Source organism: Diospyros lotus, chromosome 4 (genome assembly GCF_014633365.1).
Source record: "Diospyros lotus cultivar Yz01 chromosome 4, ASM1463336v1, whole genome shotgun sequence".
NCBI classification, from domain to species: Eukaryota; Viridiplantae; Streptophyta; class Magnoliopsida; order Ericales; family Ebenaceae; genus Diospyros; species Diospyros lotus.
The window spans coordinates 17567135-17628082 of record NC_068341.1 but is presented as its reverse complement, the minus strand read 5'-3'; the positions used below and the strand labels follow the sequence as shown (position 1 = coordinate 17628082).

The following is a 60948-nucleotide window of genomic DNA, read 5'->3' as shown; positions in this document are numbered from 1 at the left end:
AATTTATAAAATGTAAAATTTTTATTTATAGATATAGAAATTAAATTCTAAACATATAAATTAATATATTTCATGTGCATAAAATATATATACATGTAAACTAATATATATATATAAATTTATAGATTAAAAAATATATTAAATGTATAATAATTAACTATTTGTAATAGTTATTAACATTCTTAATTATCACAAAATTTATTCATTTAAAAATAAAAAAATAAATTTAGCCATGGCAAAATTTTAGAAAATGTATAAAAAAAATTTAAAATATATATTAACTCTTTTTTTATTTTTTAATCAATTAATTTATTTCAATTAATTTATTCCATTATTTTTTATTTTATTATTAAAATTTTAATTTAATTTTTTAAACAATTACCCACACAATTGGTAATAAACAAACACTACAAATGGTATATAATAATTAACTATAAGATCGAGGGTATGATGAAAATATAAAAGATCATCTGGAAATGGCCACTGGTTGTTGCTAGTTTCCACTGGATAAGATTGCGAACTAGCCTCTTGAAAATAAGAAAACGACATATTTTCTTCTTGGATGATTGGATTTTCAAAATTCCAATTAGGGTTTGGATCATTCATGAGGAAAGATCCATTGTCATAATATGTATTTGAATTGGTTTCTGGGTGAAACCAATTTTAAACATTGAGGGGGTTTGCATAAGAGTTTGCAAAAAGTAATTCCTCTAATAAAGTTAGATGAAATTGAAGATCGACGACTTACTTTTAGAGGGCAAAAATGTAGGATACACAGTCGTAAATAGGATCTTGAAACTTAGCTTGAGCTTCATACAATAGTGTAGCGGCAATCATATACGGCCACTTACTAGAAGCTGAGTCAGGAGCTTGGAGGCATTATTTGCACCAAAAACAGTGTGAATGGCTACAAAATTAGTAGGTCCTTCTTCATGACAGAGGTAAGGGGCAAAGACGCATAATTGGGTACATTTTTTTACAGTTATAAAGTACTAAATTGATTGTAGGGAATGCCTCATAGTGTAATTGTCTAAGAAAACCAATATGGTCTCGACGAGCATCTCGAGATAGGATTTATGGTATTAAAAGAAATCAGAATTGAGACGATTTTTGGTATAGCTAAAATATAGCTTCGATTCAGTGGATCTGGAAGGTGCACGGTGTTCGTGCGTGCAGGAGAAACATAGAGAAGAAGAGAGGAGGAAGAAGAAGGAGAAGACGAAAGAAGAAGGAAGAGAAAAAAAATAAGGAAAAGAAAAAAAAAAGGAAAATGAAAAAATTAAATAAATATTTTAAATAATTAATATTATTATATAATTAAAGTTATTATTAATTATTATATTATATATATATGTATATTTGAGACAAATTTTTTTTCGTCTCTAAATTCCGTCTCAAATGTAAAATTTTGAAATTAATGCATCTCTAAAATTTTCATCTCAAATGTAAAATTTTTATCTATAGATATATGAGTAATGTTATGTTAATATATTAAATATATACAAAATGATATATGAGTAATATTATGTATAATAATAATATATTTAATATGTAATGTTATGTTAATATAACATAAAATATAATATTATTAAATAAAAATAAGACTTTGCCCATCATTATGACCAAAATCATCATTACTCTCTTTGCTTATCCTTATTCTCTCTTTTTCTTGTTCTTTTTGCCTTCACATTTTTTCTTCATATTGCTCATCTAGTGGAGATAATAGCAATACTCAATTGCATTGGACGGACGGATAAAATACATTCGGTTGCCTTTTACCTCCCTCTCTCTTTCTCTCTGTGGAGTCACCCTCGCTATTCTCTCTCTCTAGCCCATCCATTGTCTCCTTCGTCTCCAACTTTACCGATCGATTTTCAGGTACTCTCTTCCTTATCCGTAATTTTATTTGTTCCCTAGATTTTTCTGATCTTATGATGAAAACTAGGCATAACTTAGAGACTATCTTAGGAATTTTTCTGATCTTAATTAATTCATCAGTTAATTATTTATGTGGTGGCTGCATATATATATATATATTTAAAAATTCATGGATATATACCCAAGCAATTAATATCAATTAATTAGCAATTGTAATTTAGTGTAGAGAATGATAGATGAATATTAATCATCCTAATTAGGTGCAACTTAATTATTTAGTACAATAAAAAAAAAGTTCTTCTAATGTAGATGATATGGGCATTATGATGGGGTTGGCTGGATCCAAAAGTGCATTCATATACATATGATGATAATAGCAGTAGATATATATATATATATATATATATAGCCACAGAAGATTGAATAGAAATAACAAGTGTTGGGATTTAATTATCTGGTGGCTGCTGGCATATGGTGGTTACTCCCAACTAAAGAATGAACACAAAGGTAGACCTCATCCATGAAACCGTATACAAATCTACCCAACAGTTGATCCAATATTATATTTTAAGAATTGTTTTAACTAATTAAATTTAAAGATCAGATGAGAGTTTCATTTGTTATAATGCACTGAACATCACTTTTTGACTTCTTTAAGCAGTATCTATGGGCATAATATAATTATTAATTGCAAACCCATCAAGCAACTTGGTTTGCAGCTACAAGCCGGGGCCAAATACAATTCATACTGAGAAACTGAATATTTTAGAAAATATTTTTTTTTCTCCTGCAAAAAGCTGAAATATTGAAAGAAAACATTAAATTAATTTTGTCAAGCCTTCTCAATTTGTTGTTATTATATTAATACAAATGAACGCCCTGTATCAAAATGAAGTTGAGGTTGAGGGTGTTAATATCACAAAGATAGCCTTCCCATTTTTTGAAGGGAAAACTAGGAAAGGGGATAGGAATTTGGGATTCTTAAGCTATATTTAGAATTCAATTTTTTTTTATCGTAAAAAAAAATATTTGACATTACTTATAAATCCCACGTTAATGTAAATACAAGTTCTATTTTAATACAAAAAAAATATTTGACATTACTTATAAATCCCACCTTAATTTTATTTTTCTTTTATCCGAAACAACTTTCCATATAAAATAATCATATCAAGAAGATTGATCAATGAAAACTGTTAATGAAAATTTAAAATTTGTTCTTTTCAAATATGTAATTTGTTTGTTCTAAAATAATGGAGTAAAACATAGCATCAAATGAAGATTGATCAAATAATTTAGTTTATTAAGTTACAAAAATTTAATATTTATAATACAAAGAACATGTATTATAAATATATTATTATTTACTTTTATGATTTAAATATTTAATTAATTTGATGTGTTTAATTAATAAGATAAAGAGAGGAGAGTTAATTAGATGTGTTTAATTAATGAGATATACAGGGGGTGCTCGTGAGAGCAAGAAAGGGAAATGTTGGTTGAACTAATAACTAAATCAACCCAAGTAATTATTTTGGGTTCTAAGATAAGTTGGCCACATTAGCCATAAGAGTTGAGAGTTTTGATGTGGGCTAAGAATTTATGTAATATGTTGTAGATCATGGATGTACGTGAGCAATGGGCATGGATGTATAACAGAGTGGCACCTAATCGTCGAGGGCTAACAAATGAGTTCTTATGTGGAGTTGAGAGTTTCATACATTCTGTATGTGACTGACCACAGTTCACGCGAGACAATGAGACCTTAAGGTGTTCGTGTGTTAAGTGTTGATGTAGAAAATTCCTAAGTATGGATTATGTGACATTGCATCTTTATCAGAAGGGATTCATGACCCATTACTATTACTGGACATGGCATGGGGAAGATGAGCCCCCCATGGAATCCCAAGTGCGAACGGAGGCTGGTGCATATAATGAAGCAGAAAGGGTTTATGAGGATAATCTAAATGCATATGATGCAATGGTGATGGATATTGCAGGTCCTTTTGTTAGAGCCCATATTCTGGAGAACGAAGAAGAAGAGCCCAATGTAGATGCACAAGACTTTTATGAAATGTTGAATAATGCAAGAACACCTATATATGATGGTTACACTACTTACACTGAACTTTCTACAGCGATAAGAATGATTAGCATTATGGCTGATTTCAACTTACCTGAGCAATGCTATAATGCTTGGGTGTAACTAATAAATGAGTTGATGCCCGAAGGCAACCGAATGCCTAAGGACTTTTACAGGACAAGGAAGATGGTTTCTAAGCTAGGCCTTGGGTTCCAAAAGATTGATTGTTGTGTTAATATGTGTATGCTCTATTTCAAGGATGATATTGATGCAATCGAATGCAATTTTTGTCATGCCCCACGATATACAAGCTGCAAGGTGGGACCTGGGAGGCAAAAGGATATTCCAATTAAACGGATGTGGTATTTACCTATAACACCCAGGCTCCAAAGGCTTTTCGCATCGAATACAACAGCTGGGGAGATGAGATTGCACTATGAAAACCCACAGGAGCCAAGTGTGTTGTCCCACCCATCTGATGGAGAAGCATGGAAACACTTCGATAATGTGCATCCTAATTTTGCTTGTGAACCATGCAATGTCAGGCTTGGGTTGTGTGCTGATGGCTTCATACCGTTTGGTCAATCTGGAAAAAACCTATTCATGTTGGCTCGTGATTGTCACTCCTTATAATCTTTCTCCATGGATGTGCATGCGACAATAGTATTTGTTTCTTACAATAATAATCCCTAGTCCTCACAATCCAAAATCCAAAATAGATGTGTTCCTACAACCTCTCATAAACGAGTTAAAATGTTATGGGATATTGGCGTGCCAACATATGATATTTCACTAAAACAAAACTTTCAGATAAGGGCTGCATTGATGTGGACTGTTAATGACTTCCCCGCCTATGGCATGTTATTAGGTTGGATGACTACAGGTAAGTTAGCATGCACATATTGCATGGAGAATTCAAAAGCATTCATGCTTAAGCATGATCGAAAGAAATTATTTTTTGATTGTCATCGAATGTTTTTACCCATAAATCAAGCATTTCAAAGGAACCGAGATGCTTTTGTTAAAAATAAGGTTTAGAATGGTGGGCTTCCACCGCGTTTGAGCGGTGATGACATATGGGGTTGAGTTTGGACGTTGCTAGAAATAACTGAAACATGTCCAATTCGCATGCAAGGTTATGGAACATACTGCAATTAGACAAGGAAAAACATTTTTTGGGAGTTGTCATATTGGAAAACAAATCTCATTCGTCACAATTTGGATGTAATGCATATTGAGAAGAACGTATTTGATAATATTTTTAACACCGTCATGGATGTCAAGGGCAAGACAAAGGACAACATTAAGGCTAGGATAGACATAAAAGAGTATTGTTGACGTAGGGAACTTGAGTTAGTGGCACAAGCCAAAGGCCATGTATGCTCTCGACGTGGAATAAATGAGAGCAGTGTGTGAATGGGTATATCAATTAAAACTTCTTGATGGGTATGCATCTGATTTGGCTCGTTGTGTAGACATGCGAGAAGCAAAGTTGCATGGCATAAAAAGCCATGATTGTCATGTTTTCATGGAACGCCTCATCCCAATTGTACTAAGAGCACTCCTAGACCCTATATGGAAGCCCTTAGCATAGTTGAGTCAATTCTTTAGGGAACTGTGTTCCTCAAGTCTCAGGGTCGATAAGTTGAAAATAATGGAGAAAAACATTAAGATAACCATTTGCAAGTTGGAGCAAATTTTTCCACCTGGGTTCTTTAACTCAATGGAGCACTTACCTATACGTCTAGCTTATGAGGCACGTGTTGGCGGCTCAGTGCACTATTGTTGGATGTATCAATTTGAAAGGTAATTACAATAACAACATTACACAATATCCTTTTTTATGTGACCTATAAACTTGAGTTAATATATTTTTATTTACCTGATAGGTTTTTACACACATTGAAGCGTAAAGTTAAAAATAAGGCACGTGTGGAGGGTTCCATTTGCGAGGCATACATCATAGAAGAAACCTCCACTTTTTGTTTGCATTATTTTGGACCTGATGCACAATCAAGGATTAGACGAGATCCATGAAATGATTATGGTGTTGACCTATTGCCAGATCATTCAATTTTTTCCATCTTCAATCATTCTAGTCGACCATCAGGTGCATACAAAGATCGATTATTGGATGATCAAGAAATAGACCGTGCCACATTATATGTTCTTCTAAACTATGATGAGGTCTAGCAATACATTAAGTAAGTAATCACTCAAATCCTTGGTATTACTAACTTTAGGTTCCTCATTTACATATATGATTAACATGGCCTCTATAAACGCAATTCATTTGTGGATTCTATTAAAGCGGATGCACCACACATGATTGAAATTGATGTAGATAAGATGATAGAGGTCGATTTCCTGAAATGGTTCAAGGAATACGTAAATCTATCTTAAATTATTGAACTTATTATCGTTGCAAATATAAGAATTATGCCATGTATTTCATATGCGCAGGTGCATGATCCAACTAATGAGATTAATGATAAAAAAATATGTGACATGTCATGAGGGCCCTTGAGAATGGTGCGCACATGGCCTATGTACATCATCAATGGGTACAAGTTTCACATAGATTCATAGAGTTAAGGCAAGTCAACAAGAAATAGCAGAGTTTGCACTAGAGGGTCAGTATACGGGCAACCCGAAGATGACTATTATGGTATACTTCAAGAGGTAATCCAATTGGAATACCAGGATTACCAATCAAACAAGTGGTACTGTTTAATTGCACATGGTTTGACCCGACCCCTAGATGTGGGACTCGAATACATCATTAATATGGAATAGTTGAGGTTTGAGCTAACAAGAGGTACAATAGGTATGATATTTTTATACTTGCCTCTCAAGCGCATCAAGTTTATTATGCTCCATATCCATCCCGATAACGAAATTTGGTAGATTGGTGGGTGGTCATTCGAGTTAAGGCTAGGAGCGTAATTCACGCCCCAACTATCGAGAGACCAAGGGATGCATATCAGGTAGATGAGGAAATGCTACTGCAGCCGACTGCAGTTGGAGACGAACAACTCGACACCCTTAGAGATGAAGTTGGTGAATTCAAATGGGTGTATGAGTACTCCTTCAATTAGAACCTTGCTACAGGTGATGAAGAGCTAAACAATGAAGAAGTCAAAGATGAGGACGAAGTTGAGGATGAAGACGAAAACGAAGATGAAGAGGAGTATAACGACGAGCAGTCAGAGGATATAGAATAGCTACATAGGTGATAGTGAAAAATTACAATCTTATTCTTAAATTTAATCTGTTAATTCAAAAACACAATTTTAAATACAAGTTCATGGATATAACATAAACCATTGTTCTACATGATAAATCATATTTTATTTTAAAAGTATTTAAAAGTTGTTATCGCATGCCTACTAACTGTTCTTTGCCTTATATGACAGAATATGACACACAAAGGCTAGTCTATGCGATGTCAGTAGTTCAGACAGAGTGATGGCGAGGACCACATTAGTACATCCTACACCCTATCTTTAGCTTATTTATTACTTTGCATGTTGAACCTCTCATAATCAATTTTTTTTTTTTTTGCAGGGGGACATTCATCTCTATCGACCGAGATGAGATTTGATTCCCCTAGCCCACAGACACCCCACCCCAACTATGACGAGCCTTCTTCCACTCCCACGGCTACCCCTCAAAACCCTCACATGATACGTCTGTTGGATTCCTTGTAAGTATTGCTTATTTTACTAATCAATTTTTACTTCAACAAAATTTTTTTCATTTTAGCACATGAGTTCACAAACATGTCTTTTAACAGATTTGATAACAATTTGTGCAAACGGGATATTTCCCAAATTATCCAAAGTAAGTTTGAGGGTACCTAAGTTGAAAAAAGACAAACCCTGCAGTTAGAGAAATGTGGTTTGGTGAATTTAAGGTAATGTGTTGTTTTAGTATATCTATGATTGATGGTTTGCTTTAGTAATGTCTAAATTTAATTTGGCTTGCAATCAAGTGAATGATATGGTTATGACTTGTAAAAAAAATATTCATATTCACAATAAAACAAGACTCTTGTCATTAGTAGTATAGATTTAATGGTATATCTCATATTGTTGGTAGTATGCAATATTTGAATATTTTTTTATTATCTGTATCTATATTTTTTCTAATTCTTGTATCCATTTTTTTATGCCTGATTGTGTCAGTGCTTAGAAACATATTATATTCGAGAATTTTTCTTAGCACGTGTATTATATGAGTGAATTGGAACATTAATTTTTTTGTAGCATATATTCTTGCTTTAATGTTGTTTTGTTTTGTTTTTTTTTTTTTTGTAACTTTTATTTTATCTTAACATTACAGAAGAACTGGTCTTGGGATAGTGAATTAGAACATCAAATCAGGATTAATTTTGAAAAGACTGCCTCCGACCATATGACGGACATATTGTTTCGTGTCCGTAAAGATTTGATTAAAAAATTAGGTTGGATGTGTCCGTTTGTATTTGAAGACTTAAAAGAGTATTGGAATTCTGCAAAATTCAAAGACAAGTCTGAAAATGCAAAGAAAAATCGAGCTTTAGATGTCGGGAGCAGTATGTATACTTGTGGTTCCATTCTTATGTTAGAGCATAAGAAAAGACTAGTAATATTTGATGTTTTTTATTATTTTTATTTTACTTAATTATTTTTTAAGAAACAACAATTTTTGCATGAACACATTTTTTTTCTTTTGCAGTCGAAGCAATTTGGTCGCCCACCCACACAGGTTGAGTTGTTTGTCGGGACACACAGAAAGAGAGACAGTTCGGGATTTGTTGATAGAAGGTCCGATGATACTTATATAAGTATACATTATTTGTGTCTTTTTATATTATTCTATTATGGTTAACTGACCTTTTGATAATACAACTTATTTCATATATCTATGATGCTTGCAGGCTGACTTCCAAACGCGACAACACGAGGCATTATCACAGGCATCGACATTTGGCCAATTAGAAGATAATGATGCTGTCTAGCCCTCGCAGCCAGTTATTGACGAGAGATCATTATGGTTGGAGGTTGCAGGCGGTAAGAAAAAGGGTCGTGTCTATGGGATGGGGTCAAAAGCTTATGTCATCCTTGGTTCCTACTACCTACCACCGCCACCACCGCCGTCGTCGAGCTCATTGGCAGAGCAGATTCAAGAAAGATGATAGGACAACTATTGAACCCTTTCACAATCGCCTATCAGCCGTTGAAGATAGGTTGTCTCCCCCGCCGACGTCTTCATCATCACTGCCCCCAGATCCTTCGGATCATTAAAAAGATTCGTTATTTGTATGGATGATAGAATTTATTATGTACTTTTACTATTTATGGATGTGTTATTAGTATGGATGATATATTTTACGATATATTTCTAATATTTATGGATAATGTGTATAACTCTATAGATTTATTATATAATATGGATGGTTTTTTTCAGTTCGTATATGTGTTTATTAGATTGAATTTTGAAATTAAAAAAAAATAAATTAATTTTTTTAATTATATTTAAATTTGAGAATGATTTAGAGACAGAAAAATCTCTCTCAAATTTGAGACAAAAAAATCTCTCTTAATTTTGAGACAGAAAAATCTATCTCTAAATCTTTTTCAAATTTGAGACGAAAAAATCCGTCTCAAAACCCCTCTCAAAATTGAGGCAGATTTTGAGACGGAAACATCCGTCTCAAATTTGAGACAAAATAAATTCGTCTCTAAATCCATCTCAAATTTGAGATGGAAAATTTTTCTTAAAATCCCTCTCAAATTTGAGATGGATTTTGTAATATCCCGGTAATTCGGGAATAATTAATAATTAATAATTATTGTATTCATGGTGATTATCAAATATTTATGAATTTAAGGGAACTATTAATTTATTTTATGTTAGAGTGATGGGTAATTAAGTGTTGAAAGATGTGGGTATAAGAGTTATTTTTATATGGGGGGTATGTGAGAACTTATGGAAGTGTGGGGGTTTAAGTGTAAATCTTGGAAGTGGCTGAGGATTCCTTTAAGTTTATTGTTGTGCGTATATATTTTGAAGATGCAACCAGCTCGCGTAGTCACGCATGCGCGCATAGGAGCCGCAGGTCTGTGGTTTTAGTCAGGCGCACGAGAAGGAGGAATTTTGCTGATTTTGTCAAGCCAAGGGCGCCCAAAATGGCGCCATTTTGGCCTGAAGGCAGTGGCTTGCACTGAGCTGCCACGCGGTAGTCGCTAGACCCTCATCTTTTACCTTTTTAAGGTAGTAAATTGAATGTAAATCGGGGGGAGTAGAACAACAAACAAATAGGTGAATTTGCAGAGATGAAGAAGGCGCACGAAGAGGGAAATATGGGAGAAATTAAGGGTTTAATCAAAGTTTAATTGCAGTTTAATTAGACAGGTGAGTAGATAAATATGTATTAATCATTCTGTACAGTTGAAATTTAATTTTGGGTCCGATTTTATTAATTTTGTGAGTTTATGTTAATTTGTAGTGTGTATTAATTTGGTAGCGTGCGAGAGTAAAAACGTTGTAATATGCTAAAACGAGGCATGCTCTTTACTCCCTTCGTGACTCTCATTTGATTTATGAATTTTATACCTTCCCTTAACTTGATTTGGTTCCATAAATTAATTACGCTTGTGATAAACGGTTATTGTGTAAATTTTGCTTAATTAATTTAATTAGGAGACTTCTGGAGTTAAATACCTTTGTGAGCTCTTTCCATTTTGTGACCCATGTCTTCCTTTAATTCATTCTGGTTTTGCATATTCATTATTCGAATTGAGAATTTTACTAGCATGATTTAATTTAAATTAAATATCAAACTCGTTGGGTTTTATTTGTTGTGTGCCTACGGGAGTTTGTACCGCCCCCATACCTTTCGTAATGATGCCGAACCTAACTTGGGGACTAGGTTCCTAGATGTGCAGGTTTATTTATGGATTCTATGGATGTGAGTCGATTAGGGCTATCGAGCAGTGGGGTAGGGGTCCGCTGTTTGGTGACGTTGGGGGAGACTATTGTATGACCCTTAGGCGGATCGTCGGGCTGACACTCCTAGTCACTGATCGTTGATCGGTGCCGGACACTGCTGACTAGCCCTGCCATTTTGTGGTCTATATGATTTACTTCATGATTTGGTATATTGTATTACCGTTCATGGTTTGATATGCACATGGGTACGGGTTGCATGATGGGGTATTCATTTACTAAGTATGCTTGGACACAGACATCCTAGCATGGTTAGATTGCATCTGGCACGAGCATATGCATCGCGTGTGGTTTACTATGTGGGTGAAGCTTGACTTGATGCTTGGATGTATGAGCGCCAGTGTATCACGTTGATGCTCACTACGCCATTGCATTTTATGTGTATTACATGGCTACCGACAGTTCACCAATCTTGGATGAGAGATTTTTTTCGAGGGAGCCTACGGCTCGATTATTCTACAGCTCGGGTATCAGGAAGACCGATGCGAGCATATGGGTGATGGGAGAGCACCGACCCGGGACGGCGTGCACAGGTTTGTTAGAGACTTATGTTGCCTTTCAGGGGCAACGACAGGTTGGTATGGGACTTGGGTGTTGTGTGTCTTGTGTGGGCCTCAAGGACTGGTATGTGCTTTCATTATACTGTACTATTGTATAGCAGCTCATGGCTTGTGTGTGCTTGGGGTTGGTGATCTGGGGAGAGTTTGCTAAATATGTTCAGCCTTCAGCATTTCCTTCTTTATACTTGTTAAGTCTCTCGACTCAATTTGCTTTCCATCATTCCAGGTAGTGGTAGCGTGGATCAAGGGCAAGGGAGATAGCATCTAGCGGTAGAGTCAGTATGTGTACAGGCAGTTCTGTCAGTCCCCATCAACTCTCATGTTTGAGTAGGATTTACTCTATTAATTTTGATTGTGCTAGGTCATTCCTCATGTCTCATGTAGGTTGGCACAGGTGTCTGTATGTATTTGTTTATCGTGTGATCGTTGTGCTAGCGGATTACCTGTAATGCATGCATGTGTATATCTTAGCTTTCGTTGTTTCCATTCTTGTGTATGCATGACAGGGTTGTCTCTGTCTTGTGTTTCATTCTTTTTACCTCCGTAAGCGCTCCTGTTCGAGTAGTCCGGGTGGTTGGGATATCCAGGTGGGGGTGTTTACAGATTTCAAGACGAAAAAATTCATCTCAAATTTGAGACAAATTTCGAGACGAAAAATCCGTCTCAAATTTTAGACGAAAAAAATCTCTCTAAATCCGTCTCAAATTTGAGATGGAAATACTAGTCTCAAAATTTCTATTAAATTTGAGATGGAAAAATATGTCTCAAGTCTTGCGATGAGCATTTTTGTGACGGATCAAAATCTGTCTCAAAGCAAAAATTTGTCTCTAAATTTGTCTCTAAATAGTTATTTTCTTGTAGTGAATCTTGCCTCGAACTACTTGTCAACCCATATCATTTTCCTTAGATATTTATGTTTCAGGGCATTTCCCGCAATTGATTCGGTCACTCACAATATTGAAAATTTACACTAAATCCCCAAAATTTTGGAAAATTCTACCTACGTCCCAATAGAAATTAAACTTAAGTTATGAAGAAATTCCCAAATGTTACAAATAAGCTTAGTACCACATTTTTAGGAGTGGGTTCTTTCCCTTTTATTTGGTTACCACAATGTATAAATTTTAGCCATATGTGCTAAGGAAATTATTGAGAAATAACGCATCTTCTCACTTATCATTTTTCTTCCTTTTAATTCTCTTTTCTTATTTCCATGTCAAGAGCTCTTTATTCCCAAGTTGCCATAAGTATTGTCGTGATGCAGTGAAAACATTTGAATTCGATCTCGCTGGTGAGTCTATTGATTATGTGATTTTCGATTTTGAATGAAAGATGAAAAAAGTTAGGCCTCGTTTGATTGGCCACATTTTCCATGGAAAATGGAAAATAAATGGCCATTTTCCACCCAAATTTTAGATTTTGATATGTTTGATTACCCAAATTTTTCATGAAAAATGATTTCTATCTTTTGTTCACGTGATCATCTTTTTCCATTTTTATTAGAATTTATTTTCTCAAGGGGGCTAGATTTGATTTCCATGGAAATGGAAAATCATATTGGCCACCACCGCGCACCATGCTGGCCTTCCTTTTCTACCACCAACAATTGTAGCGGCCATCAACAATGGCAGTGGGCAGGAGCGATGACAGTAGGTGATGTCACTGAAGACGGCAGTGGGTAGTGGCTAAACGACTATGGCAGCATCAGCGATGGCTGTGGGCGACGTCACCAGCGATGGCAGTGGGCAATCGACGACTACTGTGGTTGAAGTTGTTGGGCAAGTAGGTTATTTTAATTATTTTGTGTATGTATATTTGATTTATACATACACCAAATATGCATAAAAACAGTTAGGACTTTTCTTTTTCTCTTGTTATTTTTTTTTTTTTTAAGATTGATAGTGTATATAAGTTATGCATAAAACAGGAAAAACCTTAAATTTATTTAACTTGTAAATAAAAAAAATTGAGTTTATTTGGTCTTAAATTTAATTTTAGACTCAATCGACGGAATTAAAAAAAATTGCGGCTGATTTGATCCTTTTTCCATTTTACATTACAAAAGCTTAATTATGCCTTACTATAGTCTACACCTGCATTGATCTGATCAAACCACACGCAAACAGAAGCTATCTTAGTTTTCAATTGATGTCTACGTACTTGACGTCCCGAGAAATCTGGTGGGTTTCCTTCTTGGGCACAGTGACTGTGAGGACGCCGTTCACAAGGCCGGCTTTGACGGCTTCGAGGTTGGCGTTGTCCGGCAGGCGGAATCGACGGACGAAGCTGCCGCGGTGGCGCTCCACGCGGTGCCACTTGCCGTTGGCGGAGTCTTCCTGCTCCTTGGTCCTCTCGCCGTTTATCTGGAGGATGTTACCGTTTTCCACCACCACCTCCACCTCCTCTTTCCGGACACCTGCGGTTGCCATTAAACACTCGGCTTAGCTCAGCCAACAGCCACCTTGCCAGATTGCAACCCGGCGACACTATTGCACATAGCCCTATTGTGCACCCTATTGCCGTTGCTTCCTTTTCCATCATTTCTCTAATTCCCCTTTGTTACGTTCCGCTCCTTGCCTCTCAAATCTCTCTCATCATGAACCCGTTTCATTCAAGCAGGGAAAGTGATCCGCAAACAAAATGTGGAATTAATTCGTTTTACCATTTTTTATGTAAAGATTTTAGAAAATTAGGTTGTGTTCTTTTTGTTATTTTTATATTATTTTTAATTTTTAATTTTTTAAAATACTCAAAATGCGTTTATTTTATTATTTTTAAAAATACATTTTAAAAAATAAGAAAAAAATTTGTAAAAAAACTCAAAATAACATAATATTTGGACTATTTTCAATCAAAAAGGGAAAAAAGCACAAGCTTCTGCTTCTCTTCTTCTTTCTTTTCTTTTTTTATTTTTCTCCTTGTACGTAGTAATTGAACGCAATGGCCATCAACAGCAATAGAGATCCGGTGGCAACCATTTCTCTCCCCCTCCCCCAATGACTATCAACATTACCAACCAAATCTGGGAAGCTGAATTGGTCAGAGAAGAACCAACAGCAGTTGAAATGTATGATTATTTTGTATATTTTGTTATTAATTTATGTATTTGATTATTAATTTTGTTTATATATGAAAATTATAGATAAGATAAAATAATAGAATTGAAATTTATTAAAATAAATAAATAAAATAGTGAGTGAAATAGAGGGGAGAATAATGACTGAAAATAATTTTTTTTCAAAATTTCAAAATAAACACGTTTTCTAGTTTTTTGTTTTGAAAAATAGTTTTTCAAAGTGATAAACATAGTGCGTTTTTTATTTTTTAAAAATAGACTATCAAAATAAAATATTAAAAATAAATTTAAAAATTAAAACTATAAAAGAACGCAATCTTAATTTTTATTTTCCTTATAAGGTGGCATGTTGTGAAAATACACAAGAAAACCTGAAGGTAACCATCAAACCTGAAGGGTATACGGTTGAGTTGTACGTAAAACTACTTGTATACGAAGAAAGGAGGAGTTTCTTTTGAGTTTATGGCCCCATCGTTGAAGGATCAGGCATTATTATTATTTCCCTTAAAAAATTAAAACTCCAACAGAAGAAATTGAAGCTATAATTCACTTGAAAAGTTCCGTCTTGGGTTCTTAAATGAAACCAAGCTTTTCAGATCTATGGACGTTTTATTTCACACCAAAATCGACTTAAAAAAATGACATTAGCAATAGAAAAAATAAAAATCCTCACTTGAATGATTTTGAGATTTCCTATGATTTTTATGGATGCATAAATATTAGGATATAACACGGACATGAGACTCCAACCCCCCTCCCTCTCCCTTGCATTCGACAATAGTATATTATCTAATACCAACCTGGGGAGGCTCATATTTCTTTTTATTTATTTATTTATTTTAATTAAAAAAAGTATAAATCAAAATGTACACCGATCATATTCAAAAAAGTCAAGAGAAAATACAATCACAAAGGCTAATGGCCTGCAAATTTAAAGCGTTTAGAACTAAAATAGAGTTGGAAAATGGACAGGTCGGGTTGAGCCGGACAATAAAAAATGGGGGGCCCGGCATGATCCTATGGCCCTTAATAAACTGCCTAAGGCGGGCCGAGTCGAGTTGTGGGCCTGTCGGGTCCCCATTTCCCATTGCCCGACCCTATGGCAAGAGAGAGAGAAATGTCAACTCTACTATGGCCCCTTAATAAACAGGTCAAGACGGGCTAGGTCGGGCCGAGTGGTGGGCCACAAAGCACTGGCCTGTATTCTTGGGGTCGGATCGACCCATTTGCTACAGTACCAAGCCAAGATGGACTAGGTTGGGAAACGGGCTGGCTGGGCAAGCACATGAGTCGCCCAACCCATTTGCCAACTCTAACTAAAGATACATAGAAGTCTGTATACAAGAACTCTAAACACAAGAAACCTAAATTATCGATGCCCTGTTAGGCCATCTCTAATGCAGAGACAAAATACTTTCTAAGCCAAAATTTGGAGAGCAATTCCCACAATTTCTACTCCAACACTACTCCTTACTTGAAGATGTCTCCAATGGCTCTTTGTTGCATCTAAGATTTGAAAAAGAAGTTGATGACGAGCAGCAGCAGTGGCTGTGACCAACAACAGCAGTGGCGGCGACGGCAACGAACAGCAACAACGGCGGCAGTAAGGAGCAATGACAGCAACGCCAGAGAAGAAGGAGCAACAACTACCAGATCCGCCTACCAACGGCGGAGAATAACGGGATACGGCTGCCAACAATAGTAGCAACGGCTCCAGCAGCGGCGACGACGACAATTCCCTCCTCTAATAGCGGTGACAGCTCCCTCCTCCTTCAAATTGGGTTTGTTTATATGTTATATTTTGTATAAATTTTTCATATATTTAAGTATTAAGTTAATTATATTTTGAAATTTCCAGGGCTTCTTCGGATCAATTTGCGCCCAGGTTCAATGGGGCTTGTTTGGTTGTTAGGAATTCCCTTTTTAATTTCAATTCTGAAAGGGAAACTTTGGATAATAGATATGTGAAAGTTGCATAAAAACTTCAAAAGGGCTTCCTCTGTTGAGTGTTTCTTCTTTTTTTTTTTATTAATTAAATCAATAATGAGTTATTTAAATTTTATTATTTATATGGTAATTGAAATTTTCATCTAGTGTTTTTGTTTTATTTGTTTATTTTCTAATATTAAGAACTTTAGTATGCTTAGATTTTGTGTGTGCATGTATTTTATTATATTTTATGTATTTGATTATTTATTTTGTGTGATATTTGATTATTTTGTGTATTTAATTATTGATTATATATACGTGTATTGCATAATTTCAATATAATATTTTAAAATTGGTCCTAAAAATTGATGTCGAAATTACTCAATTAGATTATTTAATGTTGTATTTAAAATAGTAGTTATTGTATCACAATGAGAGTATTTATTTTTGTAATTTTTTACACAATTTGACCAATTACTTTATGTTTATCATGGATGGAGATAATGAACAATACTACACAAATTTACTCAACGACAACTGAGTATGCGAATGTGGCAGTCACTCCATCCCAACCTGATACATTCGAACTCAACACTCAAAGAAAGCCATGAACAAAAAAATTATCAACGCAAGAGGGTTTAATGCTCGTGTCAGCATGACTAAATATTAGTATGGATGCTACACACGGTAACGATAAAACAAAACAAAGGTATTGGGAAAAAGTTCATGCCTATTTCAATCAATATAAAGATTTTGAATTTAAACGAAATCCCAATTCGCTAGTGCATCGTTGGTCTATAATTCAACTTGCCATGAGCAAATTCTCTGAATATTATAACCAAATAGATGGCAAAAATTAAAGTGAAACAACAGAACAAAATAAGGTAACATCCATTGTTATTTGATGCTTGCTAATTTATTAATATCATGTTGGTAGTTATTGTTTTATTAACATTATTATTTAACTATCTAGATTTTTGAAGCAGTAGGGATGTACAAGAGCCTACAAAAATCTTCTTTCACATTTCTACATTACTGGCATGAGTTGCGACATGCACCCAAATTAACCTCGAGTTATTCAAAGAAGAAATCCAAAATTTCTGAATATGCAAGTCTTGCAACATCATCGCCATCTACTCCCAATTCACTGAACCTGTATAATTTTGATGTCCGAATCAACGAGCCTTCATTTGAAAGACCAATGGAAAGAAATGCTTCAAAAGAATGTGGACAGAAAAAAAAAATCTAAGGTGACAGAAGTTTCTACTGATTAAAAAAAAAATATATTGACAAAAATTACTAAAACGAGAACGCAGTCCAAAATGTTATTACTTGAACGATCGAATGAGATGCTAAAGCTGGAAAGAGAAAGAGTGGAAATAGAAAGATTAAGGGAAGAGCGAGAAACAAAAAGGGAAGAGCGAGAACAACTACTTTATGAAGAAAAAATTATGAGCGCTAATATTAGTAACATAGATAAATTTCAAGCTGAATATTATAATGAGCACAAACTCGAAATTATTCAGAAAAGACGACATGCAAGATTATTAGATTTATAAAAATATAGCTGGGATTAATGCATGTATCTTTTTCTTTTAGTAATGTATGGAGTTGAGATTAAGTGAACTTCATGAACATTAATTTAGTAATGTATCTTTTTCTTTTAGTAATGTATCTTTTTCTTTTAGTAATGTATTGTTGTTGTGTTTAGTATTGATGGCTATTTCTTATGAGTGCTAACTTGAAACTAACTATTTTTTTTTTTCTAATACAATAGAAATGAAGTACATTAATTTATTTCAATTTGAATGTTTACCATACAATTCCCACAAATGCTCCACAAGATCATTTTGGAGTTGTATATGAGTCTATTTGTCTCGGATTTGATTGTGAACTTATATGAACTCCATAACTTCACTTGTGCAATTGCGAGACAAATCAATTGTTGAAGTAGCAACAACTACATCATAGTTGAAATCCATATCTTTATGAATTGTATCACGTTCATCTTCAACTATCATATTGTGTAATATGATACAAGACGTCATTATATATTTGAGTGTTTTTACATTCCACATATGTTCGGTCCACATACTATTGTAAATTGTGATTGTAGGACTCAAATTGCTTATTTGACGTCATTTCTAACGGACTATTGTTGTGCAGCAAAAAAGTTTTTCATAATCTTTTGAGGAGATGGAATGGTTTTAACAAAAATATGCCATGAGGGATATATACCATTGACAAGATAATATCCCATGGTATATTCATGTCCATTGATAGTATATGAAACTTCAGGACTGCGATCTTCTGCCAATTCAGAGAATACATGGATCTATCTAGCACATTAATGTTGTTTAATGATCTCGGTAATCCAAAAAAGGCATGTTATAACCACAGATCATAGAAAGCTATTGCTTCCAAAATAATCGTTGGTTCACGGACATGATCTGTATACATTCCATGTCATGCAGTTGGACAATTTTTCCACTTCCAATGCATACAATTAATGCTACCCAACATACTTGATTGAAAACCTATGCTGCTCAGCCACGCTCATCAATCTTGCAATATCACTAGTATTTGGCCATCTCAAATGTTGCTCTCCAAATACTTCAACTACTGCTTTCGTGAACCTCTTCAAACTCTCTATTGTTTTACTTTCGCCAATCCTAATATATTAATCCACAACATCTGTAGGTGATCCATATGCGAGAATACATGGATCTATCTAGCACATTAATGTCGTTTAATGATCCCGGTAATCTAAAAAAGGCATGTCATAACCACAGATCATAGAAAGCTATTGTTTCCAAAATAATCATTGGTTCATGGACATGATCTGTATACATTCCATGTCATGCAGTTAGACAATTTTTCCACTTCCAATGCATACAATTAATGCTACCCAACATACTTGAAAACCCACGCTGCTCAGCCACGCTCATCAATCTTGCAATATCACTAGTATTTGGCCATCTCAAATATTGCTCTCCAAATACTTCAACTGCTGCTTTCGTGAACCTCTTCAAACTCTCTATTGTTGTTTTTTCGCCAATCCTAATATATTAATCCACAACATCTGCAGGTGATCCATATGCGAGCATCCTTAATGCAACTGTCATTTTTTGGAGTGATGATAATCCGGGAACTCCTATGTCATCAAATCTTTGAACAAGTTATTGATCATGTGTTTCAATTGTTGCCTGAATTCGTATAAATCATGATCGATGCATACGAAATCCTTTGCGAAGTAATTGTAGTGGATATGTTGGGAAATCAGCAAAATAATCACAACAAAGCTTATCATGACTTTCACCTCTGTTGTGATTGATGACATAGTGGTTCAATATGGATCCACCGTGACGTGAAAAAAAAGTCGTGATCCATATGCTAAGCATACTATTCAACTAAAGCTATAGCAATAGCCTAATCATTTTCAACTTCTTCATGGATCATTCGAAAGAGCATACGGATGTCGTTGGATATGATGGTTAAAATGAGATTATTAAAGATTGGTGATGGTAGTTGATGTTGTAGATTTGTGGGTTGTAAATTTTTTAACTTAATAGCCACTATAAAAAAAATGTATTTTAGCGACGGAATTTAGTGACGGAATTATTCCGTCGCTAATTAGCGACAGATAGTGAAGAAATTTTCGTCGCTAATTTTTTTTTTTTTTTTTTTAAATTTAGCGACAGAATTAGCAACTGAATTTACGTCGCTAAAAAATAAAAAAAATTAAATAAAAAAATAAAATTTAGCGACAAGATCAACCCCATGGCTAAAAATAAAAAGAAAATAAAAAAAATTAAATAAAAGAATTAAAATTTAGCGACGGGATCAACCCGTCACTAAAAAATTAAAAAAAAAACTAAATAAAATAATTTAAATTTAGTGACGGGCTCAACCTGTCACAAAAAAAAAAAATTAAAAAAATTAAATAAAATAATTCAAATTTAGCGATGGGCAAAATCTCGTCGCTAAAAAATAAAAAAAATTAATTAATTAAAATTTAGCGACGGGGTCAACCTGTCGCTAAAATAAATAAAAAAATTAATTAAAATTTAGCGACGAGGAAAATCCAGTCGCTGAAAAATAAAAAAAATAAAATTTAGCGATAGGACCAACCCATCGCTAAAAAGAAAAAAAATAAATTAAAATTTAGTGATGGGCTCAAACCAGTCACTAAAAAATAAAAAAAATTAAATAAAAGAATTAAAATTTAGCGACGGGATGATCCCGTCGCTAAAAAATTAAAAAAATAATTCAAATTTAGTGACGGGCTCAACCCCGTAGCTAAAAAATAAAATAAAATAAAATTAATTAAAATTTAACGACGGGGTCAATCTCGTCTCAAAAAAATAAAAATAAAAAAATAAAAAATAAAATTTAGCGACGAGAAGAACCCGATCGCTAAAAAATAAGAAAATAAATAAATTAATTAAAATTTAACGACGGGGAAAATCCCGTCCCTAAAAAATAAAAAAAAAATAAAATTTAGCGACGGGACCAACCCGTCGCTAAAAATAAAAAAAAAATTAAAATTTTGCGACGGGGTCAATCCTGCCGCTAAAAATAAATAAATAAATAAATAAATTAAAATTTAGCGACGAGAAAAATCCAGTCGCTGAAAAATAAAAAAAATAAAATTTAGCGATAGGACCAACCCATCGCTAAAAATAAAAAAAATAAATTAAAATTTAGTGATGGGCTCAAACCAGTCACTAAAAAATAAAAAAAATTAAATAAAAGAATTAAAATTTAGCGACGGGATGATCCCGTCGCTAAAAAATTAAAAAAATAATTCAAATTTAGTGACGGGCTCAACCCCGTCGCTAAAAAATAAAATAAAATAAAATAAAATTAATTAAAATTTAGCGACGAGTCAATCTCGTCTCAAAAAAATAAAAATAAAAAAGTAAAAAATAAAATTTAGCGACGGGAAGAACCCGATCGCTAAAAAATAAGAAAATAAATTAATTAATTAAAATTTAACGACGGGGAAAATCCCGTCCCTAAAAAATAAAAAAAAATAAAATTTAGCGACGGGACCAACCCGTCGCTAAAAATAAAAAAAAAATTAAAATTTTGCGACGGGGTCAATCTTGCCGCTAAAAATAAATAAATAAATAAATTAATTAAAATTTAGCGACGAGAAAAATCCAGTCGCTGAAAAATAAAAAAAATAAAATTTAGCGATAGGACCAACCCATCGCTAAAAATAAAAAAAATAAATTAAAATTTAGTGATGGGCTAAAACCAGTCACTAAAAAATAAAAAAAAATTAAATAAAAGAATTAAAATTTAGCAACGGGATGATCCCGTCGCTAAAAAATTAAAAAAATAATTCAAATTTAGTGACGGGCTCAACCCCGTCGCTAAAAAATAAAATAAAATAAAATAAATTAAAATTTAGCGACGGGGTCAATCTCGTCTCAAAAAAATAAAAATAAAAAAGTAAAAAATAAAATTTAGCGACGGGAAGAACCCGATCGCTAAAAAATAAGAAAATAAATAAATTAATTAAAATTTAACGACGGGGAAAATCCCGTCCCTAAAAAATAAAAAAAAATAAAATTTAGCGACGGGACCAACCCGTCGCTAAAAATAAAAAAAAATTAAAATTTTGCGACGGGATCAATCTTGTCGCTGAAAATAAATAAATAAATAAATTAATTAAAATTTAGCGACAGGCAGAACTCTATTGGTAAAAATAAAAAAAATAAAATAAATTAAATAAAAAAAATTAAATTTAGCGACGGGTGCTCACATCGCTAAAAAATAAAAATAAAAAAATAAAAAAATCAAAATATTGAAAAATTAAAAATTAATAATAAAAATTTTACATTTAAACATATCATAATAATTAAAAAAAATATTGTAAATCCTTGCTAATATAAATAAAATTTACATTTAAACATATCATAATAATTTTTACTAACATTAATAATAGTAAAAATTAAATTAATAATTTTTAAAAATATTATAAATTAAAATTAAAATAAAAATATAATTTTTCACTGCTAATATAATAATTAATAAAGTTTTATTTGAATTAATAATGAAATAAATTTAAAATTAATATAAATCCCTTTACTAACATTAATATTAAAATTAATATTATTAAATAAGTTTAAGAAATTTTGGTGTATAAATATAATTCTAAAATATTTGAAAGAAAATACTATTAATATATTTTATGTATAACAATAAATGAGAAGGCTCCCAAATCAGTTGGCTTGCGCGCGAAACTTTGTCATGAGAGAGGTTGAGGGTTCGAATCAGATAGAAAACTTGAGAATAATAGCTGGGGGAGTAATATCCAGCGTTGCCACGTTGTGAGCAGAGGCGCAGCCACGTGGCTCATAGAGGGAAGTCGAGGCCTGGCGTGCGTTGAATTTTGAATTTTTGGGTTGAATTTAGCGATGGAATTAGGGACGGGGCTGAAAAATAAAAAAAATTAAATAAAAAAATTTAAATTTAGTGACGGACTCACACCTGTAGCTAAAAAATAAAAAAAATTAAAATTTAGCGACGCTGTCAGACCCGTAGCTAAAAAATAAAAAAAATTAAATAAAAAAAATTAAATTTAGCAACAAGCTCAACCTCGTCGCTAAAAAATAAAAATAAATTAAATAAAATAATTCAAATTTAGCGACGGGTCAACTCCGTCGCTAATCAGCGACGGGTACAACTCCCGTCGCTGATTCTGTCACTAAAAAATATTCGTCGCTAAATTTCAACGACGCCAGTTTTAACGACGAAAAGATACCCTTCACTAAATCCGTCGCTAAAAAATTTAGCTACAAATTTTGATGTTTTAGTGATTCTGTTTCTAAAATGCTGATTTTTTGTAGTGAGCATAGGAATATGATCGTTATTAGAATATAGTCGTTGGAATATAAATATTGTTGAAATTTTCTAATAGAATATAACCGTTAGAATATGACAATTATTGTAATACTCCATTAGAATATAGTCGTTGGGATATTATCGTTGTTGAAATTTTAATTTTAAAATATTAAATTTTGAATTATAAAAATATTTCAAATAATTTTATTAAATAATTATTTTAAAAAAATATTAGTAAATTTATTTATAAATATTAGTAAATATTATAAAAATTTAATACTGTCATATTTATTATTAAATTATCAAATAACTAATAAATTTTATAGTAATAAAAATTATAAATGAGATGAAATAAATAAAATAATTTTTTTTAATAAATAAGTGGGATATTAAGTGAAATAAAGAGAAAAATAAAAAGTGTAATTGAAGTACGTATAATTTTTTAAATAAAATTAAAATAAAAAATAAATTATTTATAATATAATAAAAAGTTATGGTGGCAGCCATGACAAGCTGCCGAATCCCACTGTCAAAATTCAAATAACCGCCGAGGCGGGACCCTTTTGAATTTTCAAACACGGAAAACAGCTGCGAATGAGACAAGGGAGTAACTGGGCCCCACCAATCAGAATCCCACCACTAAGAGATAAACCGTCATGGAAAAAACAAAAGCATTCCGTTTTATTTTGTCTGCATGCATGCATCCGAGTAAGATAACATTTTCGTACCATAGCCAGGGCCGGACCTTCCATGAGGCCTGTGAGGCAGCTGCCTCAGGGCCCATGAAAATTAATCAATTTGGGGGCCCATAAATTGGAACCCCCTTTTTGGTGAGCCCAGCCGCCCAACCCAACCGCCCAAGATTTTCCCCTTCCCTTCGAAGCTTCGCGGTCTCCCCTGCCCTTCTCGCTCTCGCTTTCGCTGCCCTCTCTCGCTCAATCGCTCTATAACTGCAAGTCCCTCCGTCCGTCGTCCTCATCCTCGCCTCGCGCCTCGCTTTCGCCGTCGGTCGGTGGCTCGCCCTTGCTCTCCGCTCTCGCCTTTCGCTGCCTCTCTCCTTTCGCTGCTCCATCGGTCCGTCAGATCGTCGCCCTCGCTTTCTCGCCTGTCGCCTTTTGTTGCGCCTGCTCGGTCGGCGTCGGCGACTCGGCGGTCGCTCGCTAGCCTCGCCCTCGTGGCCGGTCACCGGTGGTCCGGTGGCTCGCTGCCTCGCTCTCGCCTCTCAGTCGACAGTCGCTCCAGCCTCGGAGCCTCCAGATTCAGTTAGCGTCAGCGACTCAGCGGTCCTTGAAGGCTGAAGCAGATCTGCTTTAGTGCTTCTCCAGAAGATCTACTTAGCTTATCTTCATTTCATTGCTTCAACTTTTTCAGCGGTTAGTTTTTCTTTCACGAATCATTTTCATTTCGTTTCGTTTGTGATACATTGGAGATTTGGATTATTTGATAGCTTTGTGATACATTGGAGATTTGGATTATTTGATAGCTTTGTGATACATTAGAGATTTGGATTATTTGATAGCTGATTCATTTCGTTTCGTTTGTGATACATTGGAGATTTGGATTATTTGATAGCTGATTCATTTCGTTTCATTTGTGATACTGATACATTGGAGATTTGGATTATTTGATAGCTGCCTATGTGTCTATTTTATTGATGTTGGCTAACTTGGCTTTATTGGTGGTGGCTGAATCTGGTAAAATAAAATTTAATTTTATTGTTGTCTTTATTTTGTTTATATACATGATAATTGTTTTATTCTTAGAAATTGTAATTAGAGCCTAGAGATGCTTGGTTCATTTTATTCTTCTTATTATTACAAGTTGAGATAAAAATTAAGTTTAACATTATTATTGCTTAAGTGTGTCGTGTGATGTCATAATATTTTTTTTCTTTTGACTTTTGTTAGGTTTAAGCAATAGTTACAAATCATGCCTCCTAAACATATGTCTGGAGCTCAAAAAAGAAAAAGAAAACAGAGGGAAGAAGTATTAGTTCAATATCAAGCCGGTGATATGTTTAAATACTTTAATAGCAGCAAAGTAACACAGAGAGAAGAAATAGTTGAAAACTTGGGTGAAACTTCAATAGAGGAACAAGAAACTTGGAATGATAATGTCAATGATCAAGGAGACTTAGTTGATGAATTGAATGAAGACAAAGATGATCACGTTGATGTCAATGAATCAAATGAGAAAGAAGAAGACAATGTTCAACATAAAGATTTATTGATTAATTTTTATGATCTAGGGTGTTGGGATAAAATTGACCAAAATATGAGAGATTTGTTAGTAGAGAGGGGTCCAAAAAGAGTTGATGGAATCTTGTTTCCTAAAGATAGTAGTGGTAGGCATTTTGAATTATCACAATATAAGCGAGTATTGCTCAATGGGGAAACAAATGACAGGAGATGGCTAGTATATTCAGTTCATTTGGACAAAGTTTTTTGCTTTTGCTGTAAGTTATTCAAGACTCAAAAAACAATGAGTAAAATTGGTCCGTTGGGAAATGAAGGATACAGAGATTGGCATAATATGGGTCGAGGCCTTAAAAATCATGAAGCAAGTAAGGAGCATATAGATTGCATGACTAGTTGGATTGAATTAGAAACAAGACTGAGTAAAAATAAGACAATTGATCAAAGTGTGCAGATTGAAATCAATAAAGAAAGAGAACACTGGAGACAAGTGTTGAAGAGGATAATAGCTGTTGTGCAAAGATTGGCAAAAAATAATTTGGCATTTCGAGGAGATTGTGAGAAGTTGTATGTAGAAAACAATGGTCTTTTTTTGCAAATGATTGAAATGATTGCTGAGTTTGATCCGATTATGAAGGAGCACATTCGACGTATTCAAGCACATGAGACTCATTATACATATTTGGGCCCTAAAATTCAAAATGAATTGATACAAATGTTGGCAAATGAGATAAAAAGTTCAATTCTTAGAAAAGTTAAGCAAGCAAAATATTTTTCGGTCATATTAGATTGTACGCCAGATGCTAGTCACGAGGAGCAAATGTCCATTGTAATACGATGTGTGGATTATTCAACAAACTCTGTAATGGTAGAAGAATATTGGGTAGAATTTTTAAAGGTTGATGATACATCAGGGCTTGGACTTTTTACTGAGCTTAAAAACATGTTGACCAATCTTGAGCTGGACATTGATGATATAAGAGGTCAGGGGTATGACAATGGGTCTAATATGAAAGGGAAGCATAAAGGTGTACAGACAAGATTACTTGAAATAAATCCGAGGGCTTTTTATACTCCATGTGGTTGTCATAGTCTTAATTTGACTTTATGTGATATGGAAAATTGTTGTCCTAAAGCTATGTCATTTTTTGGAGTGATACAACGCATCTATACATTGTTTTCTTCATCTACCAAGCGATGGAAAATTTTCAAAGATCATGTGAAAGGTCTTACACTTAAGCCATTGTCACAAACACGTTGGGAAAGTCATGTTGAAAGTGTGAGGCCTATAAAAGAGCAAATTGTACAAATAATAGATGCTTTATTTGATTTGGTAGATACTAGTGAAGATCTTAAAACAAAGAGCGAAGCTGAGTCCTTAGCAACACATGAACTTCAGAATTTTGAGTTTTTGCTTGGCATGGTAATTTGGTACAAGTTGTTGCATGCAATCAACATTGTAAGTAAATTCCTTCAAGCTGAAAATATGGATATTGATGTTGCTATCAGTCTTTTAGAAGGACTTCTTTTGTTTCTTGATGACTATAGAGAATCTGGGTTTGATAAGGCCATGGTTGAAGCGAAACAAATAGCAAATGAAATAGGAGTTAAAGCTGTATTTCGAGAAAAACGTATGATTCGAAGAAAGAAACAGTTTGATGAGGATGGCAGTGATGAGATAACACAATCAGCAGAAGATTCTTTTAGAGTAAATTATTTTCTCTTCATAATTGATCGAGCTCGTTCTTCATTTCAAACTAGATTTGAACAATTTAAAAAATATGAGGAAACATTTGGATTTCTGTTTAATTTGGAGAGGTTGAAGTGTGCTGATGATGATACTTTATTGGGGTCTTGTAAGAATCTTGAAAAATCCTTGACGCATAATGGTCATTCTGATATTGATGGAGATGATTTGTTTTTGGAGTTGACAATCTTGAAATACTCTTTACCGAAAGAAACAAAAAAAGCAATTGATGTGGTGAACTATTTGAAGAGAATGGATGGGTGTTTCCCAAATGCTTGTGTAGCGTACAGAATTTTGTTAACTATACCAGTTACAGTTGCATCTGCAGAAAGAAGTTTCTCCAAGTTGAAGTTGATCAAGACTTATCTTCGCTCAACTATGTCACAAGATAGATTGAATGGATTGGCTATGTTGTCTATTGAGAAAAAAATGTTAGAACAGCTTGATTATGTAAACTTGATTGATATTTTTGCCTCCAAAACTGTAAGGAGAGTAGTTTTTAATTGATAATTTAGAAAATTTTCAATTTTATTCTTTGATATGGTATAAATATTTATTTATTTATTTTATATTTTATTATTAAAAAATAAAATTTAAATATACTCTATGATTCGGGGGCCCATTTTTACATTTCGTCTCAGGGCCCCCAAATCTCAGGTATGGCACTGACCATAGCAACTATAGCGTTATGTCCGTCCATAAATCTGACAATAGGGAGAGAGAACGCAGCAGCATGCTAAATTATTAAATTGCCGGGGAGATCGTGAGCACGGAAGATATGGGCCGTATTCGTCTCATGCCAGTCAGTCAACGTGAGCATTGGGCCAAGGCGGCTATGTCATCGCCTTGGTCACCGTGAGCATTGAGCAACAATAATTTTTATTATTTATCAAATCAGTTAAAAAATCTTATATGTGAGTACACTATAAAATTTTTATAATTTTTATAATTACATTATAAAGAATTAAAATTTAGTGGCTAAAATAAAAAATACAAACCCCCCCCCCCCATCCACTAAACTCCTCCTGCAGGCCTTTCCCAGCTATGTGGACCTAGAGCTGCATGATTGATTGTACAATCCTACGTGAAAAGAGAAGAAAAGAGAGAGAAAACAAAACCAGGTGCTTTGCCATGTGATTAAAGGCGCAGTTAATAGGAGACAAGGCCTGGAGTATGACCACTAAACTTAGAATGACCACTAAGCTTTTCAGGCACATTGTCCCGAAGAGAGAGAAATGGCCTATATTGATCAAATTGAATTGATTTAAATGCAGGGAGCTTTGAGATATTTCTGGATCAGTTATTTCCTCTCAGGTGGTTTCCCTTTTCTTCGTCACTAAGATTTTGTTCTGACTGATTATTTTGTAGTTCCAACCCTGCAATCAGGAAATTCTCCCATGTCTTTTGATGGAAATTGTCTGTTAAAGGTATGTTATGTTGCTATCAATACATTTGAGATGTTGAAGCTTGAACTATTAAAGTTTCTTTTGTTACTTTCTTCCTTTTAGATTGTGCAATTAAATATTGTAGATTTTATAACTGGATCTGGCATCTACAACTTAAAAGAGTTAAAAATTTGAAACATATATAGGATTGGTTTGCCATGCAACTTTATACAGCCATGTAATTCGGTACACTACTAATTGCAGAGCAAGGGAGAGGAGGTGGCCCCATATTTGAATGAGCGTTGTATATTCCTAGTTGGTTAGTTTCTTTTCTAAGTTGTCTTCTATGATGGTATAACTTCAAGTTACTCTGCTGATTAAACTCTATGAAGTGTGAAATTCAGGAATGATGGGCTCTGGGAAGACAACAGTCGGCAAGGTTTTGTCTGAAGCTCTAGCTTATTCCTTTGTTGACAGGTTAGTGTTTTAACCATATATTTTTGTTTTTTATGGGGAACTTGTATCAGTATGTCAAGTAAATAGCCATGCATCCTGGAAATCAGATTGGTCTGAGTGGTATCAAAGCCTGAGTTTAATCCTCTTTGAACACCGCTGCAAAATTGCCATTGTGCTACGGCTCTCAGCCATCAATACAGAAATTTTAACCAAGAACAGCCCTAAGTTCATAACCAGTCAACTGCCCCAAGGACAAATCAGTCCAGATGTGATTTAGCTCAAAAGTTCTATCAACAGAAAAGTAGGATGAAACAAAAAAAAAAAAAAAAACAGCAGCAAGGGGGAAAAAAAACAGTGATGGGAGTAAAAGAAAAGTTTTATTAGGAATATAATGAAACTTTTAGGAAGCTTATGATTGCTTTCTGAAATTCCTACAAGCAATAAGAGTACCAAGATTTACCATAGCCTAATAGAACATCAATCTCTTGCCATTTTATAGCAAACAACGGAATGAGTTATGAAGTTCTTATCGCATTGCAAATGCATACTCAATTACCTGTTGGTACTTATCACATTGGGTTTTTAAAAATTAATAATTTTAACTCTTTTAAAAATTCTTAAATTTGTAATCATAATATATGGTGATTGTAATAAAATTGATAATAATAAAATCATACAATTACAAGAAATAAGAGAAATTTATAGAAGTTTGGCTCTAAAAGAGCCCAATCATCTCTCTCAAGATTTAGCTTGAGGTTCCACTAGAAAGAATCAACACTATCTTTTAATTAAAACTAGAATCAACATATAATCCATTTTCTAAACAAAAATCACTAGCACATTACTAACAAATATAATCCCCTCATACAATAAGTGAGTAAAAATAACAAATTTATAATTAAAGATAAATATAAATAAGTTACCAACGATCAGAGCCGGCCCAACAGAGTTAGGGGCTTTAGGCAAAAGGATTTTTTGAGGCCTTCGAGCATTAATTTTTTTATAAAAAAATAAATAATACACTTTTTTATATAAATATTTTATTATTTTATTAAATAAAAAAATAATAAAATTCAATCAACTATAAAATATAATAATTTCTTAATGATAATAAATTTTCAACTAAAATATAATATTTCAGATATAAGAAAAAAAAATCAAACAACTTACAATAATAAACAAAACTAATTTTTTTTGAAACTTTAAAAAGCTCAGTGCTAAGCAAAAAACTATACACTATATTGGGAAGGGAAAGTGGGTTTTATGGGATATTGAGATTTGAGAACACCATAGCAACAGTTAAAAATTGAAAAATGGTGAAGGGAAGTTAAATTTTTTTTATAATGTTTTGTATTTAATTTTTTTAATAAAATATTAATTATTAAAAAATAAAAAATATACATAAATATTATAAATTTTTAAAATTTAGGGCCTTGTAATTTTGGGGACCTAATGCCATGGCATATATGGCTTAAGGGTAGGGTCGACTCTGCTAACGATTGAGAATTCCATCAACCAGCACACTTCCAGTACTTTGATCCTTCATACTCTTGTTTGAATACTTTATCAAGTTTGTTCTTAATCTTGAGCCTCTATACTTACCCTATATATATACATCTTCCAAACAAATTAGCCATTAAAGAAAATGTTAATATAAAGTTTGAAATTCAAAAATTGTTTAGGCTTTCTCAAATAACAAGGAATAACACAAGGAAACATGTTTAAAGATAACTCACCTTTAATTCAAAATAAATTTACTTTTTGCATGAGAAATCAAGATTTAAAAATTTAAATGTAAGTTTTTGAGATATAAATGATTAAAATAAGGAAACATATCTAAAAATAATTATCCTTTAATTCAAAATAAATATACTTTTTGTATGAGAAAGAAATATATTTATCAAGATATGAAAGTTCAAATTAAGCTTTTGAGACATAAATGATTAAAACAAGGTAATATGTCTAAAAATAATTCACTTTTAATTAAAATAAATTTATTTTTTGTATGAGAAAAAAATACATTTATCAAGATATGAAAATTCAAATATAAGCTTTTGAGACATAGATGATTAAAATAAGAAAACATGTCACATAGATGATTAAAACAAGAAAATATGTTTAAAAATAATTCACTTTTAATTCAAAATAAATTTAGTTTTTGCATGAGTAAGAAATGCATTTATCAAGATATGAAAATTCAAATATAAATTTTTGAGACATAAATGATCAAAACAAAAAAATATGTCTAATGACAACCCACTTTTAGTTCAAAATAAATTTACTTTTTGTACTCACTTTTAATTGAAAATATATTTACTTTTTGTATGAGTAAAAAATACATTTATATCATAAAAATATTTTTGTTATTATCAAAATTGTATTTACTTATCTTTAAGTTTAACAATCTCTTATTTTTTGATGATGACAAAAAATTTATGTTTTACCATATATAAACATAACTCTTCCTAAGGATATGCTCCATCTAAATTTATGCATAAAAAAAATTGATAAAATAGTTGACTAATAAAATATTTTCTATAAAAGAACATATTAAACTTATCAAATATAAAATAATTATATTCATTTTGCATAAAATAGACAAATATGGGAGTACATAAGATCAAGACAAAAAATAAAACATTAGATATTTTCTCCCATTTTTTGTCATAATCAAACTAAGATCTACTCATGAGATGGAGGAGGGGGAAAGTAACTCTCGAGTTTGGTGAGTCGGTCCTCAACTCGAGTAATCCACCCTCAAATTGCTTATATTTCGGTCGACTGAAGATGTATAGCAAAGTAGGGAAAATAAATAAACTTAAAATAGCTAAATGCATAGATGATAATAAACTTGAAGAACCATATTATTTAGAAAGATTCAACATTTTTAATTCTTTTCTAATTTTGTAAAATTGATCATATCCTAAGGGTTTTGTAAAAATATTTGCCAATTGATCATTTGTGCTTACATATTCTAATTTAATGTCTCTCTCTCTTACATGTTCTCTAATAAAATGATGTTTAATTTTAATGTGCTTTGTCCTAGAGTAAAGAATGGGATTTTTAGTTAATTGAATTGCACTAGTATTTTCACACCTAAAGGGAATATGATTTAACTTGATTTCATAATCTTCCATTTGATGCTTTATCCAAACGATTTGAGCATAGCAACTCCCAGCCGCTATATATTCGGCTTTAGCTGTTGAGAGTATAATTGATATTTGTTTCTTACTAAATTAAGAGATAAGTGAATTTCCTAAGAATTGACAAGTTCCACTTGTACTTTTTCTATCAATCTTACTTCCAGCAAAATCAGCATCTGAATACCCAATTAATTCAAAAGAATATCCTTTTGGATACAAAGTTTTAGATCTTTTGTTCCTAAAAGATATTTAAAGATTCTTTTTACAGCAGTTAAGTGTGGTTCCTTAGGATTAACTTGAAATCTAACATATAAACATACACTTAACATTATATCGGGTCTTCTAATTGTTAAATAAAGTAAAGATTCTATCATTCCTCTATATTTCTTTTAATCAACATCCTTCCCATTATCATCATTGTCTTTCTTAGTTGAAGTACTCATGGGAGTTAGACTTACTTTGTTTAATTCAAGCTCAAATTTCTTAAGAAGATCATTAATATATTTGGATTGATTTATAAATATTCCATCTTCTAATTCTTTTATTTGAAGACCTAGAAAATAATTTAATTCTCCCATCATACTCATTTCAAGTTCTTTTTGTATACACTTAGCAAAATCTTTACCCATTTTCTCATTTGTGGCTCCAAAAACTATATCATCAACATATATTTGAATTATGAGTATTTCATTTTCTTCATTTTTGATGAATAAATTTTTATCTATTTTTCCTCTAGAGTAATTATTATCTAGAAGAAATTTACTTAACAGTTCATACCAAGCTCTGGGAGTTTGCTTTAATCCATATAAAGCTTTTGACAACCTATAAACATGGTTTGGATATTTGTAATTTTTAAAACCTGGAGGTTGTTCAACATATACTTCTTCATTTAAGTAACCATTTAAAAAAACACTTTTAACATCCATTTGGAAGAGTTTAAAATCTTTATAGCAAGCAAAAGCCAAAAGTATTCTAATAGCTTCTAATCTAGCTATAGGGGCAAATGTTTCATCAAAGTCGATTCCTTCTTGTTGATTATACCCTTGAGTAACAAGGCTTGCTTTATTTCTTTTTACTATTCCAGATTAATCCATTTTATGTCTATACACCCATTTTGTTTTAATAATAGGGTAATTTTTAGGTCTAGGAACTAATGACCAAACTTTATTTCTCTCAAATTGACTTAATTCTTCTTACATGACCATCATCCAATTTTCATAATTTTCAGCTTCCTCAAACTTTTTTGGTTCCAATTGAGACACAAATGCTAAATGTTCACATATATTTTTAATTGATGACCTTTTTCTAACTCCTTCATTTGGATTACCTAAGATTTGATCCTTAGGATGATTTTGGACAAATTTCCATTCTTTAGGAAGATTACTTAAATCATTTTGAGAGTTTTGAGTTTTTAATGAATTATTTAGTTGAGGTAAAATTTGATTATTGTTTTGAGAAACATCATCATCATCTAAATACACTGTAGGTAGGGAAGGTGAATAGTAATTAAAGGCAACGTGCACTGATTCTTTTATAGTTTGAATTCGTTTATTAAAAACTTTACAGGCTTTACTAAACCATGAATATCCCACAAATATTGCTTCATCAGATTTAGAATCAAATTTTTCTAGGGCATCTATGTTATTATTTAACACAAAACATTTACATTCAAATATATGAAAATGATCAACTTTAGGCTTTCTATTTTTAAGAAGTTCATATGGTGTTTTCTTTAAAATTGGTCTTATAAGAGCTCTATTTAAGATATAACAAGCAGTGTTTACAACTTTTGCTTAAAAATATTTAGGTAGATTACTATTACATAACATGGTTCTAGCCATATCTTCTAGACTTCTATTCTTCCTTTCTATTACCCCATTTTGTTGGGGTGTTCTAGGAGCTGGGAAATTATGATTAATGCTATTTATGTTACAAAAGAGTTCCATATCTTGATTATCAAATTCTTTACCTCTATCACTTTTAATACTAATTACTTTGAGATTACTTTTGTTTTGTATTTTTCTACAAAAATTCTCAAAAGTAATCATATGTTTCATTTTTTGAGACTAAGAACATAACCCATGTATATCTAGAGTAATCATCAACAATGACAAGACCATACCTCTTTCCTCCCAAGCTAAGTGTCCTAGTAGGGCCAAATAGATGCATGTGAAATAATTAAAGAGGTTTAGTTGTTGATACTATATCTTTAGATTTAAATGAAATGCTTATTTGTTTGTCTTGTTGACATGTATCACACATTTTATCTTTTTCGAACTTTATTTTAGGCAAACATTCTACTAAGTCAAGTCTTATTAATTTTGAGAGTAGATCCATACTAGCATGACCTAGTTTCTTATGCCAAATCCAACAATCTTCATTAGTTGCAGATAAACATCTTACATTATTTGCTAAGAGGTTATCTAAATCAATTATATATATATTTTCTTGCCTTTGACTAACAAATATGATATTGGACTCATGTTTAACTACGCATTTAGATGATTCAAATATTACAATATATCATTTATCACATAGTTGACTTATGCTAAGTAAGTTATGCTTCAATCCATCGACAAGTAACACATTCTCAATGATAGTGGAATGAACATTACCTATTTTTCTAGCATCAATTATTTTACCTTTGGCGTTATCTCAAAAAGTTATAAAGCCTCCATCCTTTAGTTTGAGTTCAAGAAAATTGTTCGGATCTTCGATCATATGCCTTGAGCATCCACTATCTAAGAACCACTTTGCGCTTACTAACATTTTAAGCACTTGTTTTTAGTACCCAAACTTTCTTGGGTCCGACTTGATTAGCAAATTCTGGAAGTATATTTTTAGGCACCTATACTTTTTTAACTAATTTTCTTTTATATGGGCATGAGTAGGCTTTATGCTCTTCTTCATGACAAGAAAAACATGTACTAAAAAATAATGATTTTTCTTTGAATTTTTGCCAAAACGTATTTTTATAGATCTTTTGGTTAGGATTATAAAAATTATTTTTCTTTGTTTTATGATCTTTATTTTGCTTATTTTTGACAAAATTTATTTTCTCTTTTACTTGGTTTTTCAAACTTTTATTTTATTTTTTGAGACTATCATTTTCTTTTCCAAGACTTTCATTTTTTAATATAAGAGAAACACTTTATATTTCAAAGTTTTCGATTTTTTATTTTCATAGCATCATTTTCTTTTCTTAAAGAAGTCATTTCATTTTTTAAAGTGAAATTTTTTGTAGAAACTTTTTCGAATTTGTTAAAAATATCATAAAATGCATCAAGGAGTTGTACATATGTTAAATCTAAAGAAGAAGAGTTTGGTTTTACCACATCCTCAAAAGCCATGAGAACTACACTTGCAATTTCATCTTGAGGCTCATCATCTTGCTCACTTTGTTCATTGTCGGGCCAGGCCGCCACCATTGCCTTCTTATTTGATTTCTTGAGCAATGGACATTTGGGCTTAATATGGCCAGATTTCTTGCACTCATAGCAAATAATTGACTTTTTCTTTTGAGACTCCTCCATCTTCTTTTGAGGCTTCTTTTTGAGGAGCTTTCTCTTCATCAAAATGTTGTATCTTCTTGTGATGAGGGCAAGCTCATCATTCTGATCACTGTCATCCCTTTCATCTTCCTCTTTGATGGACTTCAACGCAATAGTTCTTTTCTTCTTGATGTTGTTGTCCTCTTATTTCTCTTATTTGAGCTCTATCTCATAGGTAATGAGAGATCCCATTAGCTCATCAAGGGCAAGAGTCTGACTCTTGAGATTCTTTGAATCTTGAATGGTAGTGACTTTGGGCTTTCATTCCTTTGGCAAACACTTTAAGATCTTTCTAACAATTTCATGGTTAGGATAAGTTTTGTCAAGAGATTTAAGATTATTAATAATATTAGTAAATCTAGTAAATATTTCAGAAATAGACTCATCAAATTTCATCTTAAAAAGTTCATAACCATGAACAAGCATGCTAATCCTAGTTTCCTTAACTTGATCAGTTCCCTCAGGTGTTACTTGTAACATATCTCATATTTGCTTAGCTATGTCACAACCTGAGATTCTATTAAATTTAGTGGGTGAAAGTGCACAATATAAAAGATTCATAGCTTTAGCATTGCTTTGTGCCTTTTAAGTATTATTTTCATTATATTCTTTCTCAGGTTTTAGAACTACTTCCCCTTATTCTATTTTGGTAGGCATTTTATACCTTGAGTTATGGATTTCCATGCATCATAATCATTAGCTTGAACATAAATTTTCATTCTAGCTTTCCAATAAGTGTAGTTTGTGCCATGAAACAGATGAGGTCTATTTGTGGACTGACATTCGGCTGTACCATTATCAATGATGGATGTCAGAGTAAAATATAGAAGATAAAGATCACAAGAAAGAGTAATAGACAACTAGAGTAGATTATATACCTACTTATATCAATTGTTGCCCAGAAAAATATCCAAGAGGGGGGTGAATTGGGTTTTTTAAGAATTAATAATTTTAGCTCTTTTGAAAACTTTTAAATTTGTAATCTTGATATGTGGTGATTGTAGTAGGATTGATAACAATAAAATCACACAACCACAAGAAACAAGAGAAATTTATAGAGGTTCAGCTCTAAAGAGTCTAATCCTCTCTCTCAAGACTTATCTTGAGATTCCACTAGAGAGAATCAACACTAACTTTTAATTGAAACTAGAATCAACATACAATCCATTGTCTAAGCAAAAACCAGTAGCATACTACTAGCAAATACAATCCCCTCACACAACAAGTGAGCAAAAATTACAAACTTACAACAAAAAACAATTACAAACAAGTCACCAACGATTGAGAATTCCACTACCCAACACACTTCCAACACTTTGAGGCTTCTCATTCTTGTTTGAATGCTCTATCAAGTTTGTTCTTAACCTTGAGCCTTCATACTTACCCTATATATATACATCTTCCAAAACAAACTAGCCATTAAAGAAAATGTTAATATGAAGTTTGAAATTCAAAAATTATTTAGGCTTTCTCAAACAACAAGGAACAAGACAAGGAAACATGTCTAAAGATAACTTACCTTTAATTTAAAATAAATTTACTTTTTATATGAGAAATCAAGATTTAAAAATTAAAATATAAGCTTTTGAGATATAAATAATTAAAACAAGGAAATATGTCTAAAAGAAATCACTACAAGAAATTTGACTTTTAGTGACCACTTTTAGTGACGGCCAGTTAAAAGTCGTCACTAATTCCAATCTTTAGTGACGATCAAATAGAGTCCGTCACAAATGGTGACCAATAGTGACGGCCGCACGCGGACGTCACTGAATGTGCCACCTTCAGTGAGGGTCGGGCAACGTTGGTCACAGATGGAGGCACAATAGTGACGGCCACACGTGATCGTCACTGAATGTTCCACCTTTAGTGAGGGTCGGGTAACCGCGGTCACAAATGGAGGCACAATAGTGACGGCCACACGCGGTCGTCACTAAATTTGCCACCATTAGTGAGGGTCGGGTAACCTTGGTCACAGATGGAGGCACAATAGTGACGGACACACGCGGTCGTCACTAAATGTGCCACCATCAGTGAGGGTCGGGTAACCTTGGTCACAGATGGAGGCACAATAGTGACGGACACACGCGGTCGTCACTAAATGTGCCACCATCAGTGAGGGTCGGGTAACCTTGGTCACAGATGGAGGCACAATAGTGACGGACACACGCAGTCGTCACTAAATGTGCCACCATCAGTGAGGGTCGGGTAACCTTGGTCACAGATGGAGGCACAATAGTGACGGACACACGCGGTAGTCACTAAATGTGCCACCATCAGTGAGGGTCGGGCAACGTTGGTCATAGATGAAGGCACAATAGTGACGGCCACACACGGTCGTCACTAAATGTACCACCTTCAGTGAGGGTCGGGGAACGGTGGTCACAAATGGAGGCACAATAGTAACGGCTACACACGGTCGTCACGGAATGTGCCACCTTCAGTGAGGGTCGGGGAACGGTGGTCACAAATGGAGGCACAATAGTAACGACTACACACGGTCGTCACGGAATGTGCCACCTTCAGTGAAGGGCGGGGAACGGTGGTCACAAATGGAGGCACAATAGTGACGGCTACACACGGTCGTCACGGAATGTGCCACCTTCAGTGAAGGGCGGGGAACGGTGGTCACAAATGGAGGCACAATAGTGACGGCCGCACATGGTCGTCACTGAATGTGCCACCTTCAGTGAGGGTCAGGGAACGGTGGTCACAAATGGAGGCACAATAGTGACGGCCACACACGATCGTCACTGAATGTGTCACCTTTAGTGGGTCGGGAAACGTCGGTCACAAATAGAGACACAATAGTGACGACCAGACATGGTCGTCACTGAATGCACCACTGATGGAGGAACAATAGTGATGGCCACAAGCGGTTGTCACTAAATGTGATATATGGTAATTATCTCTAAATGTATAATTTTAAAGATTAAAAAAGAATCTTTATATATAAAAAAGTAGAATAATCTTGAAAAAAGAAATTTCCCTCCAAAACTTGCATTAATGATTTGCAATTAATACTTATTGCATTAATAATTTACAATTTATAATTTACATTAATAATTTAAATCTTTCAATTGCTTTGAAATAATAAGTAATTAATAAAAAAAATTCCCTTCCCAAAACTTGCATTAATGATTTGCATTTAGTACTTATTGCATTAATAATTTATATTTTGTAATTTGCATTAATAATTTAATTCTTTCAATTATTTTGAAATAATATATACTAATTATTGTAAAATTAATAATAAATTTTAAATACACGAGTTTTTCAATGCTAATTATAGAATTTCCAATACATTCATATGTGAATATTAAATATTTAATTAATTCGTCAATCAATCAAAAATAAATATTATTTATGAGAAATATGAATAGAAACTTAAATTATTAATTAAGTCACAGAAAATTGTTTATTTATATAAAATTATATCTTTATATAATATAATATAATAATATATAGTAGAATAGTATGCAAATATTTCTTCCCTCCAAAAATCTGTCAAACTATTTTTTACATCTAAAATTTGTATTAAACTTACATGAAATTTTCAATGCTATTAATTAATAAAAAATAAATACTATTTATAAGAAATATGAATAGACACTTAAAGTATTAACTAAGTTACGAAAAATTATCCATTAAATAAAATTTTATCTTTCTATAATATAGTAATATATAATATATTATATTAAAGTAGAATAGTTTGCAAATTTTTGTTCCCTCCAAAAATTTGCCAAGCTATGTTTTGCCTCTAAAATTTTTATTAAATTTGCATGGGTTTTATGAGATATATTAATAGACAACTTAAACTATTAATTGAGTTATAAAAAATTGTCTATTTATTTAAAATATTATCTTTATATCTTTTTTCTATATATATTTATATAATATTAAAATATGGTAGTCAAACAAAGTATTTTGCCAAGTGTCAATCAATGGTGAATTTTTTCCCTCAAAAACTTGTATTAAATCAAAAGTAGTAATTAATTAATTATTAATTAATTTAATAATTATATTATAGTCTTGAAAATGTGATATTTTAACAAATTCATAAAAAATTATTTAAGGTTGTCAAATACTAGGGTTTTTCAATGCTAATTAATATTTAAAATATCACATTTTTAAGACTATGGAAGAAATCATTTTTACTGTTTTTAAAAATGCATTGCTAATCATATCTAAAATAATAAATTACTATTTTTAAAAATGCATTTTCAAAAATAAAAAAAATTATAAACATAACTTACTGTTTTTAAATTACTGTTTTTAAAAATGTAATGATGGCAACATTAAATTTAATTTCGAGCTATTTCTTCTTCTACTATTTATGCATTACACGAACCTAAAAAACATAAATAAATGAAAGATTAGATGAACTAATATAATTTATTTTAATGTGAAATATTTATAATAATTTGAATAAAGAAAACTAATCATACTCCAATCAATAAAAAAATTATTAAATTTTAATTTATAGTAAAAATATTATTAAATTTTAATTTAATATATAATTCAATAATTACTGTTAATTATTGTTTAAAAGAGACTAACGACATATTAACATGACTAATGATGTGAATAATTAAATAATATAAATATTTATTAAATTTTACACTAAAATATAAAAACATCATTATTTTATTAATTTTTTTAATGATAATTAATAGTAATTATAAATTATATACTAAATTAAAATTCAATAACTTTTTGATTATAAATTAAAATTCAATGACTTTTTTGTTTCTTAATACAAATTTCGTGACTATTTAAGGTTTTAAGTTAAGGTTAAATTGAGATTAAATTGAGATTTTACTTAAGTGTAAGGACTAGTTACATTCTTTCTTCTTTTTCTTTATTTTTTCTCTCAAATCATCCAAGCCACTTTCCTTCGCTTAAGGATACATTTGACATTTTTATTTTTAATTAATTTATAATAATAGAATTATGTATGATTGTTTAAAATTAATTAGACTATTATAATAATTTTATTTTTTTAATATATAAACTTAACTTTTTTAATTAAAAAATGATGTCAGAGGGCTCTCAGTTAATTATCCCAAATGGTAATATTTAAAATGATTTAATAACTTTTAATCTAAAATTTAATTAAGAATCATACCTTGTTTGCTAATTACCAAAGACACACACTATAAATACTTAATTAATTACAATATATTACTTAGAGTGTGTTTGATTGCACACATTTACCATAAAAAATGTGTAATTATTACACATATTTTCTATGGACTCTTAAATTTTTTATAAAAAAATGTGTATGGTATAAGCATTTAAAACTTATTTTCACGAAATTTATTTTTCAAGGGGGTTGGGTAGTTTTTATTTTCTAGACAAATATTACCTAAAATTAAATTCTAGATAATACAATCAAACACACCCTTAATTAACTCACAGCTTAGCCCACAATCACCACCACTACGCGGCAAGCCCAAATAGCTGAGACGCAGCCTTCTGAACCTGTTGATGAAAATCAGATTTTTCTTGAAATGATGGGCAAAGAAAGGCATGGTCGAGTTCGTGGATATGGTTTCGGCCCTACACCTTCTTCAGTCTCTGGCAAGCTTCCTTCTCAATTACAAATGGCTTCAACAATTGAAACACTAAGACAAGAGAATAAAGAATTGAAAGAAAAACTAAGCACAGTAGAGCAAACCCAAGCAGAAACTCTTAGCTTGCTAAAAAGCTTCATGGAAGAGGTTAGATTAGGAAGGGTTAGTAATGAATGATGATACTTTACTGATATGACATGTTTTAGTTGATGAATAGTGTTCAACATTCCATATTTTGTAGGTTTATTGGTTTTGTAAAGTGATACTTTGAATTATAGTTTTTGATTGTTGATAATGTGAGTACATATATATGTTTGCCTTTTGGGTTGCTGGTGATTGTATAACAATATATTTCATATATTGTGATAGTTTGTAACATTTTGTAAAGCAAGTGTTCGTAAATTTGTAAAATAAGTGTACATGGTATAGGTTGTAGGCCAAAAAAGGTGAAATTGTAAACCATTTTTAGTGACGGCTGCATATGGTCGTCACTAATGGGTTAAAACCACTTTTAGTGACGGCCGCATATGGTTGTCACTAATGGGTTAAAATCACTTTTAGTGACGGCCGCATATAGTTGTCACTAATGGATAAGCCACTTTTAGTGACGGCCGCATATGGTTGTCACTAATGGATTAAAATCACTTTTAGTGACGACCGCATATGGTTGTCACTAATGGATAAGCCACTTTTAGTGACGGCCGCATATGGTCGTCACTAATGGGTTAAAACCATTTTTAGTGACGGCCGCATATGGTCATCACTAATGGGTAAACCATTTTTAGCGACGACCGACATTATCGTCACTAATGGGTTAACTTTAGTGACGGCCGACATCATCGTCACTAATGGGTTAACTTTAGTGACGGCTGACATCGTGTCACTAACGGGTTAACTTTAGTGACGGTCAACATGTAGTGACGGTCACGTGTGGCTGTCACTAATGAGTTGCCATTAGTGACGGCTAGCATTATGGTCACTAATTACATTAGTGACGGCCATATTGGCTGCCAGTAATGGGTTAACTTTAGTGACGGCCACATATGGTTGTCACTAATGGGTTAACTTTAGTGACGGTCAGTTTTATCGTCACTAATTACATTAGTGACGAGGGAATTAGTGACGACTTGTGACGGTCTGTTTGGCCGTCACTAATACTTTTAGTGACGACTTTTTGGGCTTTTAGTGACGACCCTGGCCTCCACTAAAAAGCTTGTTTCTTGTAGTGAATTATCCTTTAATTCAAAATAAATTACTTTTTGTATGAAAAAAATATATATTTATCTAGATATGAAAATTCAAATTAAGTTTTTGAGACATAAATGATTAAAACGAAAGAAACGTGTCTAAAAGCAATTCATCATTAATTCAAAATAAATTTACTTTTTGTCTGAGAAATAAATATATTTATCAAGATATAAAAAATCAAATATAAGGTTTTGAGACATAGATGATTAAAACAAGGAAACATGTCTAAAAATAATTCATATTTAATTCAAAATAAATTTACTTTTTGCATGAGTAAGAAATGCATTTATCAAGATATGAAAATTCAAATATAAACTTTTGAGATATAAATTATCAAAATAAGGAAACATGTCTAAAGACAATCCACCTTTAGTTCAAAATAAATTTACTTTTTGTATCCCCTTTTAATTGAAAATAAATTTACTTTTTGCATGAATAAAAAATATATTTATATTATAAAAATATTTTTGTTATCATCAAAATTGTATTTACTTACCCTTGAGCTTAACACATCTTATAGCAAACCACATAATGAGTTATGAAGTTCTCATCATATTGCAAATTCTTACTTGATTGCTTGTTGATGCAGTGGATTTTTAATGTTTTTTAGGTCTTCCTTCTAAAACCACATTAGAACTTCTCAATTTGGTTTGCTAGGTCCTAGAATGTTCTAAAAAGAAAAGAGATGAATCGAACTATTATAGTTTGAGGTTTTCTTCTTTTCTTCATGTGAGGTGTGTTTTTACAAAAGGGGAATTTGCAATTTTTGTCCCCCTTTATTTAACATTAACATGACAATGCTTTATGTACAAGTTTGATATGATATGACAACTAAGTAACCTTTGTCTCGTAGCTAACATTGTTGTAGAAAATTCTATTTTGATGTGTAATCTAACAATAAAACGAAAATGTAGGAGTATAAAAAAATGAGATTTGAATATAGAATAAAGAACATAGAACCTGATTGAAGTGAGGTATGCCATAGTAAATCTCCTTAAGATAGATTTTGCCCCCCGTAATAGTGCTAATAGGTTTGATGGACGTCTGTCACCCAAGATACAATACTTATTCTAAGAATTAGTTATAGTACAATACTAACCTTGTCGGGTGAAATCAAACTTGATCGTATTTTTTTAACCAAAGTGAAAAGATTAGAATCTCTTGCATTTGGAAGTAGTTGAAGATTATTGTAGTATGAAAGTATATTGGAGAAGGAATGAATGAAATCAATTAACTTGAATTGATTTGGATGGAGATAATGGAATTAGCTAGGGAGGGGGGCTCCTAATTATAGTTTTCAAGTGTTCAATCGAAAAAAGTTCATGTTGTTTGATCCGTTTTAACCTAGATTGGCATATCGCATCCTTTCATATTTGGATGCGATCTAGTGGTCCTGATCGCACCCTCTCGTGAAGGTTCACATATGTTACCATGCACCTCTCACACCTGAATGGATGTGTCCACTGACTCGCACCCCCTATGAGCAGTCGCCTCCACCCTTATGAACAATAAGGTTTTGAGACTTTTCTAATTCACACATTTAAGACCCATTTAATTCCAACAAACATGACAATGTTTCATGTACAAATTTGATTTGATATGACAACTAATGACTTATTTCTCATAGCTAAGTGACTTTTCTCAAAAAATTGAATTGTATCAATATGATTAAAAGAATCTTCTTATGGGGAGTATATTGCTTATTATTATTTTACGTTCACTCTAATAAACCATGTTTGCTTAGAGAATGGAATTAAAGGAACTTTTCTTTATGTCACTTCATCATCCTACTTGTACATGAGGCTTATCAGTTGAATTTGGAGTTTATGATTGATTTGGTTTAGTTTCATTTTAGTATAAGCTTTTTATTGAGTTAGTGTTGTTCCCAAATGCAACAGTCTTGTCTTTCAAATAAGTCTCTGTAAAATTTTATTTTATTTTCTTGTCATTTTCATTTATTCAATCAATGGTTCTTTTCTTCAAGATTCCTAAGGAGACTAAATCCTCATGTTCTTCAAATTCACCTTTATTATTTTTTTGACTAATTTTTGTTAAACATTTGTATTTTTTTTTCAATATTGTAGTGACAAATATGTTGAGGAGGCTCTAGGTGGAAGTCCTGTGACTCAGATATTTAAGCAATTTGGGGAAAGTTATTTTAGAGACTATGAGGTTTGTTAATTAGCATTTTATTTTATTTCTTATCTATTGTGTGATCTCACTTGTTATTGATTGTAGATAGATAAGCTTATCTTCTATCATCTGGTTGAGGTTCTGAATTTCATGCTTCAAACGATGTATATTTTTTGGACTTTAATTTTGTGCTTCTCAACTTTCTATGGTAAGAAATATAGATATAAATTAGCAATTATGGTTATTCCTTGCAAATGGAACCCAAAGAGACTCAAGGACCTTGCTCACTTGTTTGGATTGTTAATCCCCCCAAAATTGTCTTGGAAGGGGAATTGGCTTCTCTAAGCTGAGCAGTTTCTTGAACAATTCAATGGTTTCTAGATTTGGAATAAATAATGTTGTACATATCCTTTCAAGATCAAAATAGATGTGGAACTTGGCGAAAAGAAAATCATTAGAAGTAGGTACATTAATAGTTAATTGGTCATAATTTTAGCCTTTTCTTTTTGATTGTTAACCCTGTCATTTTTAAGGTTGTTACTGTAGGTCCCTTTACTGCTCCCTATCGGGGGGAGGGGTGAGGGGTGTGGAATTAACTTAACTTGATTATGACTAACCTAAGTTTATTGATTCTAACATAGGTTAGATTTGAGTATTACGTGTGTAACGACCCATTATTGGGTTTAGAATTTTAGAATGATATATTAACTTATTTTAGTTATTTTATATAAGTTGAGCAAATTTGATTTTTAATGTTGAAATAGATCTATGGGCTTGTATGTATGAGTTTAAATTAAATGGATGGGATAATGAGTTGGGCTTCAATTTATTTAAGGCAAGTGGGCTAAGAGTTGGGCTTGGGCCTTTAAGGAAATAGAAGATGGGCCATTTATTGGGCTTAAGCCCAATACAAAAAAAAAAAAAAAAAAAAAAAAAAAAACCATCTACGCATCATTATTTCCCAACCCCCATTTCTTTTTCTTCTTTCACCTTTTCTTTCACTTCTTCTTTATTTTTTTTCACTCCCTCTTTTACTTCTCCTTTCTTCTTTCACTCCTCCTTTTACTTCTTCTTTTTCCTTTACTCCTACTTTCTTCTTTCACTTCTTCTTTTACACCTTCTTTTTCTTCATCTTTATTTCCTTTTCTTCTTCTCCCTCCCGACTTCTTCTTCTTCTTCTTCTTCTTCTTCTTCTTCTTCTTCTTCTTCTTATTCTATTCTTCTTCTTCTTCTCCTTCCTCTTCTTCTTCCTCATCTGATACGCATTCTTTTTTCTCCTCTACTGCTTCTATTCTGTTAAATTTTCTGTGGCAATTGGAGCTTCTGTGCGGGTGCTTCATCTTGATTTATTCATCCTCAGGCAAGTATCCCTTCTTCTTCTTCTTTTATTTTTCTCCCCTTCCATGTATAGCATTTCTATTAATTTTTTTTTTATCTACATAGTATAAAAATTCCTAAATATTGTGAGTCTATTTGATGTCTCAAAAGGGGTTTGATTCACCCCAATATTATTCTGTGAATGGCATTTTTCGCCTCCATTATGATGGGAGTTTGTTCACCTTCATTGCTCATTGTAGTATATTTATTGGTATATCTTATATGTGAATGATGTCTGGATAATTAATGTCTATACCCGAATGTCCCATGAAATTGTGAAAAAAATATCAAGTTAATGTGTGAAAAATTCGGATGCTATAGTACCATACAGTACCTATACAGTATCTCGATACAGTACCTATACAGTATCTCAATACAGTATCTCGATACAGTACCATACAGTACCTATACAGTATCTCGATACAATACCATATAGTATCTCGCTATAGTATAATACCGTATTCGTACAGTATACATACAGTATCTTGATACAGTACCTATACAGTATCTCAATACAGTACCATACAGTACCTATACAATATCTCAATACAGTACCTATATAGTATCTCGATACAGTACCATACAGTACCTATACAGTATTTCGATACAATACCATATAGTACCTCGCTATAGTATAATACCGTATTCGTACAGTATACATACAGTATCTTGCTACAGTACCATACCGTATCCGTATAGTACCCCGCTACAGTACCCATCCGAAAATTTTTATTAATATTAATTAAACATTTACTTAATGTATTAGAGCGATTGTATGGTGGAAAAATAACAATTTTTGCCATAACATTCTTCAATGGTATTAAATGTATATTGAGAACGAGAATTTAAATTTTACATTGCTGGTAAATGCATACATGATGCATACATGTACATGATGCTCATATATATATATGTTCTTAGCGCACTTATTATTTTGCGCGGAAATAAAGGGTACCCTAGGAGCGCCTGACGCGGGACGAGGTGGCCATAGCCCGGCAGGTTGTGCTCAATACATTATGTGTTGATTTACTGATATGATGATTAACGCATATTTTGCATCGTGGCTTATGAGCCTATGGGACTTATACTTATGATGTATGCACTTGTATGATTATACATGAACAAAAATTTGAAATTTATAATTCTATGAGATATGATTTCCGACTTCTATAATTGAATATTGATATGAAGTCGTTGTACACTCCTCTCGGTATCATCATGATTTCTCTTTCTTCATACTGCTCCTTTGTACTAGAACTTGCTGAGCCTTGTGGCTCACTTGATCTTCTTATGCCATTCCAGGTAAAGGTAAAGCAGTCATTAAGGGTGAGTCCAGTGGGACTACAACCCAAGGGTAGTGGTGTACAGAGGCACTCAACTCGGAGATCCTGGTTGCGTTTTGGTGAGGAAGATTGATGAGATTTTAAATTGTTGTTTTACATTAGAGCCTCATATTCGGTTTGTATGGCCTAAGAGCCTAGATGTATCAACATTGGTTTGTAACGAAAGTTATTGATATTCCGCTGCGTGAAAATAGATAAATGTGTGTGTTTATTATGAGGTATTGTTCTATATCATCCTTGTGATGACCTCCTTTCGAATGTCCTATGCTAGCAGGCACATTCGGGAGTGGGCCCTTACAACGTGATTAGGAAATAGTATCCCATGGGTGCAGAAATAACGTGAGAAAAATGTATTTTCGAACATTTTTTGCCAGGACTTGTGGTATTCAAAGTCATTTTGGGTGGTACTTAATTCTCCAAATTCCACTGATCAATTTGTATAACCCAAATGTTTTTCAACAATTCGATTGCAGCTCCATCACTTGATTCCAGGAGATGGAATAATGGCATTCATTTCTTAAAAGTTCAAGTCTCCTTGATCAAGTGTGAAAGACATTTCTCAGCTAGATTTTTGGAGGGCCACGTTAGCCATGTTTCACGATAGGTTTGTGTGGCCTTGCATGCTGGGTGTAGTTGATGCGGTACTCAACCCATCATGTTAAGTGGTGGGATCTGTAGACACTTTGTACCTCTTAAGGTTGCTATGGAACTCTATTTGTTACGTGATGGAATTTTGCCTAATTCATATGGACAAGGGTGACTTAGTGAGCACAACTAGATTAGTTGGGCTAAGGATCCAACTAAGTAAAAGATATGGATACCTCATGTTAAAAAAAGAGAAAAAGAAATTAGTTTTTTCAATGGTGACTGAGTTGTTAAGGGCTTGAGCATGGGATATTTACATATAGGTTATGCTGGGAAGTCTGATATTTTCTTTGCAAGTAATTGTGTTGGTTTTGTAAATAATTGAGCTAAGAACATATAGCAGAACAGATAGCAAAGAAGAAGGAAAAGATAGAGGAATTTCAGCTGAAACTTAAAAGCATGGAACGGAAGAAGATTTCCTCACTTATTGAGTTCAAAAGATTGTTTTAAATACACAAGTCATCCTTATCTAACAATCTATTCAAATACTTCCTCAACTATAGGAGATAATTATCAAAACAAACTGCAGCTAAGACTAATCAAATAATTCAAAAACATAGGCTAAACTTTAGGAGTTTTAAATTAATCCTTATCTGCTAAATTTTCTCTAACAAACCAGCTAAGAGATAGCTTTGAAAGCTATCTATTTGAACCTCTTTCAGCAGCTTATCAGCTGTCGAGGCATTCTTTCACAACACTCCTCCTTGCATCGGTTGCTGAACACACTCCCAATCTTGATCTTAGCTGTTCAAACTTAGCCTTAGGTAGAGCCTTGGTGAATAAATCAGCCAGCTGATCCTCTGTTTTGCAATATAATAGCTTGACTTCACCTTTCTGCTGCACTTCTCTGAGAAAAAATAATTTAATGTTGAAGTGCTTAGTTTTGTTGTGAAATACCGGATTATTCGAGATAGCTATGGCTACTTGATTGTCCACAAATAGATTTATACTTCCTTCTTGCTCCAGGTTTAAATCAGTTAGCAATTTCTTTAGCCACAATGCTTGATTCACTGCTGCTGTAGCAGCAATGAACTCTGCTTCTGCCGTGGATTGAGCCACGATTTCTTGCTTTTTAGAGCTCCAAGAGAGTACCCCCGAGCCAATTGTAAAACAATAGCCTGAAGTACTCTTCATATCATCCAATGATCCACCCCAATCACTGTCAGAAAAACCATAAAGCCTGCATTCCTCTGTCTTATAAAACAGAACACCATAATCAAGCGTTCCTTTAATATACCTCAGCACTCTTTTTGCAACCTTATAGTGTTCTGAAGAAGCACAATGTAGAAATCTTGAAAGCATACTTACAGCTTGAAGAATGTCAGGTCTTGTAGCTGTAAGGTACATTAGACAGCCCACAAGACTCCTGTAAACGGCTTCATCAGCTCTTTCAGTCCCATCTTTTTTGCATAATCTGGCCTTTTGGTCCATAGGTGTACTCATAGGTTTGCAGTTCTCTATCTGAAATTTTTTGAGGATCTCCTTGGCATATTTCAGCTGATGAATGAAGATACCATGCTGGAATTGCTGGATTTCCATGCCAAGGAAATAAGACATCTCTCCTAAATCGGTCATCTCAAATACCCTCATCATCTCTAACTTGAACTGATCTATCTCATTGAGTTTGCTTCCAGTTACCAGGAGATCATCTACATAGAGTGAGACAATCAAGGAATTTGTAGTAGAGTGCTTAGTATAGAGAGTAGGTTCACTCAAACTTCTGTTAAATCCCAAACTTAGGAGATGCTCATCAATCCTTGCATTCCAGGCTCTTGGAGCCTGCTTCAATCCATATAAAGCTTTCTTAAGCAAGTACACCTTATTCTCATGTCCCTCAACAACAAATCCTTCCGGTTGCTCAATAAAAATCTCCTCCTTTAGATAGCCATTTAAGAAGGCTGATTTGACATCAAGCTGAAATATCTTCCATTTTTTTTGAGCTGCAATGGAAAACACCAACCTGATTGTATCTAAACGAGCCACTGGTGCATAAGTTTTGAAGTAGTCCATTCCATCCACTTGTGCATAGCCTTTCACCATCAATCTAGCCTTGTGCTTGCTGATTGAGCCATCAGGATTCAACTTTGTTCTAAACACCCATCTAACTCCAATAATCTTCCTATCATTTGGTCTGTCAACTAACTCCCAAGTGTTGTTTTTCTCAATCATGCTAAGCTCCTCCTCCATTGCAATCATCCAGTGAGAATCTTTCTTGGCTTCATGAAAGCTTTCAGGCTCTAACAAGGTTAAATTGCAACGGTTATAAATATCTGACAGCATTCTTGTACCTTTAACAGGAAAATCATCAATGTTTTCATCTTCCATTGATGGTTGTTCACTTGATAGAGGTGCTGTAAAATTCTTTCCTTCTTCTTCATTCCAGTTCCAGTGTTGATGCTCTTTAAATTGCACATCTCTTGTCACCTCAATTTTGTTTGTTTGAGGATGGTACACCCTATATGCTTTGGAAACATTGCTGTACCCAATGAGAATGCTTGGTTCAGCCCTCCTATCAAGCTTGTCCCTCTTAACCTGTTGAACATAAGAGAAACAAACACATCCAAACACTTTTAGGTTTTGCAAAAAAGGTTTATAACCATACCAGGCCTCAAAAGGTATTCTCCCTTGCACAGCCTTAGTAGGAAGCCTATTCAGCAAAAACACTGAAGTGCTGGCTGCTTCAGCCCAAAATTTCTTTGGTAATCCTTTCTCATGCATCAAACACCGAGCCATATTCATGATTGTTCTATTCTTCCTCTCACTGACACCATTCTGTTGTGGAGAATAAGGTGTAGTGAGCTGATGTTCAATGCCAGCTGCTTCACAAAAATTATTGAACTGGTCTGAGGTATACTCAGTCCCATTATCAGATCTTACCATCTGAATTTTACACCCACTTTGATTCTCTATCCATGTCTTAAATCTCCAGAAAATACCAGCTACCTCAGACTTGAATTTCATAAAATAAATCCAACTAAATCTAGTTAGATCATCTATGAAAACAATGTAATACCTGCTTCCATTTAGAGATACCTCTGGTTTTGGTCCACTAAGATCAGTGTGGATGAGTTGCAATCTCTGTTTTGCTCTCCACGAGGCTGCCTTGAATGGAAGTCTTGTTTGCTTCCCATAGTGGCAAGCCTTACAAACTGTCAACTCTTTATCTAGCAGTGGCAGACCTTGCACTAAATTCTTTTTGCTCATTTGAAACACAGCTTCATGATGGTAGTGCCCCAACCTTTTATGCCACAATTCAGTAGCGCTGATTGTGTCTATTTGAGCCACTTGCACATCATTCACTGGATTTAAAGGAAAGCATTTACCTCTCATCTTTACTCTGAATAATTTCTGCCCCTTAGCATCAAGTATCAAGCACATCTTGTCTTCAAATAAAACCTTAAAGCCTTTTTCAAGTAGCTGACCAACACTTAGTAGATTATGGCTCACATCAGGTACATAAAGAACATTTGGGATCATTTTTGTACTTGCACTAGTGTCTATGGCTATAGTGCCTTCTCCCTTGACTGCCATATAATCACCATTCCCAATTTTGACTTTAGTAGACTCAGATTTGTCAAGCACTTTGAACAACTCACGATTGCTTGTCATATGATTTGAACAAGCACTATCAACCAACCAACTTTCATCCGAACTTTTTGTTGCAAAACCTGCTGCAACAAATAGCTTCTCCTCTTGTTGTTGGTCTGCTACCTTTGCTTCTACAACTTGTTGAGACTTATTCTTGCAAAACTTTGCAATATGCCCCAATTGTTTACACTTGTGGCACTGCACATCCGGCCGTTTCCAACATCTATATGGCGGATGACCCTTCTTTCCAAAGTGTTGGCATGGAGGATACTCTTTCTTCCCACTGCTACTTGCTTTCCCATTATCTGCATCAACTTCTTTCTTCCAGTGCTTCTTTCCTTTGTCACTTTGCTTTTGTTGAGACTTTACATACAATGCTCCCTCTATAGTTCCTTCCTGCCTCATAGATCTTCTTTGCTCTTGTGCTTGAAAAGCACTCAAGAGTTCTGCTAAGGTTAACTTTGACAGATCCTTTGTATTTTCTAAGGCTGAAATTGTTGTCTCAAACCTTTCAGGGACTGAAACCAGCAACTTTTGGACAAGCCTTGTGTCTGCAAATTCTCCTCCCAGTAATCTCACTTTGTTTGCAATCTCTAGAAGTCTATCAGAATACTCTTGAATGGCCTCTGATTCCTTCATTCGTTGCAGCTCAAAGTCTCTGATTAAATTCAGCATCTGCATCCCTTTGATCTTCTCATCTTCTTCATACTCCTTCTTGAGAAAATCCCAGATTTCTTTTGCTGTCTTCAGAGTCATGATTCTTGTGAAGACTGCTGGGGAAACAGCAGAGAATAGGCATGACTTTGCCTTTGATTTCCTCTGCTTTTTCTCCTTGTGATTCCTAAGTTGTGCAACTATAGGATTGTCCGGTAATAGAGGAACTTCGTAATCTTCCTCAACCACCTCCCAAAGATCATTTGCATCTAGAAAAGCCTCCATCCTAACAGCCCAAATCTGATAGTTTGTTCCTTGAAACACCGGCGGTGCTATAGCAGTGAATGGTGCTTCGGATTGCATGATGATTAGGCTGAACAGGAAAAACTAATGAAAAACAGCTTGATAGTATCAAACTCTCTTTCAATCTCACAGGCTCCTTAAGAATATTAGCTCTGATACCAATTTGTTGGTTTTTTAAATAATTGAGCTAAGAACAGATAGCAGAACAGATAGCAAAGAAGAAGGAAAAGATAGAGGAATTTCAGCTGAAACTTAAAAGCATGGAACGGAAGAAGATTTCCTCACTTATTGAGTTCAAAAGATTGTTTTAAATACACAAGTCATCCTTATCTAACAATCTATTCAAATACTTCCTCAACTATAGGAGATAATTATCAAAACAAACTACAGCTAAGACTAATCAAATAATTCAAAAACATAGGCTAAACTTTAGGAGTTTTAAATTAATCCTTATCTGCTAAATTTTCTCTAACAAACCAGCTAAGAGATAGCTTTGAAAGCTATCTATTTGAACCTGTTTCAGCAGCTTATCAGCTGCCGAGGCATTCTTTCACAACAAATTGGGAGGATTTGAAGTTTATTTGTAAAGCCTTGTACTAGATTACATGGCTGACAATGAGAGTTCACTCTCATTAAGAAAAAAAGTGTTGATGAATGAACTGAAATTATTAACTTATTGGATATCCAAAACCTCTGAATTTCATAATTTGTCTGGCTAGTTTTTTAAGTAATTAGTGTTGGAAGGTTACTCATTCCTTCTTTCTCAACCATTATGTGAGTGGGTGTTGTGTGTGATCAAAACAAATGAGAAGAGCTCTCTTTGTTTCTGCCGGAACAACCAAAATAACCTTGAAATATTTGATACAAAGCCTATTTATAGGGAAAAGGTTAAATAGTACAACGCATATCAAAATTCCAAAATGTCCTTTCAAATTTCATACTACCTTTGTGTGCTTCTTTCAGCTTCTATTTTGCAAGTTTAAACTCCAACATTATCCCCTTTTCAACTTGCATCTTCAAAATCTTGAGACTTGTTTCAATCAGCAACTCCGAGCTTGTTTTGGAGATGCTTGAATGTTTTGAGTTTCAATGGCTTTGTCAAGATATCTACTACTTTTTTAGTGGTCTTCACATGTACTAGCTCAATCTCAATTTCCTTTGACTTAACTTGTTCTCGAATATAATGAAATTGAGTGTCAATATGCTTTGACCATTCATGATGAACTGGATTTTTTGCTAACACAATGGTCAACTTGTTATACACATATAGCTTTGTTGGATTAGTCTGCTTCAATTTTAGCTTCTTCAACAATCTTCATAATCGTACTACATGATAAGCACATGATGCAGTTGTGATATACTCGACTTCGCATGTTGAAAGCGTGACTATGGATTGCTTCTTCGATGACCATGTGAATGTTGTTCCTCCAAAGTAAAAATACATACCCTGTCATGCCTTTTCGATCATCAGGGCTTCTAGCCCAATCACTATCACTGTATTTGATCAATTCTAGATTTCTCAATCCATAGAAGAGGCCATGCTTCATTGTTCCTTTAATATAATGAAGCACCGCTACAATTAGGTGTGAGTCCTTTGGCTCCTCCATAAATCGACCTACTAAGCCACTCTGAATTAAATATTTTGCCTTGTGCAAGTTAAGTACCTCAAACTGCCAATCGAGCTCTTGTAGTATGTTGGATTCCACATTCCACTAGGGTATCTACTGGATGAGATTCTATCATGCCAAATTTCTTCAAGACCTTCTGGGCATATCCTGTTTGAGATACAAATATTACATTATCATTTTGTTTTATCTCTAGTCCCAAGAAGTGTAACATTACTCCCAAATCTATCATCTTGAACTCCTTCTCCATTGATCTCTTGAACTCATGGATCATGGCTAGATTGTTACTAGTGAAGACTAAGTCATCCACATACAGGAATACTCGTAATGTGTTAGCTTTGGGGTTTGTCTTCATGTACAGAACGTGTTCATATGGACACTTTGTGAATCCAAACTGCATGAAATAGGCGTTGATCCTTACATTCCATGCCCTTGGTGCTTGCTTCAGCACATAAAGAGCTTTCCTCAATAGGCATACCTTGCTTTCCTGTCCTCCTTGTTTGAATCCAGGGGGTTGATTCACGTAGACCTACTCCTTGAGGTACCCATTTAAGAACATTGACTTGACATCCATTTGGTATAGTTTTCATTTCTTTTGAGTAGCTATCGAGATTATTAATTTGACAGTGTCCAGGTGCATTACTAAACCAAACACCTCATCATAGTCGACTCCATGCTTTTGTTTGTAGCCTTTCGCTATAAGCCTTGCCTATTGCTTTTCTACCTTTCCTTGAGCATTCCTTTGTCTTGAACACCCATTTAACATCAATTGCCTCGTGCCTTTTAGGTAACTCAACCAACTCCCAAGATTGGTTTTTGTTTATTGCTCGGATCTCTTCCTCCATGGTTCTTCTCCATTTCTTGTCTTGAGATGCCTCCTAGAATGTTAATGGATCATAGTCTGCAAACAAACAAAACAAAGATAAGTTTTCATCTTCTTTAATTCTCAGGCCAGTATTGTAGATGTCTTCTAGACTTCTTGTTTTCCTCATGGGCGGACTGATTGATTCTTCAACCTTGGGATAGACTTCGGGGTGATCCTCGATTTGGGGTGGAGACTCTTCGTCTTTCTCTTCCACCATAACTTGCTTTCCTTTCTCATTAGTTTAATTCCAGATTCGCTTTTCATCAAATTTGATATTTACTTACCATACAATCTTCTTTGCAATTGGATGGTAGAGTTTGTAGCCTCTCGAATTTTCTCTATATTCAAGGAAGATGCATTTTTTACTCTTGTTTTCGAGTTTCGCTCTCCTTTCTTCAAGTACTTTGGCATATGCCACACAGCCAAAGATTTTTAAATTCCACCTTTGGCTTTCACAAGCTCCATGCCTTTTCAAGAGTGACATCCCTAATCATTCTTGAAGGAAATCAATTTAAGAAGTATTCTCCACATACCATTGTTTCTCCCTAGAATTCCTTTAGCACTTTACTCTCTTTCAACATACACCGAACCATGTTGAGGGGGGTTCAATTCTTCCTTTTTGATACTCCATTCTATTGAGGGGTGTAGGGTATAGTGTACTAATGCACTATTCCATGCTCCCTATAAAATATTTTAAACTCTTTTGAAGTGTATTTCCTTCTATGTCTATTTTTAACTTTTTTAAATAGTAGCCACTTTGCTTTTTAACCAAAATTTTAAACTCTTTAAATCTGTTGAAGACTTCTACTTTTTCCTTCAACAAATATACCCATGTTTTTCCACTAAAGTCACAAGTGAATGTGAGGATATACCTGTTACCCCCCAATGAAGTTGGATTAATGGGGTTGCACACATCTGAGTGTACCAGTTTCAGCCTCTGAGTTGCTTTCCTCGAGCTTCTGCTTTGGATTATATTTGTTGTTGTTTTCCCATAATACAAGTCTCGCATACTTAGGGGAGGATTCAAAAATTTATGTAGAGGGAGGCTAATATATTTTTTTTGAAATGTAGAACTGTGCATCATAGATTTTAGGGTGGGTTGCAATTTTTTTTTTTACTCATTTATTATTAAAAAATATTTTTTTACCTTAAAAATTATTTTTTACATTAAAATTATTTTTTTAATATAAAAAATTAATTTTACTTATGGGTTGATACTCGCCTGCGCATATTTTTCTAGGTTGATCAATGTTGGATAATCCAATCACCATGTTCTTTTTCTTTAAAATCTTTAGGGCTTTGTAGTTTAGATGGTTATACCTTAAATGCCACAATGTAGACTTATCTTCTATCCCAACCTTGAAACACCTTGAGTTACATACACTCAAGTGTAGAGAAAACATTATATTCTTCTCCATTTTTGCGAAGGCTACCAAAACTTTGTTTTTGTCTCTCATCTCAAAAGCTAAGTCGTTCATTTGGATTTCATATCGTCTTTCCAACAACTGTCCCATACTTAAGATATTTCTATTCATGTCTTGCATAAAGTATATGTCGATAATGTACTTTTGCTCTCAAATTTTCAACTACAACAATATTCTACCTTTTCCTTTCACTGGCCTTTATGTTAAGTTGCCACATGTGATGTTGCAAGTAAATTACTCATTGAGATCTACCAAAAACTCCTTTGTTCAACACATGTGGTTGGATGCACCAATGTCAAGGTACAATGTACTTGAACCATTAGTTTCAAGGCCACTGCATAGGCCATCATCACAATGCCGCTATCTGTCTTTTCCTCTTTTTTTAACAAAATTTGCTTTGTCTTCCTTTTTTTGAGACCAACATTCCAATGCGTAGTGCCCAAACTTATTATAATTGTAGCATTGAATTTCAGATTTGTCAAGCCTCCAGTTTGAATGTTGTCTTTTTACTTCGACCTCAACCACGACTGCGTCCACGCCTTCTTTAGTTGGACGATCCTTTGGCATCGTCTACATTTCCTTGTCCGCTGCCTTGATTTTTGCAACCTCTTCCTCTTTCACGGCCTTTGCTTCTTTGCGAACTTCCTCGGCTTGATTCCCTTTTCTTTTCCTGCACCATGAGCTTTGTCTGTAATGTTTGATCAACAGACTGGTCATCTTCCCTTAGTCTTTCTTTATATGCTTAGAGTGATCCCATAAGCTGTTCTAGATCTTTTGACTCGTCGATGGTTATTGCAACTATCTTATACTTCGGGACTACTGACCACAATATTTTTTCGATTACTAGAATTTTTGGGATATTTTCAACATTTATTCTCATATGATGTACAATTCCAATGACCGATAAGAAATAATCAGCCATCGACTCCGAATTTCCTTGTTTTGATGCCTCAAACTGAGATCTTAATGTTTGCAGGTGGGTCTTCTTTATCTTATCAACTCCGAAAGATTTTTGAAGTAAATCCCATGCTTTTTTTGAGATTTTTGCCTTGACAACCAATTTAAACATATTTTCATCAATACCTTGATAGATGGTGTACAATGCCTTCTTATCTCTTTTCCTTTGATTTTTTAGTTCCATCTTTTCTGCTTGTGTTAAAGCTACTTCAATTTCGACATTGGTGGGTTTTGCATAACCATCCTAAACAAGATCCCATACATCAAGTGACCCCTAAAAGTGATTTCATTTGGATACACCAAATATCATAATTTTACTTTATTAATTTTGGAGTAGGAGATGCGTTAGTGATCATTTTCTTTTAATTAATTATTTTTTTTAATTTTTACACACCACTTCTTTCTTTTTTTTTTTAATTAATTTTTTGTTTCTTCTGCACCTTCACTTGGGCTTTTGCAATTGTCTATTTTTTTTACTTTCTTTTGCACCTTTAGGTGGGCTTTTGCAAATTGTCCACTGTCTCATTTTTCAAATTTCTTCCTTTTCTTTTCTCTTTTTAATTTCCTTCAATTCTATACGATTGCCTTTTCTTTTTCCAATTGCTTTCCTCTTTGGAAAATTTGCAAAAATTGGACCTTCGGTACTGAACTTTTGAAAATTAGGACATTTTAAAAATCTTTGCAAAACTAGGAGTTTTGAATGTGTATTTGACAAAAATACACCTGCTTTTCAATTAACTCTCTCATTGTTCTTCTTTTTCAACGACGCTTCTTCTTTCTCGCTGAATAATTTGTTAAGAAGATTTTCAAAGTCCGCCACACACAACAATCGTGTGTCTTGCTTTCTTCACCTAAGCTGCTATTCTATTCTATTTTTTTTTTTATTTCTTCACCTTTTGCAAGTTCTCCATCAAACAAGCACAAAACTTGTCCAAAGACACCAGTTTTAGACATCGGTTGTAGATATTTGATGTAGATATCGGTTCAACAATATTGGTTCAAAGATATTGATTATTGATATATCGGTTCAAAGATATCAATTTAAAGATATCAGTTGTAGAATACAGTTGTCGTAGATATCTGATTTAGATATCGGTTCAACAATATTGGTTATTGATAGATATTGATTATAGATTTTTGACGTAGAATACGATTGTTGTAGATATCTGATGTAGATATCAGTTTAACAATATCAATTATTGATGATAGATATCGGTTCAACGTATCAGTTCTTGATATGTATCGGTTCAACAATATCAATTATTGATAGATATCAGTTGTAGATTTTTGACGTAGAATACGATTGTTGTAGATATTTGACGTAGATATCGATTTAACGATATCGGTTATTGATAGATATCGGTTGTAGATTTCTATTATAGAATAGGTTGTTGTGTATATCTGATGTAGATATTGTTTTAACGATATCGATTATTGATAGATATCGATTTAACAATATTGGTTATTAATAGATATCTGATGTAGATATTAATTTTCTATAATTTGTTCTTTGCTTTTATGGGACACTCCAACTTTATAATAGAAATCATTTCATGTTTCTATGCAATTTTTGTTATTATTGATATATATTTAATCAACTGATATTTACAACCAATATATTTGGACAACCGTATTTTACGATAGAAATCTACAATCGAAATCTATTAATAATCGATATTGTTGAACCGATATCTATATCATATATCTATCAATAATTGATATTATTGAACCGATATCGTTGAACTGATATCTACATCAAATATCTATAATTGATATCTAAAACTAATATCTTTGGACAACCTTTGTCTTTGTTTGATAGAGAACTTGCAAAAGGTGATAAAATAAAAAAAAAAAGAATAAAATAGCAGCTTAGGCAGAGAAAGCAAGACACACAGTCGTTGTGTGTGACAAACTTTGAAAACATTCTCAATAAATTAATCAACGAGGAAAAAGAAGCGCCATTGAAAAATAATAAAAAAATTAGAATAAAATAACAGTTTAGGTGGAGAAAACAAAACGCATAGTCGCTCTGTGTGTTGAACTTTGAAAATATTCTCAACAAATTAATCAACGAGGAAAAAAAAACACCATTGAAAAAGAAGAACAAGGAGAGAGTTAATTAAAAAGTAAGGATATTTTTATCAAATACACGTTCAAAAATCTTAATTTTGCAAAGATTTTTGAATTGTCCTATTTTTCAAAAGTTCAGTACCGAAAGTCCTATTTTTGCAAATTTCCCCCCTTCTTTCTTCTTCTTTCCTTATTTTTCTTCAACAGCCTCGGCGACTGCTTCTCCTCTTCGCCTTTGCACGCGGTTCAACAGGGCAGCAAGCTTCTCCGGCGACGACGGACAGCAGACTTCCGATCGGCGACTCTTCCGAGGCTCAACGGGTCTTCCGAAGCACGGATGGGTCTTAGGGCGTTCTGGTCGCGAATGGGTCTTCCGGGGTTCTGGAGCGCGGATGAGTCTTCCGAAGTTCTGGACGTGGATGGGTATTCAGATGACGGGATGGGTCTTCCGAAGCTCTATCTTCCGGGGCGTTGATGGGTCTTCCGATGACTCAACGGGTCTTCCGGGGCTCTGATACCAAGTGTTGGAAGGTTACTCCTTCCCTCTTTCTCTGCCACTGTGTGTGTGGGTGTTGTGTGTGAGATCAAAACAAATGGGAAGAGCTCTCTTTGTTTTTGCCGGAACAACCAAAAAACCTTCAAATATTTGGATACAAAGGATATTTATAGGCAAAAGTTGCATATCAAAATTCCAAAAATGTCCTCCTAGATTTCAAGCTTCCTTTTCAACTTCTATTCTGCAAGTTTAAACTCCAACAATTAGAGGCTTTGAGTGCCAGCATTTTATTTTGTTTAACGATCCTATCATTTGCGCAGTTATGATTACTATTAAATGTGTGCTATTATTCTTAGACTTATCGGAAAGCATCTTCTTTGTCACTTCCTTAGAGTGAAGCCCTGAGGAATTTGTCTCTAATGCCTAGGCAAGTTGTTGCTACTGGTGGTGGGGCAGTGGTCCGTGATATCAATTGGTACGTGCAGCCAACTTTCCTAGTTTTTCTTATTAGACGAGTAGCTTAGTTTTAACATCTTCTTGAATTTATTTATTTTTCGAATTTCCAGGAAATATATGAAAAAGGGGCTCACCGTCTATCTGCAAGTTCCCTTGGATACTTTGGCACGCCGAATTGCTGCCGTAGGCATGGATTCTCGGCCTCTCTTGGATTTTGGGTCAGGAGATGCTTACACAAAGGTGGTTATTTCATTTGCCGGTTTAACCTAAATTAAAATTTCAAATTTCTTTCCTGCCAAGACAAATTGGATAATCAAGAAGCAAACCAAATAAGTTT

At 33.4% G+C, this 60948-nt stretch overlaps 2 protein-coding genes and 1 long non-coding RNA gene across 4 annotated transcripts in view; 2 read left to right on the top strand and 1 right to left on the bottom strand.

Moving 5' to 3' along the window:
• The first annotated feature begins 7530 nt into the window (after window positions 1–7530).
• Window positions 7531–9259, top strand: LOC127799959 (uncharacterized). The gene is made up of 3 exons (XR_008022692.1): window positions 7531–7667; window positions 8681–8769; window positions 8883–9259. It is a non-coding gene; the product is annotated as an uncharacterized LOC127799959 (long non-coding RNA).
• A 4396-nt stretch (window positions 9260–13655) lies between these two features.
• On the bottom strand, window positions 13656–28136 carry LOC127799703 (class I heat shock protein-like). Its single transcript, XM_052333926.1, has 2 exons — window positions 28070–28136; window positions 13656–13930 (listed from the first exon to the last, which is right to left on the bottom strand). Exons 1-2 carry the CDS (start codon window positions 28134–28136, stop codon window positions 13656–13658), a joined length of 342 nt encoding a protein of 113 aa, XP_052189886.1.
• Window positions 28137–59969: 31833 nt separating this feature from the next.
• LOC127799958 (shikimate kinase 1, chloroplastic-like) overlaps window positions 59970–60948 on the top strand; it is a 2017-nt gene continuing 1038 nt past the window's right edge. The window contains exons 1-3 of one of the 2 annotated variants that reach the window (XM_052334267.1): window positions 59970–60190; window positions 60548–60630; window positions 60722–60851. In XM_052334267.1, the coding sequence (XP_052190227.1) occupies window positions 60134–60190; window positions 60548–60630; window positions 60722–60851 (270 nt within the window). In that variant the 5' untranslated portion in view covers window positions 59970–60133. Of the gene's footprint in view, window positions 60191–60511; window positions 60631–60721; window positions 60852–60948 lie in introns of both variants that reach the window. The other variant, XM_052334268.1, reaches the window with a different exon arrangement.

Coding starts and splice junctions, on each gene's coding strand:
- LOC127799703 (XM_052333926.1), bottom strand. CDS start 28,136: ATGCTCACGTTGACTGACTGGCATGAGACGAATACGGCCCATATCTTC. Junction 13,931..28,069: donor CCGTGCTCACGATCTCCCCG/GCAATTTAATAA, acceptor TGGCAACCGCAG/GTGTCCGGAAAGAGGAGGTG.